The sequence below is a fragment of the Thamnophis sirtalis genome, unplaced genomic scaffold (assembly GCF_051295495.1).
Source record: "Thamnophis sirtalis isolate CommonGarterSnake01/CBP01778 unplaced genomic scaffold, rThaSir2_p1.2 scaffold_9, whole genome shotgun sequence".
In the NCBI taxonomy this organism is placed as follows: Eukaryota; Metazoa; Chordata; class Lepidosauria; order Squamata; family Natricidae; genus Thamnophis; species Thamnophis sirtalis.
The window spans coordinates 29,721,497-29,793,585 of NW_028261389.1; the positions used below are offsets into that span (position 1 = coordinate 29,721,497).

Genomic DNA, 72,089 nt, shown 5'->3' on the forward strand with positions numbered 1-72,089 from the left:
TTGCCTATATTTATATAGGGTTACGGGGGAAAAGACAAGTTTGTGCTGGATACTGCAGCATCTTGTTCAGACACAAGGCCACCTTTTAATCATTGGAATGTATAGTGGGTATGTTGGGGTTCTTCATATGAAAATTGCCATACACAATATGAATAGAACATTACATACTGCTTTTATTCACAGGAATTGAAATTCTGCTACATTATGTTTATTTTTGGTTAATTTTTACTTTAAAGTATAAGATCATCCAAATGGTGATTCTGGGTAGCTAATGTAAGGTTAAAAGCAAAGTAATGTGAAAGAATAGAGATTTCATCTTGGGAATGAAGAAGAGACTGTTGAAGCATTAAAGGAGATGAGAAAACAAAGTGTGAGAAAGGGACAGAATACAGATAAAGAGTTGGAAAGGACCTTGGAGGTCATCTAGTCCAACCCACTGCTCAAGCAGTAGACACATACTGCTTCCAGACACATATACCATTCCAGACAAAACCTCCAGTGATGGGAGCAGGCGGGCAAGGATAGTTGATGCGCAAAATATACATTGCAACGCTTATTGCAAAGCCTCTCAACTATCAAACGACAACCCGGCCTTCACGTGGTGCCCCCCGTTCCCACCAATCGGGCTCTGTCGACCCTTGGGACTGGCGTCCCCTTGGGTATATCCAGCCGAAACAGCTTCCATGGATCGCCGTAAAACAGTGGCGTCAAATTTCCATGGAAGTCGCCTATACCCACGATGGGTGAAGAGGCGTCAAGTACAAGTAGTACAAGTACAAGATGGGAGCACCCATAACTTCTGAAGGCAAGCCATCCCATTGCTTGATTGGATCTGCTTCTGAAAGGTATACATGGCCCTCCAACCAATAAATTGCAGAAAAAGTTAAAAAGTGGTTAAGAAATTCAGAAGGGTTTTCAAAGGCTCTAAATTTCACAGGTACATTTTGACACCCACCAAAACAGGCTCTCACTGACCAGCTGTGACTCTTGTCTAGCAGAAATGCTATCTGGTTTCTTTGCTCAGAAGTACCTTCGGTGGAAACTTTGCTTTGTAGTGCAACGCTTACATTCAAATCAATCTCACTTTGTATGATATTACAAGTCAATCCCTCCTTGATTTTGTATGATATAAAACGGGGCAGAGAGAAGAAACTCTTGACAGGCTATTAAGATGTTTTCATCCCATTCTATAACAATTAAAAATATTGTTGGAATTTTTCCTGCTTCTGAGTTTTGACCTGGCCTACACTAAAGACCAAAAAGAGAAAAATACAGAACCAAATCAACCCACAAATATATTCCAGCCTCAGATATTGGGGCTATTTTAAACAATGTTATTAGTGTCTCCCTTTGAATTTTGGGGAAGTCTATTAGAGGTTAGAGATTATTTTTCTTATACAAAGGACAGGGAGCAATTAATGCAGGATTCCTTAATTACGTGCAATGGAATCCTGTTAGTTTAAAAACTAATTAATTCTATGCTAAATAGAATTCCAATAAGTATTTTTATTTTTCATTATTTAAATTCTAAAAGAAACCTTGGCTAATGCATTTTTGGAAATATTGATTTTTGAATTAATTTGGATTGGTTTTAATCTGAAAATAAATTTCAATTTCCAGAACCTTTATCGTTTGAGTCCAAAACAAAGATTGCACAGTTTGAAGCCTGTACAATTTGCTTTTCTGCTATTATACCAGTGTTAAGAAAGTGAAAGCTATATCTGCTTTATTTTTAGGTGAGCAAATGATGTACATACTCTTCTTAAGTCAATCTTTTTCCTGGAACTTGGAAACAGAGCAATGATGAGGTTGCATGTAAAATGATACTTCTTGCCTACATCACAAGGTTGACTGCAGAGAAGAGAAAGAAAAAAGGCAGAAACTTCTATCACTTTATCATTTTCTACTTTATTACTTCAAATTAACAACCACAATAAAGCTCAAAAAAGTCCAATATTTACACAGGAAAAAAGTACAAAATTCCCACCCCCCCAAAGTTCAATTTTTTGTTTTTTTGTTTTTGTTTTAAAATTACAAAGTAATAAAAAGGTTTTTTTTTACTTAATTAAAAAAAAGGAGAGAGAGACACAGTAAGCAGGGTAAATAAATTAGGGGAAAACAACAACAAAAAACCTGTGTTAAATAGAAGAATTAAAAAAAGAAACCCAAAAACGCCAAGGCCGAATCCACTTCCAAACATTCCAGACTGCCCAACGTTTAAAAAAAATAAAATCCAAGCTATAGGGCTGGAGGACAGTTGATGATGGCTGTGATGCAGAACTAAAGACTTTGTTTTCTTGAATAAAACCTAAATATTTAAAAACAAGAACGGGGCAAAAAGGTGGAAGAAATCTTCTTATTGAGGAGGGAAGATGCGTCTGTCCTTCTAAAATTGATGGTACAAGGAGAAACCTCTGCAATCACGTGGCTTCTACTCCCAACCCCCTTCATTCACATACCCCTCCCTTTTCCTCAGCTCCATCCCTACTCCTGCAGGAAAATAACAAAAACGAAATAAAAATAATAAAACTAAGCACATCCAAACTGGTTGCTTGAGAAAGAGAGAGAGACAGACTGCCATCCCTTGCACTAGAAGCAGGGTACGTTTCTACACCTTCACATTTGTTGCTGACTTGCACAGCAGATATCGCTACCCACATCCACACCCTTAACACACAACTGCTGCCGTGCCAGTCCTGTTCACCTTATTGGTATGCCTGTAGCATCCCACAGGAATGCACACACAGGGGCAGTGGTGTCCCCAAAAGAAAGAATGCCTGAATACAAATAGCAGCCTTCGTCCACTGAATCTCCCCTGGAGGCAGTGCCAGCTTCCCACTGCAGCCAAATTTGAAATGAATGTTAAACCACCTCCTGAAGCTCCTTGGAGCTGGAATTTTTAAAGTCTCCTGTAAACATCCTCCTCCTCCCCACCCAAGAACCACAGAACAAAGATGTGATTAAAATTGTGTTGGAAACCTTCTTTTCTTAACTATCTGGATTTTCAAAAACAATATCGAATAAGGCTTCTCTCTTTTTTTTTTTGTGAGCAATACATATAGATCGGAAAGGGGAGCAGAAAGATCTGGGTGGTAGCCACGGCCTGCTGGCATGAGATGGGCAAGGCCTATGGAGAGGAAGCTGCACAACAGCAGCAAAGGTGTTCCTGCAAGGCTCCTGCATGAGTGAATCGTCAAAGGCAATTTGGTTCGGGAACACAGCCGATGATCTCAGGAAAGACAAGAATGCCAGCACAGGGCAGATCCTCTCCTTGTTGCTGGCGGGGAAAAAAAAGGTTGGCTTTTTTTGTTTGTTTTTTCCTTTTAATTTGTTTTTGTTGTTTTGTTTTTTAAAAGAAAAATACAGTGAAGACACTAGAAAAGGAAAAGAAAAGAACAGAGCGTTATAAAGAGGTTTCTTCTCAGAAAGTCAAACATTGGATTGTCTTCTGATAAACTGGCTTAGCGCTAAATGAGTCACCACTTATTTTCATGAAGGAATCCCCTTGCCTATCAATCTTTGGAACTTTAAGGGCTAGCAACTGCATTGAAAGAAGGAAAATAATACCCATATCTGCACTCGTGTTTTTAAAGCTATCCATCAATCAGAATTTATACAATGTTGTTTTATTTGCAAGGAGTGCAAAGTTATCTCTGGAGCTTCAAGGTGTTTTCATGTTTGATTACTTTGCTTTTAAGAAATTTTCTACCAATTCACAGTGAATATTTTTAAGAACCAAACTGAAACCACAGAGATAAAAGTGAAACACAAAATTGTCTAAAGTGCTGTATTTATTTTATGTACACTATCTGTGTTTCTTGCTCCTATGATGTGAAACCCACAGTTGCATAGATCTAGATCTGCTTTTTAAAGAAAAGAACATCTAATTCTAATGAATTGGCAGTAAAATTAAATAATGGCAATTCTCCTTAGGCTATGGTGTTTTTTCTCAATCTCAGCAACTTTTAAGATTCATGGACTTCTCCTAGCAGGCTAGCTGGGGAATTCGGGAAATTGAAGTCCACATATAGTATCTTAAAGATGTTGAGGTTAAGAAAAACAGACCTATACCCTTCCCCTGATCCCAAGACAAATATTCACTATCATATAAATCCTTACAGAAGAAATATTTTATTCTATTAAATCTATACCTGATTTTCTTTCAGGAACTTGAAGCAATAATACAAATCCCCCCATGACAGACCTAGTATTATAGTTAGCAATAATCAAATGGGGATGTGAAACTAATAACCCTATCCCAAGTCCAACACCATAAACACTACAGGACAGCTCTTCAATGAATGTTACATAATAATTATTTCGATTCAGGCTTTCAAGAATGTCTCTGGTGAAACAATACCAATACCCTGCTACTTGCTGCTCCTAGCACTCAAACTGCCAGCGGGGATCAATACTTCTGTGAAATCTTGTATTACACTTGCACAATTCCAAGGTAATAAATTACCATGTCACAAATCTAACAAACACTAATTGTAAGAACTGGCTGTATTATTATTGTTGTTGTTGTTGCTGCTGCTATTATTATTATTATTATTATTATTATTATTATTATTATTATTATTATTGGTGAGGTTCACAGCCTTTGAAGTTGGTTGGTAGCTCAACAGCTCAAGTCCTAACCAAGGACCTAAGAACCGTTAAGGTATTATTATTATTATTAGGTTAATCTTTGGTTTATTATCATTATCATTATTAATTATCATTATTATTATTAATTATATACTTTACTCATTAAATATGAAACTCAGCCAACTGAACATTCAAAAATGCATTACAAATACCAGTGACTGATGCTAATGGTTGATACGGTTTGCTGCCAGCGTCCTAGGTGTCAACCAGGTACCTTCTTAAAATATAAGATGTTCCGAGTAGCGCAGTTTTTTTGCAGTTCCGCTGGTGTTATTGCAGGAAGCTGCAATTTGTTGATGTATCTTGTAAAATTCTTGGACATGGTGCCAAGTGTCCTGATGACAATGGGTATCGCTGTCCCATGCTTCATCCATAGCCGTGTAGTTTCGATGGCCAGGTCGCAATATTTCATGATTTTTTCTAGTTCTTTTTCTTCAACTCTGGCATTATTATTATTATTACTATTATTATTATTATTTGTAGAACATTATGTCCCTTATTGCAAGGGCAGGAAAAAGAGTCCAGTTTTCTCGTCATGGGATGAAGTCATTTGGGCCTTTTAAAACATCCTGACTATCCCATTTCCATTTCATTGAGATTTAAGCATGTGGACCCTGCATGAGTCACCATTTGCTTGATCACATAATAATATGAGCCGTGGTGGTGCATTGGTTAGCACAGTACTGCAGACTACTGCAGATCAAATCTCACCAGGCTTGATCAAGGTTGACTCAGTCTTCCATCGTTCTGAGGTGGGTAAAATGAGGACCCAGATTGTTGGGGGAAATATGCTGACTCTGTAAACCACTTAGAGAGGGCTGTAAAGCACTCTGAAGCAATATATAAGTCTAAGTGCTATTGCTACAATGCTGTCATAACAGGCTGCCAAGGCAGACACTCACCTAAGCAAACACTGGTCTGGTGGAATCCACTCTTCATTTCCCCAGGTGATCAAATGGCACACTGGTCTGCAATAAACAAAGAACTGAATAGGCTGCAGAAGGAGACCATAGGAAAGGTACAGACGGATTGCTCTAGTTCAGTTCTTATGGTGTGCCACAATTGTGTGTGTCCGTGCTATCAGGCGCGCACGTGTGCCCACACCAATTCAATCCTCCCGGCCCCCTGCACATGCGCCCTCCCTGTGCATGCACACATGACCCCTCCCCAGGCTCCAGAGGCTTTCCTGAATCCTGGGGAGGGTGAAAACAGCTTCCCCTGCGCTCCTAAAGCCCAAAAATCAGCTGGCTGGCACACGCATGCACACCAGAGCTGATGACTGGCGTGCCAGGAAATATGGCTCTGCATGCCACCTGTGGCACGTGTGCCATAGGTTTGCTACCACAACCCTAGTTCCTCTCTCTCCCTTCTGAAGAGGTGATTCATCGCATTCCCTCTCCTAAAATGTATCCCTCTGTCCTCACCCTGAGAAAGATTTTCATCAATGTATTAAATGGATAACTTAGGGTGAATGCATTTTTTTAATTTTTAAAATGTTCTTCCCAAGATGACTTAGATATTCTTGAATCTACTGGAAAAGGAATTTTCATACTTAGCAAATCCACAAAAATAGACGATGATGCCAACTCAAGGGTTACAAAGGCAGTTGGGACCAGAATTTCTGCCACTAAGCAATACAGTCATAAAGGGCAACATCCTGGGACTGACTGTATGTCAATGAAGATTTCTGTCATTCAGGCAGAGTTGCTTGGAAGCTGAGTCATGGCAACTGGATTTCTTTTCTTCTTGGTTCAAAACATTTCATGGCTTATCCAAATAGCTTCTTCAGCCTGAACAAGTTGGTTAGAAGGATCCCATAAATGTCCTTCAGGGAGGTTTTATTTCTCATCTAACCTGCATAGGCTCGTTAGTTGAGTAGGCAGAGAGTTATTGGGATGTAAATGTTCCAACAGTTAAATCATCTACCCTAGTAAAGTCATTAAGAGTGCCCTCCCTGGTGAACCTGAGAAGTGGTCTCGGTCTTCCTGGGGAATGGTGAAAGAGCAGCATAAAGAATGGGGCACATACTGTGTCTGAGGCCTCCATCTCTACCGAGGAAAGGATTTTCCACTCTAGCATAAATGGACTCCTTCACTTCTCTCTCAAACCATCCATCTTCCCTATCCAAAATGTAAACATTATTATCCTCCAAACAGCATCCTTTTTCTTCTAAATGAAGGTGCCCTGCCAATTCTGGTCCTGCAGTGTTGCTTTTCCTGTGCTGGGGACCACCTTCTTGTGTAAAGGCTGCTTGGTTTTCTCCAATGTAGAGCTCTGAACACTCCTCACTGGGCTGGACTGCCATGCACATTACCCTTATATTTTGGTATCCGCTCTTTAGGGTGGACCAGCCTCTCCTAGTGTGTTGGTGGGTTTGAAGAACACAGATATGTGGCATTTTCCAAATATCCGTTTTAGTTTCTCCAATAAAGCCAGTGGGGTAAGGAATGACCAGATTTTTCTGTTGACTTTGAGTCTCAGCTTTGCCTGCAATTCTTTTGTTGGATCCAAATGCTGATTTAATAAAAGTCCAATTTGGATGCACGCCGGCTTTAAGAATTGCCAGGTGCCTATTTTTCTTCTTTTAGGCATCCCTGGTGGTGGGGATGTTTTCTGTCCTGTGATGTAGTGTCCCAATGACTCCTCTATTTTGTGTTGAAATGTATGGTGAGAATCAAACAGCAGATATTGGCATCTGTGTATGGGTTTCCTATAGATCTCTATTTCTAGGATGCCAATGGTTCCAATCAGAACCTCACTCTAGGAATGCCAGCCTGTTGTCCTTGGTGTCTTACCAAGTCTTGGTGTTACTTGATGTTTTAATCCAGTGTCTGTATGGTCTGTGAAAGCCTGTACTTCCTGGATCTAGATTTCTACACAGGTGACTGCATTGCTTGGGGACAAAAATCTCTGCAGTTCCTATTGAGCAAGCACCTCCTTGCAAGTTCCTGCCAGCTTCCAACAATCAAAGTCAACAGAGAAGCTGGCAGGAAGTTGCAAGTCCCAGGTGACTTGCAAGCCAGGCCAGCATGTAGGTAAATGGCTGCTGCCAGGTGGGAGAGATTGTGTGAGTGATGAGGGAGGTGCAGTGTTAGTGTAGCAGGTCTGCTGGGTTGTCCAGAACCTGAAGGAGCCACCATAACTACATTGTAAATTCAAATGGTCACTGAACAAGTCACTGTAAACCAAGGACTACCTGTAGATACTTCTCAGAATCCAAGGAAGTTGAGGTATCATATATCAATAATATTTATCCTCTCTTTGCCTGATTAGATGGACTGTTCAGTGGGCTAGGATGGGATGTACTTAAGCTTTTATTGCTGGTCTTACTTGCTCTGATGATTTTTATCGTAAATATTTTTTTCAGTGAAACACGATCATCAAAAGAAACTCACCTGTGATGCTGAAATCCGTGACACTTCTTGCCGTCCTGTGAGGTCAGACGAGGAGATGTTGGCGGGGGCTCCTCGGTGTAACCTCATGCTGACCTTGCGTTCCCTGTCTACCCGTGAAATTGCCCTGGGAGATGTGTTTCCTGGCAAGAAAGGAGTAATTATTTATAACATTGATATTTTGCAGTTATATAATGATGATGACAGAAGAAAGGAAGAAAAGAAAAAGAAAGAAAAAGTTATAGGATGGGAACAGGGAAGTGTCCATGGAAGGGAAGGCTACATCCTATGGGCCCTGGGATGTTAAGTTTGTTGGATTTGTACTCTGAAAAGAAGGAGAGCTCCTGCTTCTAATACTGGAAGGGAGATGGACTTGTTCTTCAACGGGTTCCATAATTGGGATTAATCTATTCCAGTTTTGAAACTGAAATATATTTACCGTATTTTTCGGACGCACCAGAGTATAAGATGCACCAAGAGGCAATATTTTAAAAAGTAGGTAGGTAGATAGAAGGATAGAGACAGAGAGAGAGAGAAATACAGTAGGTAGATAGGGAAAAAGAGAGAGTAGTTACGTAGATAAAGGGATGAAAAGAGAAATAGAGAGAAATAGAGAAATAAGGTAGGTAGGTAGGGAGAGTGTGTGTAGGTAGAGGAAGAGAGAGAGAGAAAAATAGAAAGATAGAGAAAAATACAATAGGTAGGGAGAGAAAGAGTAGGTAGGTAGGTAGGTAGATAAAGGGGGGGAGAGAGAAATACAGTAGGTAGGTAGGTAGGTGGGTAGGGTGTGTGTGTGTGTAGGTAGGTAGGTAGATAAAGGAATAGAGAGAGATAGAGAAATAGAGAGATCGAGTATAGGTAGATAGAGGGGTAGAGAGAGAGAAATAGGAAGAAATATACACTAGGTAGGGAGAGTGTGTGTGTGTATATGTATGTAGGTAGGTAGAGGGATAGAGAGAGAGAAATAGAGAGAGAAATACAGTAGATAAGTAGGTGTTTCTGCTGGCATAGCACTTGATCAATGTAATTCTCTTCAAAGTTTTTGCACTCTTCAAACCTCACGAAAATGGCCTCTTTTTTTTTTTTTTTTTTTTTAAAAAAGGCATGAATAGCCTTGGGGGAGGCTTGCAGACTGCTCCTAGGGGAGTGTTGCAAAAAACGGCCTATTTTTCTTGAAAACGGGCCCGTTTTTTATAAAAAAAATGCATGCATAGCCTTATGGAGGCTTATAGAGTGCTGCTGGGGCGGGGGACCAAAAAACGGGCCATTTATGCTCTCCCTAGCCTCCAGGAGCTCTCTGAAAGCCTCCATAAGGCTATGCACGGACATTTTGGTGAAGGGCGCGTGGCTCCGGGAGGCAAAAAATACTATGTTCGGTGTATAAGACACACCCAGATTTTCAGCCTCTTTTTTGAGGAAAAAAGGTATGTCTTGTACTCCGAAAAATACGGTACTCTTTATTGGCTTTAATAAGAGATTCCTTTAAAAAAAATTACATCTTATTTTTGAGGGATAAATTTTCTGAAACAGAAGATAGGGTCGACCAGTCAAGATTTGGGATGAAAAGAAAGTGCTGAAATGCACAATAGATCAGCATGGCTTACATGCCATTTTCTGTCTACTCACCAGACTGCTGGATGCGGGAAGTAGGCGTGGAGGCCATGGGTTCAGCGACATTGCGGAGGCGGTTAGCAGTGGCCCCAGCAGGAGGGCCAGGAGGCAGTGCCCGCGTAGCAGAACCCCGGAGCTGCCCCATCCTTTCCTCTCGTTCATGCTCTCGCCTCTCCCGGTCCATATCCTCAGGATTCCGGGCTGCTCCCTGAAATATTTAATGGCCCACGATGCTTTAATAACCACTGGGAGTTATCAATTGCCTTATGCACAAGCATGAGCAACTGCAACAGCAGCTGAGAAAAGCTGAGAAGCAAAACTCCCTGATTTCCCCTACTGAGTCAGAGTCTATTTCGCAAAACTTTCCCAAGTTCCTCCACTTCTGAGTGGGACAAGAAGTATGTGTGTGTAAGTCTGTAGCCATCAAGCTCTCTGCTTACACATTCAACTTTTGCTGTACATGAGTATTTATCCTTTCAGTTCTGCTGTCCTAAGGGAAAAGAAATCTAACCAAGCAATATTCCGACTGAAGATTCAGTAAAACATCCGGATCCATTATTGTAGTTGTAAAACATAAAGGCACTTGGAAAATAGATGCACCTTTGGAACTTAACATCTTAAAATATAGAAAATTAAATTTGTTTTACTGTATTAACTACCTACTTAGAAAGAATTAAAATGTGGGCACTTCCCACTTGTCTGTCTTGCCACAGGGCTTGTGTGGCTATGTGCCAATGAGAAAATATACAGGACTTGGATCTGTCTTGGGAGTTCCTATGCACTTAGGTCTTGGTGCTACTTTTTAGGCACTATAAAAGCCACGATAACCAGTACACTGAAAAGTTTATTTCACAAGGAAAGCTGCTCAATTTAGAACCCCATAAATACAATACAGGATTTCATCCCATTCCCCCCACCAACTACTAACTGGATATTACAAGAACGAAAGTCCAACAAATTGGAGAGAACCAGGTTGCAAATTCTGGCCAATTTGCACTACAGGGACTCCAAAATGTAATCCAGCATTAAAGAGAGAATGGCTTCCTTAGCCTTCAGCCCCTCCCCCATCGATCTGCAGCCCCCTGATATTGAAATAATTCTACTAATACCAATCACCCCCCCCTTTAAAAATTTGGGTTACTCACAAATTTGAGCATATTCCAGTCAAATACATAGTCATAGGAGAAACCCTGACGGTGGAAGAGATTGCGGAACAGCTGCCTCAGATAAGAGTAATCTGGTTTGTCATCAAACCGCAGTGAACGGCAGAAGTTGAGGTATGTAGAGAACTCAGCTGGGGCAGAAATGAGAGACGGCAACAAGGAATAATTAGCAAGAACAATTTTATTCCTCTCTGGGCACTGTTATTCCCCCACCCCCACCCTGCCTATATATAGTTTCATGCTATAGATCCCAACAGCACTAGTCCAGTTCAGAGGGCAATGAAAGCCTTCTGTCTGCAGTGCACACATTAATCTTGAGAAGTGAAGGGGGTCATCGTAGTCATCTAGATAAAATAGGAGCCTCCAAACATTTGGAGACACAGGAAAAATTTGGAATTCTGAAAGCCCACTATAGACACTCCTCAAAATGACTGCCGTGATGGATGTGGCCAGTCACAAAATACCTATTTTTAATAGCGCTTAGCAATAGCACTTAGTCTTATATACCGCTTCATAGTGCTTTTACAGCCCCCTCTAAGCAAATTCAGAGAGTCAGCCTATTGCCCTCAACAATCTGGGTCCTCATTTTACCGACCTCGGAAGGATGGAAGGCTGAGTCAACCTTGAGCCTGGTGAGATTCGAACTGCTGAACTGCTGGCAGTCGGCAATTAGCCTGCAATACTGCATTCACTGCACAGCATGGCTCATATTAAATGACAAACTGGGGAGACCTGCTCTCAATTGTCTTTCTAACCATCTCCAAGGTTGCCTTTTTCATAAACAAGTGAATCCCCAAACTAAGCTACAGATCCCTACAATTTTTTTCCTGTTCCCCCCCCCCCCCCCCCCCGTTCTGGCATATGCCAGTTTGTATATACCGGGGATTTTAGAAAAACTGCTGGTATATACACAGACTACTGAAATATTATTGGAAATATTTGCAGTTCTCAATTGTGCTAGCTTTGTAGCAAGACATCTTCCCATTTAACTTTTTTTTAGTTATGAAAATAGAAAAAAAAATGTCAGGCAAATATCAAGACAGCTACCCAATGGCACACCGAGGTTTGCAGATACCACACTAAAGGCCCAAAAGATGAAAATTCATTTTGTCTTTTGATTCTTTTAAAATTAAAATTAAGATGGATGTATTGGAGACAGGATTAATCTATTCCAGCTATTAAAATCCTCCCTGGAGTTCCCCTTTGGCTCCTTGTCACTAAAAGAGGATCTAACTATTTTGGCCATGGCTCTCTGGATCTTTTCCAAAGCTGAACCTAATTCTGCACCCAACCCCCGCTCAAGTAAAGATATTATTTATTCACGCTAATCCTGGGTCCTATTTTCATCTTTTTACTCCAATCCACTTATGGAGCCATCTAAACATGCAACTTTCCCTTCTAAATTCATACAAGCTAATCTGCATACCATCTTTCTAACAACTATTATCCACTATGGTTTTTACTCCAAAAATATGAGACTCAAGGCAGCCTTTCTTCACTCAAGGGCAGCTCCCTAACCACTTCTGAATTACAGTTGCTATTAAATGGCTAACAGAGGTAGGATTCACAGAAAAACTTGTAGTGCTGTCCAGAATAAAAAACTTCCACCTAAATTGATAAGATAGGCTACCCAAAAAGCTGGACTAGGAGTGTTAGATTGGGCGTGCTTATTATGCCCACAGCACTAAAAAAAGAAACCTAGAACTTGGAAATAAGTACAGGGAAATCTTACAAGGATAGCCTTTGCACAGTACTTCGATGGGTGTCGACATCTTCTTTTCACTGATGCGCTCGTATTTCTGTCGCTTTGTGGCAGCTTTTAGGCCTTGCCAAGGCAATGAGCCAAGATTGAAGTACATCAGTACATAGCCCAAGCTCTCCAAATCGTCACGGCGACTTTGTTCTGGAAAAAGACAGATGCAAATACAGGCATTGCTAGAGATGTTCCAGCAACAACTCAAAACAAAGGAAAATTATTGTCATCTTGCAACAGCTCAAAACAACACTAGAGAAAGAGAAAAAGACAAACTGAAAGCTACATAATCTGCTATTTGGTCGAACCTGCCAGAAATCCAGGCATTTAATTATGCTTGTATTTAAAATGCATGTTAAGTGTTTCATTGCTTCTTATGAAGTCCTGAAAAATTATGCAGGAAGTTATAGGGAAAGCTCTGAAGCTGTACCATTTCTTTTGATTTCTTATTATACATTCCATTGTTGTACCCTATTGATTTCAGAGCCAGATTGCACAATAAAAATATTTAGAGTTAGTCCTATATTTTTATTTTCCACTTTAAATTCAGATTCTCTTCAACATCCAGAGAATGTCTTTAATACATGTTATTTCGCTCTCATAAATTTTGAACTTCTAATCTTTTTCATATAGTACACCTTTTTTCCAGTATGTCTTCTAAAACTCATAAAAGGACCCCTAATTTAAAAGAAAACAATTATTTTAGATTTAAATTGTGGGATGTGAGATGGGAAGGTTAGAAATAGAAATGGGGGGGGAAATTTGTAGTATATCCAATACAATGAACCCTTGATCAGCTACGATGGATTTTGACTAAACTTAGATCCTAATCTTATGCAATTTGGGCTTGGGAGGAATTGAGACGTGAAACGAAGGATAGGAAGATGAGTAGCGAAAGTATGAAGATAAATTGATTGATTTTTGTATAAACTAATATTTGAATATAAGGTTAAGAAAGGCTATCTGGAGATCCTACAGGAAGGTGGGGGTAAATATTAAAGAAGTAAGGGACGAGGATAAAATATAAATGGAATGAACCACACTGTTTAAATTTTAAGAATGATGGGAGGCTGAGTATAATGCAAAAGAGTTTTTAATTTATTTATTTTTCTTGGACTTTTACAAGACTTATTTGAATTTCAATCCAAACTGCGCACGAAGGGTTTTCTGTGAGGAAAGCGGGAACTAAGATTTATTTGAAATGCGGTTTGGGATGAAAGGAGTGTGGGGCAGGAAGGAAGGTGGAACGGGATATTGATGAAGGGATCTTGGGATTGAATGAATTGGTATGAATTCTGGGCATATATTTTATGAATTTACATGTTTGAAATATAATATAAAAAGCTCAGGATTTTAAAGTGAAGAGCGAGATACTAATCTTATGCAATTTGGACTTGGGAGGAATGGAGACGTGAAACGAAGGATAGGAAGATGAGTAGTGAAAGTATGAAGATAAATTGATTTTTGTATAAACTAATATTTGAATACAAGGTTAAGAAAGGCTATCTGAAGATTCTACAGGAAGATGGGGGTAAATATCAAAGAAGTAAGGGACGAGGACAAAATATAAATGGAATGAATCACATTGTTTAAATTTTTAAGAATGATGGGAGGCTGAGCATAATGCAAAAGAGTTTTCAATTTCTTTTTTTATTTACTTTTTTGTTTTTGTTTTCTTTTTCGGAGTGTTCTTTTTATTTTATTCTCATTATTATTGTTAATAAGATATTTTGAAGATGATTGGTACTGGATTTTGACTAAACTTTAGCCCCATGCCATGGGCAAAATAAGTCTATTTTGTCAAAAAAGAAAAAAAATCTATTTTATAATTTTGGTTTCTCTATATATTATGCCATTTTCTGGGAAAAAAATAATACTGGGTGAAATATTCTTTAAATATATAAGATTGCTTAATTAATGATCATATTCCCTACAATTTGAAAAAAAAAGGGAGATTTGTACAAATGTCGGGTTTTTTTTATCCAGTCTACTTTAAAAAATCTATTTAATGAGACTTCAATATATTTTATAACTGGATACATTTTATCCAGTTTTATTCCTATTGTATGTTTTTGAAAGTCCAAAGTCCAAAAGTGAGCTTTTAAATTAGCCAGTCAAGGATACTGTAATAGTATCTTTGCATCAGTGTTGAATGAGGTACTAGGATATTCTAGTTCAGGATATACCCTCTGGGTAATGTTGGGTCAGCCATTCTCAGGCTGGCTTACCTTTTAAAAGTTGCTGCAAGAACAAATTGGAATAGGGAGAAATAACCCCAGAAACTCCCCAGAAGTAGTTCCCCATAGAAATGTTAGTCCTCAACATTACCACAATTAAGCCCAAAATTTCCATTGCTAAGCAATGCAGTTGTTAAGTGTCTTTTGTCCCATTTCACAACCTTTTTTGCCAGTTGTTAAGTGAATCACTGCAGTGGTTTAGTGAATCCAGCTTTCCCAATTGACTTTGCTTGTCGGAAAGATTACAAATGGCAATCACATAACCCAGGACAGTGCTATTACTGTCATAAATGCATGCCAGCTGCCTAGTGCCCAAGATCAAATGTGATCAGAAGATCATATGATTATGGGCATGCTGCAATGGTTTTAAGTCTGAAAAACAATCACGTCACTTTTTTCAATGCAGTTGTAACTTTGAACAGTCACTAAATGAGTGGTTTTAAGTTAAGAACTACCTGTACACGTATTACTCAAAGCAACTATCCTGACTGTACCACAACAGATGCTACAAGGCAATGCCACAGGCTTTCTAAGAGGGCTATGTATTGCTTAAAAATGCTTCTAAGAGCAAAGAATACACGCAAGGGCCGCTTTGTAATTCCGGAAACATGCTTTTTCTTGACACTATGCTGCAATCCCAAGAAAAGACATAGCTGCATCAAAGGAGCTTCAGACAGGTGGGATGTCAGCATCTTTCTGTGTTTAACTTTGAGCTCCTATTTTGCCTTAATAGGGATGCAGTGACTCAGTGGCTAAGACGCTGAGCTTGTCGATCAGAAGGTTGACAGTTCAGTGGTTCAAATCCCTAGCGCTGCGTAATGGAATGAGTTCCCGTTACTTGTCCCAGCTTCTGCCAAACTAGCAGTTCGAAAACATGTAAAAATGCAAGTAGAAAAATAGGAACCACCTTTGGTGGGAAGCTTACAGCGCTCCGTGCACCTTTGGTGTTTAGTCATGCCGGCCACATGACCATGGAGACTTCTTCAGACAGCACTGACTCTTCGGCTTTGAAACGGAGAAGAGCACATCGCCCCCTGGAGCCGGAAAGGACTAACACCCATGTGCAGGGGTCCCTTTACCTTGGCCTTAATATTAAACAGAACTGATATTGAACCACTGAACTGCTGACCTTCTGATCAAACTATCTTTTTAAAGACAGAAACGAGGGCCCAAACATTGCCTCAGAGGCAGAGCCATGTTTTATATTTTATTTCACATTTAACTGAATTATCTTCCTGAACCCTATTTAACAAACAGAATAAAAAGGTGGCATCTATCAGAATGAGGTGTGCTGGGGCAAACACGATTTTTTTAAAAGCAACTCTTGTCAACCTCTATATAAAGGTAGGATACTGGCAATCCATTTTAAGAGAAGGGACACATCTGTGTGTTTTTCCACCCACCTTTGCATGCTGATATATACATTTCTGAATGCATTTTATTTATTTGTTCGTTCGTTCACTCAATTTCAATGGTCGCCCATCTCAGTCAATGACTCTGGGCGGCTTACAATTCAGAAAATATATTACGCTTAAACATCGAAAAGCATTTTAAAACAATAAAAACTGCAAAACCAGTAAGTAACATTCAAAACATTCCATTCAGGACATAGAAGAGCAGGATATTGGGTCAGGAAATACAGACGCAATAAAGCCAGGAAACTGGGTTATTGGCACATTCAGTGCCCCAGGCTCAGAAACACAGCCAAGTTTTTAGGGCCTTACAAAGGCTACAGAGTTCATGCCATTTTGATCTCTGAAGGGAGGATGTTCCATAGAGATGGAACCACTACAGAAAAAGCTTGCCCTTTTTCCCAAAGATTAAGTAGATTAGTTTAAAATGTTCCATGTATAGGCATTTTATGTACATTTTTAATGTACACATCTTTGTACAAACTAACATTCAGGAGATATAAAGGGTTAACGCATCACAGTTTTCACATCCATATGAAAATTCAAATTAGTTAAGCCCACATTAGTGGGGCAAAAGATTAACCTTTTTTTTTTTTTCACTTGGCTGTCGCTTTGGACTTTGAAGTCTCTCCCGAACTCTAACGTATATATACCTCAGGCAGATCTGCATTTTAAATTCTCTGCCATTATCTATTTGGCACTGTACTATTACAAATAGCAAGGTCCCTGCGGTACATTAAAAGAAACTAATGCATTAATTGCAGCACAATTCAGTCACAAGGTTATTTCAGTTTAATCAATGTGTTTAACAATCTGTTGATTCTGCTCTGTGAAAACAATTTCTTAGAGCGCAGAGCAAAATTGCAGACTCCTTGTTTAAAAGGCAAAAGACAAAAATAAAAACGGCTAGATTTCCTGAAAGATTTATGAGTATTCACACGGCTTCTGTCACTGACTTTGCCACAGCTTCATAAGGAAGCGGATACAAAGCCAACGAAGAACCCATTTTTCACTGCTTCCCTCAATGCTGGAAGCCATTTTGCATCATTAATAGGAACAAAACACAGGACTGCCATCCTTATCCTTCTAGTGTTCTCCCTCATATCTGCCATCTTCTTATGCTATGAAGGTACCCAGCTCTTTGATATATTTTTTCTTGCCTTAGTCTGGATGAAAGAGACAATGAAATCTGACACAAGCAGATAGCTGTCTTCCAACGTAAGTTGCCATCAAAAGGTTGGAGGATGATTTATTGCCAAGGAACAGCAGTGAGCAGTCTTTTATCCACAGCTTTGACGCCCATCTTTTGCCTCTGTTTTCCCTAGCTTAAATCAGGCTACAAGCAAAGTGATTTGCATTGGAAGATATGAATCTGCTGTGACACTTTAGTTTTAATTCCCTGGCTATCATGTCCACTTTTTACTAATTCAGGGAAATAAGCCACATACTGAGCTTCCTACAAGCTCAAGATTTTCCTGCCATCAAATGGATTCTGATCCGCGTCTGTTGTTCTGACCATTCCCCTGGACATCTGTGTATTGACCCGAATGGCTCTTACACAAAGCTACTATGTGGGCAGGTCATCAACATGGCTGGGTTTTGGTTTTTTTCCACTGCAGAATGGCAGGAGGAACAGCTCAGCTCTTGTCACTGTGAGCGTCTTCGTCATGTGTGTAAGCTATTATTAACAACAACATACAAACATAAAGGGGACTATGCAAACATTTGCATGGCTACAACGGAGGGACTGAATCCACAGCTGCAAAAACTGAGCCTTTAACTGCATCTTATGTTTCTCTCCCCAGCTCCCACATTCAATTCCTTTTATGAAATCTGCATGAAAAGTTCACATGGATAGTGATTTATTTCCCCCTTATGGGTCCTGGGGGAAAAATGATCAGCAGGACTAGAAAGATCTAGTCCTCTACTGAACAATCCAACACTGGGGGAAGTGAACAAACGTACTGAAAAGCAAGAAAGGAGAAATAACTAGCGTATTTTTATCCTCTTCCAGCTATTTAGACACGGCCTGTTATAGGCCCTTCTTCTGGGCACCTTGGAGTGTGCATTTCAGATATCTTGAGCTCTGAAAGGGGCAGGATATGCAGGAAGTCATCTTCTGAGCATGTGAAAATTGACTGGAATGTATGATTCAAGAGATGCCTTTTCACGTTGCTCCTCCCAATTCTAAAGTCTCAGGCTAAAATTCCCATCCCAACTTTGTGCTCTAATCTTCTATCTCAACAGATTTGATTATCCTCACTCCCCAACTCTTCTTTCCAGACCTTAAACTTGTTCTTGGAATTCATATGAAGTGGTTGGGTTTGGTGCACAATTCAGAAAAGCAGAGACTAATACATAAAACTCAAGTCCATCCTTCTCCTCTCCCTAAATCTTATTTTAAAACAACAGAATAAAAGCAAAAGGAAATCCAAAAGGAGTGGAAAAAACCAAGCACAAGTTTATCCACATTTAAGAAGAGCTGAATGTGGCATTTTAGAAGTCTAGAATTTCAGTCTTCAAACTTTTTTTTTTTTTTCATTTTTATCAGTGGTCTGAATAACAATATATTTCAACCAGAAATATTCCAACTCTAAAATTGAAATAAAGGCTTGAATTGAACTGTTTCAAGTTTGAGACATTTTGCACACTTAATCTTACTAAGTCACAGTTCGTTATAACTGTGGTACGAACAAACCACAGTGACTAGGTTTAAAGGTAAATGTTCCCCTTGCACTTATGTGCTAGTCGATTCCGACTCTAGGGGGCGGTGCTCATCTCTGCTTCAAAGCCGAAGAGCCAGTGCTGTCCGAAGATGTCTTTGTGGTCATGTGGCCGGCATAACTAAACGCCGAAGGTGCACGAAACGCTGTTACCTTTCCATCAAAGATGGTTCCAATTTTTTCTACTTGGATTTTTACATGCTTTCAAACTGCTAGGTTGGCAGTAGCTGGGACAAGTAATGGGAGCTCACTCCATTATGCGGCGCTAGGGATTCAAACTGCTGACCTTTCTGATCGACAAGCTCAGTGTCTTAGCCACTACATCCCTTTGACTAGGTTTACAAAAATGCTAATACAAAACCAAATAAACCAAATATGACTTAGCACACGATGTCACCTTAATCACAGAGAAATTATACAGGTTAATTATGATATTTCTCGTGTTCATTTTTCTAGGCTAAAATTTTCCATCAAGACCCAAGGCTGGTGTTTCCTGAAGGATTCAGAAAGATGGATGACAACTTTAATTTCAACTTCTACAACTGAAACCCCCAATATGTGTCAAAAACAATTTTTATCTTTCTAGGCCCAAATGTCCCTAACCTCGGGCTCTTTAAACGCAAATATATGTTTCTGCCAAGTATGGTCGTTGAAATCAGTTTTAAGTGTTATACTTTTTAAAACACCTCTTAGCCACTCGGAGCTGTGGATAAGTAAATAGCTGTAAAAGTTGACATAAATGTAATAATGTGCTATATCTATCACTTGAAACCTGCACAGTTCTATAGATGGCTTATAGTTTACAATTTCAAATCCAAAATCAGTATCAAAATGAATTGATAAAACCAATAACCTAATTTACAAATCTAATACTGAGAATATTAACTAAAATTTGACATTATATAGGGGCTATTGATTGCAACTCATCTCTAAAAATCCCCTGGAAGAGATACCTTTTCACCAGCTTCTGGAAGGTCATAAGAATGGGTACCCTTGATAGATATTCCCAGTTGTTCCAGTTGTGTAGTCAGAAACTACTGGGAAAGGCTGTCTAATGGATATCCAGGCCCTGCACCATGGATTATAAGTAAATTTAATACAATTCTCCTGTGGAATGATGTAGCCAGGATTGCTGAACTTAAGACATCCCAAACCAAGGGTCTCTAACTTTGGCAACTTTAGGCCTGGCGGACTTCAACTGGCTGGGGAATTCTGGGAGTTGAAGCCCTCCAGGCTTAAAGTAGCCAAGGTTGGAGATCCCTGTCCCAAGCCATCTGCAGAACACTAAGCTAGGGAAACAGGGCATAAGAAAGATTTTAAAAATCTGTTGGTCTAACTTCATCCTAAGGAACCAAGGGCTCCCTGGAAAATATTTATGAGAACCAAACTGAAATGTAGTTTAATTTGGGTTTAATATAATATATGAATCCATTATGTTTTGTCAACCACATTTTCTTTCGGGGGTATGGATTTATGTCATCCCTATAACAGATACCCAACATTATGGTGTAGCACTGGGAACCAAGCCAGCAGTTCCTTATAGCAAAGAGTGGATTGCCCCTCTTACTAATCATCCTCCCACTACATGCTGCCTAAGGGAGAACAGTGAACACATTTGAAGATTATATAGCTTGGGTTGCATGGAAAACAGCTAAATCAAGGAGGCCAGTTGAAATTCTGAGCATATCACTTGCATTCAGTAACACATACTTTTTTTTGTCTAATAATTTTTTTGGGGAAGCAGAAGTTGTATGACAATTATACAGATCCTTGGGAAAGGATTTTTTCGAAGTTGGAACATCCCAGTCAAGCCCAACAATGAGCACTGCAAATCTCAATCAACCCACCCACCCCAATTCTAATCTTTCTCTCTCCCTCCCTCTTTTTATTATGCTATCATATTTATTTATTTATATCCCATTTTTATTATTTTTATAAATAACTTAAGAGTAGCATACAAATCCAATACTTCCTCCTCTTATTATTCCCACAACAACCACCCTATGAACTGGTCTAAGAGTGACTTGTCCAAAGTCACCCAGCTGGCTTTCATGCCTAAGAGGGCTCTAGAACTCACAGTCTCCTGATTTCTAGCCTGGTGCCTTAACTACTAGATCAAACTGGCTTTTATTTGTGAAATCAGGCAATAAGAAAAATCAGACCAAATGTTATCACAAATGTTGGGAGTGAGATGAATATTGCATACACTTTAGTTAGATAAATTATAAATGCAGAGAAAAATCTAACATCTAATCATTCCTGCTGCTCAGAACTTTCCAGGCAAATGAAAGTGTATCCTGGATTAAATCAATTATTAAAAATATAATTATGTGAGATAGATAGATAGATAGATAAAAGCCTAATCTCTCATACTTCTAGCCAGCTAAAAACAGAAACTTGTGAGGGAGGTGCAACCCAGTCTTTCTGGGCAATGATCAAAATGCAGAGCATGTGAAACACTCCTCGTCTCTCCACCCCCTCATCTATGTGTGACGTGGATGATGTTTACAACACCCCCACCTCCCCATTCTCCAAGTAGCAAAATTTATTTTATCAGTTTCAACACAGTCAAGTAGAGACGTTCCATCAACTATACGCTTTTCTGCAGCTGCAAAAACTATTTCCGTATCCAAACTCCCCAAAAGCAACACATCAGGTCTGTTTGTGGAATGTGGGATCAGTTTTGCATGCTTTTGAAGCCATAATGGCTCCTTCTTTGATCATGCCAGTGGCCAATGCAAGCAGCAATTTTATTTATTTTTATCTCATGTTTATTATTTTTAGAAATAACTTAAAAGTGGTAAACATACCTAATGCTCCTGCCCTCTATTTTTAGTTATGTAGTTATTATTAGTTTTTTTCACGTTTCTAAAACACCCATTCCCCCCGACAAAAACCTTCTGAGGTACGTTGGGCTGAGAGAGAGAGAGTGACTGGCCCAAAGTCATCCAACTGGCTTTCATGCCTCAGGAGGGGCTAGAAGTCACAGCCTCCCAGTTTCAATCCTAGTGCCTTAACCACTAGACCAAACAGACTCTCAATCGACAGTCCAATATTACACAGCGCACAAGGTTGGTTAAACTTTGACGTCTAAACATTCACCAGTCAGGACAGGAACTCTAATAACATACTGTATCACTGCTTCATATTCTGCAGTGATGTGATGTGGCAGAGAGAGGTGATTTGGAAACTGCCTACAATTTTCACTAGATCCAGAAGCTGGCTGCCTTGCTGCATCATAGCATAAATCAATTCAGTCCCCTTCATCTCCTAGTGGACAGCTAAGTTTCATGGTAAGCTAGTAAGCAAAGAAAATATATTTAGTTGTTATAGGCATATTGTATCTGAACCTAGAGGTTTTCAGTTGCCATTAAAACATCCACACATTTCTTCAATGCTTTAAAAATATCCATTCAAGCAATGAATCCTAAAATATCCAAATACACATTCATGTTTTTGAATAATATATGATTATTGGTGTTTGGGTTCATTGTTTAGATCCCTTTTTACAAACCAGATCACAAAGGGACCTGAACTTCAAAACTCTGGAACAGAATCAAATAAGCTAAATAATCAATCATTCTATAAGTCTCTCTTCTCTCCTAAAATTAAAGAGCCCAAACACCTGATCTTTACCTTGTAAAAGCATTGTTGCACTTTATACTCTTCTCTACATTCTTTAGCTTTTTAATCTTCATTAGGAGAGTAGAGACTATGCTGGCTGGTTTTTGAATATTAAGACTACACTGGTAGGATGGGAGTGCAAAAATCCCTTTGATTAATTGAACATGCTGGCATGTTCAATTAAAATTTTAACCAGAAATTGTAATGCGTCACTGAATAGCTGGTGTTGGTGAAAACGCTTTTATGACAAAGGACAAGCCAAAGAACAACTTGCACACTCAAATTTAATTCGAGGAACATAATCCCAAATAGCAGCCAATTCAATACAGTTATGACTAAATAAATGGTTGCCTTCTTTAAAATGCATTAAAAAAGTACTTCTGAAATGCTTCAAATAGAAAATTTGTATTTGTATTTGTATAGCTTTATACATGGTGGCTGGGTTCATATACATGTAGTCCTCAACTTACAACCACTGAAAAAAGTGACTGCCGGCGACTGTGAGTTCATGTCCTACATTAGTCCTGGAATCCAGCTGGATGACTTTGGGCCAGTCACATTCTCTCAGCCCAATCCACCTCACAGAGATGTTGTTTGTTGGGGGGTGGGGGGGAGAGGAGGAGGAAGGTGTGTTAGATAAATTAGCTACCTCATTTGCAACAATAATAAAGGTAGGATATATAACATTCAATGGGGAAGCCAGATTCACTTAACAATTGTGTTACTAACTTAACAACTGCAGAGATTCACTTAATAATTGCAGCAGGAAAGGTCATAAAATGGGGCAAAAAATTACTATCTTGCTTAGTAACAGAAATTTTGGGCTGAATTGTGGTCATACGTTTAGGACTACCTGTAATGTATTACAAACCAGCAAGATGAATTTTGGCTTAACTTGCTATATAAATTCTGTCTTAAGAGATTCAACCTGAAGAAAACCTAAGACTTAAGTTTCTCAAGTTAACTCTTCTTTATAATTTCTACAGAATATTTAATCAATTTCTACATGCACTTAATCTGAAAGGTAATGCAATCATTTTGCCCTGTCACAGGGCAAAATAACATGCAATAAGAACAAAATACCTCAAGATTAAAGGAACAATGCTTCCATTAAATTGGTAATTAGTATATCCCACTCCACCAAAATTATAACCAATATAATGATACAGATTTAGATTTAATTGCTCTCCCACCACTGTGTCGGATTTTCAACAATGATGGAACATAAAATACTTACCAATCCCAAGGTGAGTGTTGATAGAGGCATAACGGGCTGTGCCGGTGAGGTTTTTGTTTTCCCGATAGGGAATGTGCTGGTGGGTACGGGCGTCTCGGTACTTCTTGGCCAGACCAAAATCAATGATGTACACTAGGTTGCCTTTTTTGCCTAGTCCCATAAGGAAATTGTCCGGTTTCACATCTCGGTGGATAAAATTCTTGGAATGAATGTACTCAATACGGCTGATCTGGAAATAAGATTGAGACGAATGGAGGAAAGGTGAGAGAAAGGAGAGGAAGAGAGTGCCAATAATTTTATAGCAAGGTAGACATTGTGATCTCATGAACTGGAAGACCCACTGTCACCTCAAACAAGAAATATGGGGATCTCAATACTTCCCACAGTTCAACGCAAAAGTGAAGCCCTACCTGCCCACAGCAGGTGAAAGTGGAACACATGCCAATTGATTTAGTCTTAAGATGGGAGCCAAAAGACAGAATTTTTCAAAGGAACTGGGAAAAGAGCACAGAGAATGCTTTAAAGTTAACACTAGTCTTCAACTTTGGCAAGATGTCCCAGCTGCTAGTCTACAGCGCAGCACTGCTCCTTCTACAACAGCTAGAGAGATAATAGGGACTTGCCAATGTTTTTCAGCTTTATCTGAGTGCCCCAGGTTTGGCTATTAAAGGACAAGCAATTGCTGTGAAAGGGAATCAGGAAGAGCACAAGGAACAGACAATCAAATAAGAACTTACCATTTGATCTGCCAGAAGCAGAACAGTCTTGAGACTGAACTTGCGGGAGCAGAAGTTAAAAAGGTCTTCTAGGCTGGGCCCCAGAAGTTCCATCACCATCACATTATAGTCACCCTCTGCCCCGCACCACTTAATGGAAGGAATGCCCACTGAAAAGAGATGAGAAGAGGACCTTGGCAAGGGGGAGATATGTGCTCACACACCATTCATTCACAAATGTCTTTAGGCCTTTTCAAAGCCTTTATGAACTACTGAAACATAAGCATCAGGCTCTGAAGCCTACGAACTTACCTCCACCTTGCATCATCTTGTAAAATTTGCTTTCAATGTGGAGCTGTGGGTGCTTGGTTTTCACACATTCCAATTTAATGGCTACTTCTTCTCCCGTGGCAATATTGGCACCTGCATATGAAGCAAAAGCAAAAATAAAACAAATCAAGCCCTTGGAATGTTTGCCAATTTATCTTTTCCCTCAAGGAGCTTTGGGGGAATCTTCTTCCCTATTTTACCATACTACCAGCTCTGTAAAGTAGATTGAGTAGATGGGGCATAATGAGGCTCATAAATAAATATAACCTACATTCATGACTAGGGATTTGACCTTATTAGCTCTACCTCAACAGTACTCAATCCTAAGAGAGTTTAGAATGAAACATATTTTTTAAAAAAACCAATTGCACTATTCCTGAAAGCATTTGATTATCACTATCCGTATCCGTCTCCTGATGTTAATACATAGTCCTGTAATGTTACAGATAAAGCTGTAAGCATGTTTTTAAGAAATGGCACTTTTTTTTCAACTGAAGTACATGCCACTACAGTAAAACCATGTCAGCAAAAGTTATGAATAAGAATGTCGTAAGAGGTGGGAGGTGGGGTGAGTTGCTTTTATTTGGTTCACTTCACATACTCAGACGACTGCTAATTCCACTTCCAACAGAACACAGTATATGCAGTGAACAAGACAACAACCAGCTAGCTTTTATTTCCGAAAACTACACAATCCCATGTGAGCTACCTCACTTGCCCCTTTTGGGTATCACGGTCTTCAGCTTTAGGTAATTACATTTGACAATATAAAAACCTTTACAGTTCAATCCTTTCAGAAATAAACACTGGGAAAAAAATTAAACCACACAGAGATTACTATACAAAAGCTGCTATTATATTTCTGTTTTAATGAAGGGTTGACAGGGAGCCAAATTTAGCTGCGACCAAATCCAGAAACTGTTTTAACGTAGTATGTAACCCTACTTTTATAAATAAAATGTTTTTTCTCCCCAAAGATAGGGGAGGGGGGTGTTGTGTTTGTGACCTCTTTTTCCTTGTGCAAGCGATGTAGTTTATGTATAAAAAAAAATGAAAACAGGAAGCAGGGTGCATAAGCTGTAAGCAATTACACCACAATCTCTTTCGTAATATCAGCATTGTGCAACGTGTCTCAGTGGCAGACACTATAGCTCTACAGCAGAGATAGTTGTAGCCCAAAGTAAAGATTTTTCATTTTTGGAATACATTCTGGGAGAACAAATGCAACACAAAAGACTGCACAAATAGCGGGATGAAGAGGAAAGGTTATAAATTTTCATATTTTCATATTCTTTGAAATGCTGAACTTTTGACATGACACTCCAACTGAAGCATATTTATGCCTATCTGGCCAGGTTAAAATCTACACTATATTGCCAAAAGTATTCGCTCACCTGCCTTTACTCGCATATGAACTTAGTGTAAGTGACCTCCCATTCCTAATCCATGGGGTTCAATATGATGTCGGTCCACCCTTTGCAGCTATAACAGCTTCAACTCTTCTGGGAAGGATGTCCACAAGGTTCAGGAGTGTGTTTATGGGAATTTTTGACCATTCTTCCAGAAGCGCATTTGTGAGGTCACACACTGATGTTGGACGAGTTCACGTGGCCTACCACTTCGTGGCTGAGTTGCTGTCGTTCCCAAACACTTCCACGTTCTTACAGCTGACAGTTGACTGTGGAATATTTAGGAGCGAGGAAATTTCACGACTGGATTTGTTGCACAGGTGGCATCCTGTCACAGTTCCACGCTGGAATTCACTGAGCTCCTGAGAGCGACCCATTCTTTCACAAATGCTTGTAAGAACAGTCTGCATGCCTAGGTACTTGAGTTTATATATCTGTGGCCATGGAAGTGATTGGAACACCTGATTCTGATTATTTGGATGGGTGAACGAATACTTTTGGCAATATAGTGTACATATTTACCATGACTAATGTGACTTAAATTAAATATATCCTCATAAAGCAAAAACTAACAGCAGTTATCAAAAATATTTGTATTTTTCTTCAGCTTTCTAAAGATTTTTTACACCTGTGCTAAGACATGAGACCACATTCTCCTTGTTTTTCCCACACTATTATATGTTTTTTTTTTTGTTAAGAGTAACTCTATCTTAACCCTATCCAAGCAGCTTCTTCAGCATGGAAATGCAGAATGAAAAGGTTATGGGAAAGGAACTTACTCTGTATACAGCTTCAATCAAAATGAGGAACATTTTTTTCACTTTAATCAAGAACTTATTTTTTCATATAGCAGCCTTTAAAACATACTTATATGCTTCAACTGATGGTTCTTTGGAAAAGAGGTTATCAAACATACTACAAAATGACAAGTAATTTTAAAAAACTATTTTATGATCTAACATAAAATCATTTAATCAAGCTACGAGGGAGAGGAAATAGGAAGCAGGCTATTGCATGGGCTCAACTGCAAAATCATAATTTTAGGCTGATGCTCTCTTTTGAATTATTTCTATTCTATTCTTAATAAAGGCAGGACTCCCAAGAACTTCAACTACACAACTAGTAGCTGAGTATTCATGTTTTCTTTTTCCTTCCTCATCTGGATAGCAAGATATTTATTTATAATAATTTATGATATGCACCAATCCCCAGAAATCTGAGCAACACATAAAAATTTCAAATAACAAAACGGTAACAATAACTACATCCAAATTAATCTTCAAACCAAGCCTTAATCACAAAAAGGAAATCCAAAATCAAATCCAAAATAGGCACCACTGGGATTGAAAACACATTGGAGTAAAACAAACTTAACATGGTTACGAAATTGCAGCAAATTAGGGGCTGTCCCTATTCCACAAGGCAAGAGTTACTACAGAAAAGATTTCCATCACTCCTATACCCTGTGGACCTTACAAAGGAGGTCTTTTAATAACTTCTGTAGCCTAAATGGGCAGATTCAATTCAGGCAAAGTATTGCCTGCTGAATCCCAATCCCAAGGACCATTTAGGACTTTAGAGGTAAAGGTTTCCCTCGCACATATGTGCTAGTTGTTCCTGACTCTAGGGGGCGGTACACATCTCCATTTCAAAGCCGAACAGCCAGCACTGTCCGAAGACGTCTCTGTGGTCATGTGGCCGGCATGACTAAACACTGAAGGGGCATGAAATGCTGTTACCTTCCCACCAAGGTGGCCCCTATTTTTCTACTTGCATTTTTACGTGCTTTTGAACTGCTAGGTTGGCAGAAGCTGGGACAAGTAACGGGAGCTTACTCCGTTACGCAGCACTAGTGATTCCAAAGTGTCGACCTTTCTGATCGACAAGCTCAGCGTCTTAGTCACTGAGCCACCGCGTTCTCATACTTAGGACTTTACAAGCACTTTAAATTGTACCTAGAACAATGATGGCTAACCTTTTTGTCGTTGCATGCCAAAAGCGCACGTGCACTTGTGACATCATGTGTGTATGCCCACAACCATAATGCAATGCATGCGCATCTCTCGCATGCGGCCTTCCCCCCCATGCATGGGTGGCAAAGACCCGAAAATCAGCTGGCCAGCAGCAGGCATGCACCGCAGTGGAGCTGAGCTGTGGCGATGGCTTGCGTGCCCACAGAGAGGGGTCTGCATGCCACCTGTGGCACACATGCCATTGGTTCGCCCTCATGGGCCTAGAAGCTTACAAGGAAAACAGGGCAATGGCTTTAGTATAGATGTAATTTGATAGGTGGGACAGTCCTGTCAGTAATTCTTCTGCCAGCTGTAGCTTCCACATCAGTAGCTTCCAAGGGCAGCCCCACACAGAACATGCTGTATTGTCTTATCAAGTGGTAATCAAAGCATGATTTTTTTGTAGATTTGTAGATTTTATTGATATTTATAGGCCGCCCTTTTCCCTAAGGGGACTCAGGGCGGCTTACAATTCATGGGAGGGGAAGTGCAAGACAAAACATAAGACAATACGTGAATAAAAAAAGTAAAACAATAAAACACAACTTTCATTCAGCATTCGGGTGGGGCGGATTAGAATCTTTATCCCCAGGCCTGACGGGATAGCCAGATCTTAAGGGCTGTGCGGAAGGTCTGGACGGTGGTGAGGGTGTGAATCTCCACGGGGAGATCGTTCCAAAGGGTTGGAGCTGCTACTGAGAAGGCTCTCCTCCGCGTAGTCGCCAGTCGGCACTGACTGGCGGATGGAACTCGGAGGAGGCCTAATCTGTGCAATCTAATAGGTCGAAGGGAGGTAATTGGCAGGAGGCGGTCTCTCAAGTAGTTTCTGAAGCCAGGCATCCTGGTTGGGCTTGGCAACGGGCCCACCTAGCCATGAATTCTACTGCTGTTTAGGCATGGTTGCAAGCCCAGGAAGTTCCCTTAAGTCACAAAGTACCTCCTCCTTCACGGGGAGCCCAGGTCCATTCAGTGTAACTGCTGGGCCAGTGTTATCAGAGTACACAGATTTCTCCTGACCTCTAGCAATTCTGTCTTGGCAGGATTTAATCTGAGCCTGCTTTTGTCTGATCCAGATTCTCACAGCGTCCAAAGACCAGTCTGAGACTTCCACAGCATCACCAACTCTTTAAATAAATACACTTTTGAACTTTACTTCCTTAGTCCTACACAGCCACAAATCCTGAAACAGATTTTGGTGCAGCAAACAAACAAACAAACCCCCACATTCTTAGTTTAGTAGAACTGCAGGCAGCAGCTCACTCAAATACCACAGCCACACAAAAATTAGAAACTTGCCTAAGAAAGGCATCAAAGAATGCAGACGGTGCCCCCTGAGCTATCAAAACACAGCCCTTCCTCTGTGGTATTTCTAGCAACCAGCAAAGAACCCTTTCAATATTCTACATTGAAGGCATCCTTTTTCTCCCAGTCAGCAGACTGAACAATCTGTGAGAACTGCAGAATTTATTTTCCCAGTGCCACTCTTAGTTTCAATATGACAATAATGCAACATAAACAAGCTGAATGTTATCACCATGCTGAACAAGCAGAGGAAACCTCAGTGCCCTTTTCATTAATTGAGGGCTATTTCTCTATTGCAGAGTTATAGTTTTCACACACCCTCATTCCCCCCACCATCAAAACCAAATAACTCACTAGGGAATATGAAGCTATCACAACCTCACAGTCCCAAGTCTTTGCTGGGTGACATCTCTAAGGCAAACAGAGCCAGTCCTTTGGCCCTCTGTCCAAACTGGTCAAGAGGTAGCCTACCTGTTGCACAGCAACCAGGCAATGTGATTAGTGGGCCTGTAGCATTAACAATACAGACTGTTCTTGCTGCACCCGTTTGACATATGATTAGTACGCTCCGTTTAGAAGGGAGGCATGCTTGCTGGAATGAGAAGAGAAGCACCACCAAAAGATTTCCAAACATAGCTTATTTCTCAAGAACAGGGGAAAAAAACCCAGCTCCTTTTCATTCAATCGGTTGAATGAATCTGGGTTTTCGGGTTCGTGCTTTTTTTTATTTCAAGATGTGTATTACTACAATTATAATTCAGTGTTGTCTAGAAATGACTGTTGTGAAAAACTTGTTTTTAATATTCTCTGTGCACCTTTTTAATTTACTTTTTATTTATTTAATTATGGTAACAATAAAACAAGTGGCACTTCTAGAAATTCTACTACATTATCAGGTATTCCAAAGTCCCACCCTTAGTGTTGTAGAAAAGCTAAGTAGGGAGCAGACAGAAAAAGACTGGAATAAAACTTTCAAAGAACAAAAAAAAAACCACCCATAAGGGTGCCGAATAAATTAACTTCTATGACAAAGAAAGCATTTCCAATAACAATGTAGTCATGATTTCACCATCATATCATTCTAGCCATTGTCTATCTGGCTTCAGTGAGTTGCAGAAGTTTAATTCAGAATCACAATATCAATCCAATTGTGCAGCTAAACACATAGCTAAATACACAACAGGATTCTGAAAATATATTTAGAATGTGCTGCTATTCAGAGGATGACGCTGAAATCACAGGATACTTCCCTCCACCCCAAAAATACCATTCAGTTGGGCCAAGAAACACATGAATGTCCTGTATTGTTGGACTACACTTCCCACTAGTTACATTGAAGTATTTAGCCTGTGATCAAGGATTGAAGGCATAGTCAGTCTTACAACTTTAAGGAGGGGTGTGCTGCCAGCCATATTCTAACATTTAATGTGATGTTGCAGACAACTATGTGCCCTGCTAACTTCCATGTTTGTATCATTACAACTATACAGCTTTGATCAATTCTCTGTAAGACACATCCTTCAATTTGCTGCCTGCCAGATGGACAGAATTAGAGATCCCACTATTGCACAAACTCAGAATTATGGGAGTGTAGTCCAATAAATCTAAGGGGTATCAATTCAGTGCCTGAATATATATAAAAACTATATACATATTGCCCCTAAAAGGAAGACAGGATTAAACTCCAGCATTCAGAAATAAATAACTGGCAAATGACAAATGAGTTGAGATTTTTGTATTTTTCTGCAGATTGGCAGACAAAGTCAGATGTTCTTACAAAGCTTAAATTATAAAAAGATAAATGTGACAACAAAAAAGAGCCTTTTGCAACTGTTCCTAAAGTAATATTTATTCTGCCATGGAATAAAGATCAAGGTATCACAACTTCAGCTGCGACATTATTAAAAAAATATATATGAGCAGAAACAAATCTCTGAACAAATGTAGTGATGCAATCACAGAGGAAAAGGGGAGGAGAGGGAACACCCTTGCATGAAACAACATATCACTGACCCAAGACTGAACTCTGTTCTGGGGTGCCATTATATTCCATTTTAATCACTGCCCTGAAGGCTAGGTGTATATTAATTACCGTGATCTTCCATCTTAATCCTTTTTAAAAAAAAGAATAAGACTAGAACATGCACTTACACAACTTTTATTTCCGTTTCTAGAGAGTCAGCCATTATCTGCCAGGCTCAACATTACTTGTGTGGAAGATAGGTGTTATACTGTCCCCTATTTCTCTCTATGTCTACTCTTTTCCTTTGGGAGCTTCTGCTTCACTCCACAGTCTTATTCCCATCAGCTGGGCTCTGACTGCATCTGCTAAAATCATCAGCAAACCAAAGTTAGTGCTGACATTTAAGTCATGGTGTCACTCAGCTTTAGAGCTACAGCCCCAATGAGATTGGCCAGGGGCAGGGAAGCTGCAAACACACCACAAATGATATCCGACTCACTGTTTCAACCTCACTATCTGTAGGCTCAGGGGAAAATGGCACCCATTTAGAACAGCAATCGTTATTTTTGTGAATGGCCTTGGAATCCCACCAGTGATAAAAGTATACGAAACCTGAAGGCACCAATTAATAATAGTGTGAGAGATGAAGTTGTGGTTGGAGGCTTCACATCTTTGAAGGAGGGTGCCATCTTTAAATTAACATCTAACCTCATATTATCTGCTGTCTCTTACAGGTGTCCTTCCCATCATTTGTTATGAATTTTCCCAGATAAAGGGGTTTAAAAGATAGGCATTTAAGCTATATAACAAAGCATTAAATCAATGGTTTTAAATTTTAGACATTGCCTTCAATAGTTTTTGATGTATTTGTAAAGTAAGAAAGCAAATACTAATATGTTACTTTATAACTAGGTATGGTAGTGCTTTTACAACCAGATTATCCACCCTATAATTTTTGGGTAAATCATTCATGTAGAAATTTGTACATACAACTCATCTATCATCCCGCAAATTTAGCAGTGATGCCTAAGTATGCCCATGTTCCCACTGTCTTCTACTTGCCTCAGCCCTTTTCTATATTGGGCATGTCTTAACTTCCTTCTCCACCATCTAAAAATGTAATAATGCTCCTGCATATATCACTTTAATTCAAGAAGTATGAACCAGCATCCCAGATTAGCTGGTTAGGCTGGATTGATCCTGGAAGCCGGATGATCCATTTACATGACAATAAAATATAAAATCCATGCCCACACTGGTTACATAAGCACTTAAAACAGAAATGTGATGCTCTCATATTTTTTTCTCATGAGTTAACCCATTCATGGCATTTAGTTGTAAGTCAAATGAATGGAAAAAGTATTCCAATTTAAGACAAACTTTTTAAAAGTAGTTTTTATCAAAGATGATCCTTTACAGACATAAAATGATGACTTTCTACATACAAAGGATTAATATTCAAATACTGAACTGATTGTAACACAAGTTGGGACAAATACTATTTAAGTTAGATGTTTTCAGACACTACTGCTGATTGCATTTGGATTTTGGAAAATATTTGGGGCATGGTTAAACAAATAATAGTAAAGATTTTTAGTTTGTATAAGACAGACATCAGAGTCAACGTTTTCAGCTTGGACAATAAATTAAATGTATTGCAGTTACAAATAAAATCTTTCCCCCTTACCGAGCTGACGACTTGGGGAGACATTCCATATGCCACCATTTGGAAATGGGTTGCCACTGCCTTCTTCTATAATGCTTTTTAAGACCTTCTCAATCTAGTCTACTGAATAGCCTCCAATTCAAATGCAAACTAGGTCCAACCATGCTACACTTTTTGAAATCAGCCATGTTCATAGTATAGTTACTAGAAGTTGAGCTCAAGTGTATTCTTCATTTAAAATAGTACAACTTTAGCACAATAATATATGGTCATTTTATTTCTGACAAAAGTATCAAATACAGGATAGGCATGATTTTTTTTTTGCAAACCTTTCTGGCCCATTACAAAATTTCTACCAAGTGCACTAATGAAGTCCATAAAGTGTAAGTCCAAATCTTACGCAGAACACAATGTAGTTGAACAAAGTCCTTTCAAGCATCCTTCTCGCCCTTCTATTGCATTGCCTCACCACAAGCTTCACCCTTCTGTTCTATCCAAGACCTGTGGTTCTCCATTCAGACATGTAAAGCAGCATCTTTGGGGTATAGTATTCACAGACCTCAATCTGCTTTCTCAACCAAAATCTGTATTGTGTCATTTAAAGCAGGTAAATGTTTCAAAATATATACTGTGTTATATAAGGCAGGTAAAGGGCTTTCAGGACTATATGTCACCATGCAGTAGCCTGAGATACATTAGAAACTGTTCCTGTTTAAAAGATGCAAACGTTACTGAGCTTTTGATTAATGATCTGAGATCTGAAAATGATTTAAAAAAAAAAAGTTCTATCCAGCATTTATCCCATCTCATTCAAGTGTGCGTGGGCTGCTTGCTCCAGAACCTGTTTGTTTCAAATATATGTGTAGTCAACCGGTCCGTGTGCATGTTGAAGTTGGCTATGTTATAGAAAAGATAAATGGTGCGCCTCACCACTGCAGAAATGCAGATGCACAGGCAAGTTAGCACACACACACATACACACACACACAAAGATTTACTAGTGTTCCACAACAGAGCCATGACATTTCTCCTTCTCCATCCCCTCCCCCTCCCCCTGTCATTTTTTGTTACTGAATGGCAAATGAAAGGGGGGACTAGAACAGATGGGTGAAGTCAGGCATAGAGACAGAATTAACAGGCCAAGAAACAAAGGGAATGGATCCTCTGCCTGAAGAAGGTACAAGCAATCAGGAACTGTCCAAGCAAATATCACCAGCATGCATTGCTAAGCTGCCTTTGGCTCACTGTCTTTTTTAAAAAAGAAACAGCTTAGTAGAGGAGCAGCCTAGGCCTCCATGACGATGAGGTTAATGCAGAATTAAACAAACTCCTATTAAATTCTTCCTTTGATGCAACACTGCTTTTTTCCATGCTGCATCAGATTCTGTTCTGAGAACTATATCCCCACCACCCCCTCCTGCTCAGATGAGCCTAAAACCAAACAAACTTCACTGCTGAAAGCAAAGTATCCACATTCCAGACATTTGTTTACAAAAGCCATTCAGCAATAGAACCAGAGAATTCAAGGGAGACTTAGGAGATGTCCAGTCCAATGGAGGACGGTCTCATCAGTCTACCAGTCCAGGATGCTTCGACTGGCATTCTTCCCCAGCGAGAGGTATGTCCCAGGTTAACTCACACATGAATCAGAATCCAAGATCCAGGTTGGCATACCGAGAACATGGGCTGAATAATATAATTATCCAGATTGTACAGATGCTCATCAACCAATATTTGACTCTTTGCTCTCTTTCAAAAACTTTGCAGTGGAACATTTATGTTCTGGAACATCTAAATATTTATTTTATGAGATATGGGTTTGTTTTGTATTTTTGTACAAAGAAACACAAAATTAAAATAGCAAAAGCAAGTTTACAGCAAGAAAACATGTTGTTCAGTTATCCCATAATCAGATCAGGGTGAAGCTGAAATAATTACTGGTGAATCTGGATGAAAACGCAAACCTACTGAAACACTGATGTTTGAAACTTTCCAGAACTCACTGCTCTTCGGGAAACCAGTAGCCTTTACATTCTTCAAACATAAAATAGGATAATTGAATCTAAAATAAACCAAAACAAAGACCTATATAAAGCATATTCATCTTCACTCTTGCTAACTTATATGGAGACATTCCTGCAGTTTTCTTAGCATGATATGGAAATTGCTTGCCACTGATTTATTCTGAGATGCTCTTTTGAATTCACAAACTAGCCAGTACCTTGATTTTCATTTAAATTTTTCTCATTCAATATTAACAAGAAATTTAGCATGTTTAAATAGGAATGTATAACATTTCCTATCAAAGAGACACAATTTTCATCTTATAATATGGGGGCATAAAATAGTTTCCCAGTTTCGGCAACCCCCAGCTATAGACTTTAACTCACAGAACTGCACATCCAAAAAGTTCATTGTTGAGAATTATGGGAACTGAAGTCCACTTCGTCACACATAAGGTAGGCAGCACTACAAGTTTTACTTTGAGTTGCTCAGAGCACTTTGATTACTGAAATACAAAACTGCAGTAAATAAAATAATTTAAAACTATTTGCAATCTTATTCAATTCAAGGTATTCAATCTTCGTCTAAATTCAGCTTCTTATACTGAAATTAGATATGTAGCACCACTCTTGATTCCTGCGCAATCTAGTATACCCTTCTTTAGTAAAAAAATCAATAAAGCAGCATCCATGGGATACCTGATACAACCATAGTGGAAGCAATAAACCCATTGCATTTATTGTCTCAATGACCAACATCCAGTTTTATATTCTGTACGATATAAACTCTACATCAATAACAGCCATGTATTAATTAATATACATGGTGAAGCTGAGCTTTTACCAAAAAAGCTCAACAAGTCATTTAAGTTACATTACTTAAATCAGGGCTTCCCAAGTCCCAGGCCTGCTGGGCTGCAGCCTGTTTGAAACTGGGTTGCCTGAGCGATGGACAAGCAAACACATGCCAAGCTCCACTTGCATGAACGGTGGGCCCTTATACTTACATGTGAAGCTCCACTCACGTGAGCAAAGAACATTTGAACCCTCTGTGTCAGCACAAGGATCCTCCACTCAAGTGCCCTCTATTCGTGCAAGTACAGTTTCACGTGCAAGTGAAAACACCTTCCTCTTACACATGAAACTCCACTTGCCACTCACATGACACCCCCCACTCACCAGACCGCCAAGGGGGGCGCTGACTTAAATGTCATTACTACTACCAACCTCGAAAACTTTGGAAAGAAAACCATGGAACTACGAGCAGAAAACCATGGTGTCTTGTCGTCTGTACTTACTGCTGATATGATTTAGTAAATTAACAGGCCAATTGGAGGGGGAAAGTGTCCAGCAAATTCAAAAGTATTTAATTGAAGCAATTTACATAATTTGTGCCAGTTTACATCATCTCTTTGATTATATATTTGTATTAATTATGCAAAGGATACAAATTATACAAACAACTTAAACAGAGGTGGGTTTCACATAATTTTACCACTGATTCGCTGCACATCAAAAATAAGAGCGAGCATATGGGCCTTCTGCGCATGCGCTTTGCTCGTGTGTGCAGCATGAACGCATGCGCACAGCTTAGAAAACATGGCTACGTAGGATAACATAGTGCCATGGCGGATGGCTGCCACTGCTGGTTCGCACGAACCAGTCCAAACCAGCTGAATACCACCACTAGACATTAAATTAATTAAGCATTAATTACCTGGATTGTTCCACTTTGAGAATAAAGTTTGAACTAAAATTTGGTTTTGGTTGGAAGTTTGCTGAATAAGGATCCGTAAAAAAATGTGGTTTTATTGTAATCTCATAGTAACTAGGGGAGGTTAGAAAAAACACAATTCATAATCTAGTTAGTAATATTTTAAAGTTTTTTAAAATTTGTAAAAGTTTGCTATAAAACCCACTTCAGGATCAGTTTTTACAATAGGCGAGTGTTGCAGAATCCATAGTGATGGGACAAACCCAGAGAAAGTCCTAATTCTCACCCATCATTTCCACTGCAATAGGCTTCAATCAAAGCACTTTCACAAAATGCTTCACAGGGTCATTCAAAAGCAAGAAGAGATTAGCAAAAACTAAACTTGCAAAGAAGGAAGGACAGATATTTAATGGCTCACTACTGTACTATAGTATGGCAAGAGGAAGAAATAAACTGGGCTTTTGAGACAGAAGATAACCTACCTGGACACAGATTTTTAGACAAATGGAAGTTAATTTTCTAAAATAAAAAGACAAAGTAATGAAGAAATGGGAAGAAAGTTCAGCAGAGGCATATGTTTTAATAGGCTCTTCACACATAAACCTACATCCAACATAGTCAAAATATCTCAGTATGTTATATATTGTTTACTGGATCAGATGTTTTGATTTCAATTAAGTTTATAGGGACGTATGCATTTTCAGAATCAAACAAAGTACATCTAAGTAAGAAAAAGATTAATGTGCAGGCAAAAGGAAACATACTAACAAAGCCTGCCTTTACTGTTTATCATGTTTTCTAAAATTCTGTGCAACAGCTTTTTAAAAGATCTATTGAGAATAAAATTAGCTCAACAAAATGTAAAATGAATTACATACAAATAAAAAAGGACGGGTCAGTTGAGAAGGAAATAACCACAAGTTGCCGTACTGAAGAACTTCAAAAAACAGTAAAGGTGAAGAATCTTGTAACAATGCCAGGAAGCATTGCAACATGATACAGTGTGGCTGGAGGCTGGGAAAGCCAACTACGTGCAGAGGAGTGTAATGTAGAGGCATCGTGTTACTGAACACTCCATAGGTAGCACCCATACACCCCTAAGATTGCAGCTTTCTTTAATCTGGTACTCTCCAGGTATTTTGAATTATAACTTGGTAATCTCGCGTCTACCGCCACGCTAACAAAAAATATAGTCCAACATGTACAAACGGAGAGAACCATACCTCAGCAGCATAAAGAGTAAAGATTGCTCAGACTTCACTGAAAGATTTACATATTTTTAAAAAGGATGACCAAGGTTCTGATGTAAGTTATTTAAGGTAAATCCATAAGAGGACAAAAGCCCCTTGTTCCGTCTCCTTTTCAGACAACACAATGCAGGAAGTAAGCAGGCGCTAAATATCCAACTTCCTTCCTCCGGTTCGGTAACATGCTGAGCAAGCAGTCTAAACTACATGAGACAAATAATTTCTCAAATCAGCCTGCAAGTTGCTACTGGGGTAGCAGCCACCAATTCCTAAGTTTATTATTCTTTGTTGGTTATATGCCAGACAGTATAATCAACAGCCCCTACACCGAATGTCCTAAATATTTTTCTATCTCATCCCCCTTTTAATACCCTTACTATAAGACCCAAAATTATTAATAATATATTTTATAAGAAGCAATCAATATTAGCTATCCAGAAACAATATTATATATCTATTATTAATAAAGGGGAGTTTTCTTACCAAGTTGCTACAAGTGAGTCAAAATGATTTTACAATTTTAAAGCATGTATACTCCAAACTATTCAGCATCCAACTCCTGGGGCAATTGGAAATCAGCAGGAACAAGGCTTTGGTCTACTATGATCTTATTTATGTTAACAGAAAATAACTTTGAAAGAGCAGCAGAGTACATTCCATTCTCCAGGATGCCAGAGCTCCTTAGCCTGAGATAACAGGTCTACAGTAACAAGAAACTCACCCAAATAAATATCTCCAAAGGATCCACTACCAATTTTTCGTCCCAGCCGATATTTGTTTCCCACTCGAAGTTCCATGATTCAGATGCGCTGGAAATAAAACAAAAGACAGGCAGGGTAAAGTTAGAAGATATATATACCAAAAAGATCCAAGAAGTTAATTCTTAATGTCCTCTATAAAAAATATTCCAATCCTTGGGTATAGTGCTTTACACTTAGGAAACTCTTTGATATAAGATATGTAGACTCAGTTTCCTGACCTAGTGGTGAGACATTTAACATTTCAGTTTAGCAATCAGTGCCCTAATCAACAATTTGTGGGAAAAGGGTAAAAAATAAGAGTGAGAGGACAACTCAGTCACCAAAGTAAGCTTGAAACTAAAGCCATGGTCAGCCACAATCTTTTTTCATTTGCAGCAAACCTCACAGAAATTTATGAAACGGATTTTATTCTGTAAGCCCATGCACTCATGATCGTTTCTGGCACAAATTTCATAAAAGAGAACCTAATGATTAAGGAGGCTAGCCCATTTCAGAAAAATCATTCTAATATACTTATACTGCAACAGTGACGGATTCTCCAGAGTCATTCCCAACCATCGGATGAGACCAAGAAGGGATGGGAAATAAAGAAATTGGTTCCCCAAATATGCACATCTTCTACTCTACAATTATTCCTTCCAAGCTTGCCCATAAAGAGGTCAAATTACTTCACTGTGTGTTTTGCCACATTATTTACAACTTAGCTTGGGTCGTAAATCCATATGCTTCTAAGATTTGACAATAGGTCCTTTGCTGATTTTCCTTTCCCCCAAGCATACTCATTAACATGAGATCTAGCCAAATCTGAGCCTTACCACCTCTGGTGCATATGGCAGGAGCAATCTCTTTGCATAGGCCTGTACCAAATGGAGTTCTGGAGGCTCCCCAGCAATATTCCCTGATGGCCACCATCTTGTGCTTTCTCCCTGTTCAAGTAACATGGATCTGTCTGAAGGAGGGAAGGAGAGACCATGGCTCCTTTAGAGGATGCTGCCATACAATTAATTTATGTAACACATGTTGATTAATGCATTCTTTGCTCTTGTGAAGTAAGCTGCATGGAAAGGGCAAATGTTAAGACAAAGAGGTAATTTTGCTTGACAAAGCCCATCCAAACCTAAACATCAAAAAAGACCAAGCATTTTCTCCTCCTCCCCATACAGATTGGTCATACTCTATACATTTCTTTGACTCATCCACGTTATATACCTAAAACTATAATACAATTAACAGAAAAACTGGAAAGAGCAATACCTTACACAAGTTACTTTGGAAATGTCTGATCTCCAAAGATGAAGAGTTTTCAAGATTTCCCTACCATTACTTCTGAAAGCATGATCCAGGGGTAAAGAACACGTAGTCCAGGTTATAATCATGCTGCCACCCATAACATACAGAAAATCATGGTTCAGGTCACTGGAAGTCCATCTGGCCACTGCATTTTTTCAGCTAGTATGACCATGCATCTCCTTGGAAAAGCACTAACAATTTAGATATGGGTCATCTAAGAGTTTCAGAGGAGCATTTCCAGCTAAGTCACCTCCAAACTGGTTTTGTTTTTTTTGAAAAACAGTGTTATATGCTAAGAGAACCACCAATGAATTAGGAAGGAGCTGAGAGTTCACAAGCATTTCTTACCATCATCAGTCACAAAGAATTCCAAGTACTTCCCCCCATATAGTAGACTTATTTTCTAGTAAGGGTGCGCTTTGGATTGTAATATTAATAAGACAGAAGAATCTTAGGAAAAGAGTTTACGAAGGCAGCAAGCACAGTTCATGGGGAAGTCTAAGGTCCAGTTAAAAGTGGAAAAATTTGCTCCCACTCCACTTGACACCACTTGCTGAGATCTTTGCTACAATTTGAGGTATATATATATATTTAATAAAAAGCAAATTCTGTCTGCTTTTTCCAAAATGAAACAGCCAGTCTAATGAAGAATTCAATCTTTTCTGGGTTCATCCCGCCACCCATCAGCTTAACAAAGCATATACTCTGCATGAATAGATGCTTATAAAATACAACTATCTCCTTTTTTCCTGTTACTCAGAAAACTACCTCCAGCACACACAACCTCATGCATTATATAAATATAAATCATACTGCATAAACCATTACATTCTTCTTTCTCATATGCACACAGGCCCCACACATCTCGCTATAGTGCTGAATCTACAGGTAAGCAATCCACCCACGCTTTCAAACAACAATTGTAAATTGAAGTACCTCCACATTACCCTTGCTTGATTTGCTGGGAGTAAAAAATACAAATAAGATTACTACTGCCCAAACTGGGTGAGAACTAACAATGTATAAATAATGCTACTAGGTTGTAGAAGACAGGCGTATGGAAGGCAGGTTTTTATATAGCTTCAAATATAATGGAGGAGAAATGATAAATATGCCATCTTTTTTTTAAAAAAAAAATCTTAATGTGCCAGAACAAAGATCCTTGCTCCTCTCAGTTCATCCCTTTGAACTGTTATCAAAAAGGAAGGAGCCAAAGGCAACAAATCAACCAAACAATAAATCCAAGCCTTAAAAGGAGAAATTTAAAAATTGATAAGATCATCTCACTTAGCTATAGGCACAACTTAGAATTAAATCATTGTTCATATTACATTTATATGTTTAGGGCCAAAATAATTGAAAGCGGGGAGGGAGAAAAACAGGGCAGCAGTCCATGAGAAATAGCACAAAACTTACATTTGCTAGACTGTACAATCCTATTGCAAGGCTCTGAGCCACTACATTAAGCAATATTAATTTAGAAGAAATGCTGAAGAAGAGAGACGGAGGCTCCCTTGCTATCCCCCTCCCCAATGCCCAGCCTTGTCTGTGCACAAAAGGAGATGGCTATTTACAATAACATCTCCCCTCATACACCACACACACACACACACACACACCCTATTTGCCAAAGACAGCACTTTTAGGCACACAATGCTGGTTATTAACCGATTCTGTGGGGGGGGGACACCCGTCTCAATGCTGGCTATTTGGAAATCACCAGATGTGGAAGCAGAATGGAAGAAAAACAATAGTCCCCCCTTCCTCTTCCCCCCCCCAAATGGATCACGATGGCGATCTCAACTCTCCCCCCCCCCCTCTCTCCGGTGAATCAACTGAGAAGAAAAGGATCGGGTCTCTTTCTGCCTATCAGAAGGGACAGGCGAGAGAAAGGGAAGGGGAACCCATCCTGAAATTCAGGCGCGGGAGGGGGTGCCTACCGTCCTTTGTCTTCATCCAAAAACCCCGAAAACAAAACAAACATCTCCCCCCCCCCCAGTCGCTGAGACTCACCTTCCTCCCCCGGACGACGGCCGCACCGCTGTGGGTAAGCGTCGATCCCTTCCCCCGCCTAATCCCTCCTCTCAACAAAAAAAGAAAAAAACACAAAGAGGCGGTGGGGCCGCCTTTCCCCCCGGATTTGCACCCCAAAACTTGCCCGGAGCCCCCCAATACTCACCCCGCCTGGAAGGAGCCTCCCTACCGCTGCTGCTCCTGGGGCTGTCAGGGGGGAGGGAAAGCCGGGGGGGGAGGATGACGGAGGATTGGGAAGGGAGGCTGATGGCCGTAGCCAGTGCTGCGCTGCTACCGCCGCTTCCTCTTTCTCCGTGCTCTGCCTGCTCAACCGCCTCCCTCCTTCCCCTTCAGCCTCTCTCTCCCAGTGTACAGCCGGAGCGCTCGCTCATTGAGTTTCCATTGAATCTCACGGCCAAACCCACTGATGTCATCCTACAGATCCTTGGGCCCTCCCTCAGAAATTTAAAGGGCCAGCACCTTGTTTTTGTTCCTTTCGGCTTCGGGTTCCTTGTCAACAGCCGATTAATAGCGCTCGGTGGGAAAAAGGGAAAGAAAAAAGAGGGGGGGAAAACGCCACTAGACGCCGACCTACCCACCCCCGCCCGCTGTTTTCGTCGTTACACACATGCACAAAGTTTGCTAACAAATACTGTCGTCGCAAATACCTGCCGATGTCACATCTGCAATGCAAAACCAGTGAAGCCAGCAGAACCGCTGCGAGAGGTTTGGCGGAAAGAATGAATGATGTTCACATATTTCAGCTGAAGACATTGGAGGCGGCTCTGCTCACTTACTTGGGAGTAAAAACGGGGAATCTCGAGGCATTTTTTAAGAAACTGAAATAATTATTCTAGCATATGTTCTCTTCTTTCTATGGCTTCTAAATTTACCTATTTCAGGCAAAAGATAGCAGAGCCTTAATAACAATGGAGACTAAATTACCAGGCTGGATTTTTACGTGTGAAAGTGTCCAAGCAGATAGGCACATTTTCAAGTCTTTTTTTTTTTCTCACGGCAACTGACTAGACTAGTCCCTGCAGTTTTCTTGGCAAGGTTTTTCAGAAGTTATTTGCCGTTGCCTCCTTCATAGACCCAGGAGAGAGTGACTGACCCAAGGTTACCTAGCTCAGGATTCCCCAATCCCCAGGCCACGGACTCCTGAGCTGATACTGTGGCCTGTTAGGAAGCAGGCCACACAAGCAAGCAAAGCTTCATCTGAGCATGCGCAGAATCTAGGTAGTGCGCGGAACCACCATTACCTTAGTCCCCGCTGGGGGCCACTGACCAAGCTGGTTTTATGCCTAAGGGAGGACTAGAAGGACACACACAGGACTAGCTTGTCGCTTAACCATTACACCAAACTGACAAAACTTAAATTATTTACTATTTAACAATCATTAATATTATCAAGTGTTATGTCCCATTATATTTTTGAAAAATCAAGTTTGGGTTAAAATCACATTTTTCATTTAGTTTTCAACATGATTTCTTTTAAAAACAAAAGTTACATTCAAAAGGAACATCTACTTTTATCTTCTTGGGCTCTGAGTCAGCTTTGCAAAAGTTGCAAGTCCTGTTCTCTATTCAGACATTGGATGCATAAATACACATTTCTAGCGCAAAAATATGACCATCATGATGATGCTATGAATCATCAGTTATGCAGCTAAATATGTGACAAATGAGAGCTGGATTTTTACAATTGTTTTATGAACCGTGATATAATTAATAGTATAATTCTGTTTTCTACTGAATTCAGTAGACATCACTTCTAAATAAATCTGATACCTGAGAACATCTTAAATTCTACACTTCCACAAACTTTTCTTTCTTCTGGATTCCAGATATTTAATCCTTTATCAAATTACTTCCTTATATGTACGTGTAAATCACTAATCATACCACAAACATATGTATTCAGATTTTGTACTGAATATATGAAACAAGCTTATTTCTCATTAGATATAAAATCAAAACACATCAATACAATACTTTAAAAGTTCTACCCTGTTAGCTAAATTAATCATGAAATTACTTTCCCCCCTAATCTGTAGCAATCAATAAGATACTTTGTTAAATATTATATTACTGTACTGCATGTAAATTACCTTTTGTCTGAAAACTCAAAGCAGCATATTTAGTGGAGTTCTATTATTTTGTCAGCAACAACCTGGGGAGGTAAGTTGACTGGCCAAAAGCCATTCAGTGACTTGAACTTGGACTTCATCTTGACTTTTCTCATTGAAATCCATTTTTCTCAATGAAACCCAACACCTTTTTCTTTACCTTGGCTCTTGATTTTAAGCATAATCTTTAAATAATCAAACTGCATGCTTCTTTCAGGTTCAGAGACAATATGCCTGACTACCAGTTGCTAAGAAACAAAAATAAGAGAGGACTAGGGTGCTTCTAAAATGTTTCTGTTGGGTTTTTGAAGTAAACAGGTTTTGCTCTATTACAAAAAGATTTCTGTTATATTTGAATCGGGCCTTTCCCCAGTTGCATCTAACTAGGGGTGTTGCCAGTTTGGCCCGGCTCAGCCAAACCAGTAGTGGAAATCAGGCCTTGGTCGCAGAACCGGCAGCGACCCAGGCCTGCCACGTCCCCGAACCGGTTCCCTCGCTGCCGCTGGGCCGCCACCATTTTGGATTTCAGTGATTGCGCATACCCGCAGAAAAATTTACATTGCGCACGGCTTGCAAACCGGTAGTAAAATCGGCAGCAACCCATCCCTGCATCTAACATCAGATCAAACATGGCCCCCATATCTTTTCTTTCTGCCTCGTCCGCATGACATTGTCTTCATCTCTTCCCCATCCTGAATCTCAAGCTGTTTCAAGTGGTCCTTAATTGACCAGGTGCTTTTTCCCTTTACACAAGCAAAAGTCCACGGCAGTTTTGCTAGGGGTGTAATTGGATGTGGTGGTGGTGTGTCACTCCAGCGACCCTCAGTGGGATTATCCTGGCACCTATTGACTATTTTCAGCTGTTGTGCCCTTGCACTCTCCACTTTGATTCCTAGGTACTGTCTGCCAGGATCATTCTTTCCTTTCTATAGCTGGTGGCATTTGATGGAAGGGAGGGAATCCACCAGTCCATTCTTGAGATTCCCTACGAAAAAAGCACCATTGGCCAGCATTCTTCTGCTGGCAGATATTGGTCACATACAGGGGCAAAAAAACTTCAAGCCCACAGTTTCCTGACTACTCAGAAAACTTAGTCTTGGAGAAGGCCCTGTTTCCAATTGGTGTCCGGATCACTTCTAAGTAAAGTTTAGATGCATGAACCAGAAATTTCCTGATGAAAAACATGAAAGGACATCCCATAATTAGATTTTTAAGGTGATGAGAAGAGTGGTACTGAATGGATTTTAAGTATCTTCAAACATGTATTCTCTCTTTTTGAAATAGTTTCATGCTGTGCTGTTAGGTTGCCTTGAGATTTAGGGGCTTAGGTGGCATCCCATGGTAATACATTGCAGGATCAGTTTTATTGGCATCTCAGAAAGAGTGTAAGTTATTAAAGAGGTAAACCTCTAGTCCTGTGAAGGCGAAACTATGGCACGCACAGGTGGCACGTGGAACCATTTGTCAGGGCACGCAAGGCTTGCCCTGTCAGCTGGCCAGCGCACACTTCAGCCTTCTTTTGAGGCCATTTTTTGCCCTCTTTGAGGCTTCAGGAGCATCCCAGAAGCTTCCGGAATGTGAAAAAACGGCCCTACGAGCAAACCGGAAGTCCGGAGGCTTCAGAGAAGCTCCTGAAGCCTCCGGAGGGCCTCTGGGGGCAGGTGGGGTGGGGTGGGAGAGGCTGTTTTCGCCCTCCCTTTATAGGAGGCTCCTATAAAGCCTCTGGAGCCTGGTGGGGGGGAAGCATGCCAAAAATGGGTGGAGCACTTGTCGTACGTGCATGCACGTTGTGGTCGTGCGCATAGCATTATGGGTGTGGCACACCTGTGCACGACCCCCTGCACTCCCCCCATTTTGGGCACGTGAGCTAAAAAAGGTTCTCCATCACTGATCTAGTGAGTGGTGGGTTCCTACCGGTTCAGACCGGTTCGGCCAAACTGGTAGTGGTTTGGCGGCCTGAGTTACTGGAACTGGTAGTGACCCAGGTCTTCCATGCCCCAAACTGGTTTTATGGGCGGCGCCTATGGCATTACCATCTTGTTTTTCACTTCTACATTTGCACAGTACAATTTTTATTGCACTGTGCATGCGCGCACAGCACACCCTCAAGCGAACCAGCAGTAGAGCCTGCCAGAACCCATCCCTGCTTCTAATGATATTACATACCTTTTCCACTTCAGACTTGTATCTATATAACTCCCTATTAACATGGTTTTAAAACGTTTTCAAACAGACGTCAGAGAACATCTGCCTCCACTGTAAAATCATTCTCCCCTGCCCTCCCAATCCATGAACTCCGACCTTTTAGAAACTATATCTTGGTTCCTGTGACATACAGAAGACTTGGGATTGAGACTACTGCTAGAGAAAAGATTACAAAATGAACAAGTTTATATACACAATAATTAAACTCATAGAAGGTAGAGCTGTTTTTGTACTGGTCAAATGAGAATGCTTAAATATATAACTTAAATAAGCATTTAGTTCTTAATGCATGTACTGGGTTCATATATCACATTAAGGCATAATGTGGTTGATTGATTTTGACAGAGTTTATTATGTGAGCCTGCCCATTGTAATTTTTAAGCCAAGTTGATGGTTCGCCATATCTGGCAATCCTACCCAATGGTGATATAATAAACTATGATTAAACAGACTATAGCCTAGTGCAATGTATAAATTAGATAACTTTGTTTTCCCCAGTTAAATACACTTTCAGGGAGTAACTTTTCATTTTAACTAGATTCTCTTAACCTTTACCCCTATAATGTTGCATTTTTATATTGGCTTATATCCAACCCTTACTATATAATTATCTGAGCTTTTTTTTTAAATGGCAAATTTCCAACATTCATTCATTTCATTTTATTTTTTGCACATGCCTCAGCAGAAGTTCTTTCAAATGTAATTCTATATAGCTTAAAAAAAAACTAGAACACATTTATTGAAGAATATAAATGCTATCACAGAAAATTCAATCTTTATTATTCTACTAGGATGAAATTCACAATTTAGCCCTATCTAAAATAGGCTCATTAAATCTATAGGACCTGTGGCATGCGTTCTGGAAGTGGCACGCAGAGCCCTCTCTGTGGGCACGCACGTCGTCGCCAGCTGCTCTTTCTGGTTTCTGACGCGCACATGCGTGCCAGCCAGCTGGTCTTTGCAGGCGCTGGAGCACCAGAAAATGCCCTGAAATTGGCCCATAAAATGGCCCAAAATGGCTAAACACCAGACCATGTTTTGGGCCATGTTCAGGCCATTTTTCGCACTGTTTTCAGGCCATTTTGGGACAAAAAACAGCCCAGAAAATGGCCTGAACATAGTCCAAAAACGGTCTGAAAATGGCCCGAAAATGGCCTGAAAACAGTCTGAAAATCAGCCTGAAAACTGGCTAAAAACAGGCATGCACACATATTCCAGTTTGGACACTTGGTGCCGAAATGGTTCGCCATCACTATAGGATTCAAATAAATCAAATAAATCGTAATCTGTTATAAAGAAGGCTAGGTTTAGATTTCATTGTTAACCAGAGTGCTTGTCTATTTTTCCATATTCAACTTTCATACACATATGAACAGGTACAAACACACAAAACTTGCCACACTAATCTCAGGTGACAAGTTGTGGAGTGGAGATGTAATTTAGAATTCCCACAGCAGTGTTAAAATAATTTTAAAATGGATAGCTAGTAATGCAGACCCACATGATTGTTAAGACAATTCCTCTTTACTCTCTGTGGCCCAGGCAAGTCAAAAGTTTGGACACCCGTGCTTTAATAGCTAGGGGCAGAAAAAAAGCTGGATCCATTTTCAAAATCACAACAGGTAAAGACAACATAAATGTTTTGTGGAAAGCCTTTAACAGAAAGAAGCCTACTTTCAAGATGATACCAGGCTTAGTATTTATTAGATCTCTAACAGAAGGTACACTAGATGAGTTTGAATTGCTGCTTTGAACCAGTAAAGATTTTAAACGTTAGTTACAGCAACATTTTGATGATGCTTCTTGTGGAAGGAGATGTCGCCTTGCTCTGCCCTGGAGAACTTGGATTCCCAGCAATTCCACTTAGGATTCTTTTGATATTGACAGATAATTTTTCATTTCCACAACATGGTTACTAAACCAATGGATGGCTGTCGGGATTCTGGAGATACACTGGAGGACCTTTATAATGCCTGAGGCTTCCTTCCGGGGTTGTAGTAGTTTTGTAGTTTTATTGAACTTGTATGCCGCCCTATTCCCCAAGGGGACTCAGGGCAGCTAACAAACTAAATAGGGGAAATGAGACACTCCAGTGTGCCCTTTTACTTCTCCCTCACATTGTCCCCAACCAACACTACAGTTTATAAAGTGTTGGCTACGTGTGTGTTCCATGTGTCCATGATAGACATTATAGGGTCTATTGTTATTCCTTAGAGGAGCTGTGAAGTAGGAGAATGGATAGAACCACCAATTGTCCAATCCTATCACCACTCATCACTGAATGAACAGTAGCAAGTGCCGTGTTTATTGGAGTATAAGACCCACGCTTTTCCCTCAAAAAAGAGGCTGAAAATCTGGGTGTGTCATACACTGAATACAGCATTTTTGGCCTCAAAAAACCCCAGCCAAAATGGCTGTGCATAGTTAGGAGTCTTTCAGAGAGCTCTGAGGGCTGGGGAGGGAAAAAATGAGCAACAAATGGCCCATTTTTTGCTCAATGTTGCCCCCCCAGGCCCCAGGAGCACTCTATAAGCCTCTTAGAGGCTATCCATGCCCTTTTTTTAACAAAGAAGGACCCGTTTTTGTGAAAAATGGGCTGCTTTTTTGTTTTTGCCCTCCCCCCTCAGGAGCACTATGCCCTTTTCTGGGGGAAAAAAGGGCCCATTTTCAGGAGGTTTGCAGAGTGAAAAACCTTTTTTTAAAAATTTGCTTCTTCAAAACCTTGGTGCAGCTTATACTCCAGTGCGCCTTATACTCCAAAAATACGGTAGTTACTCCAGGAAGCCTTCCTGCCAAATCTCCCAGAGATCCCCAGGAACATTACAGCATATTAAGTTGGGCAATTCTCATCTTTCTTCCTTATGTTAACTGTCCTCCTTCACCAAGACCTTCTATCTGCCAATAGGCTCAAGCCCGTGTCATCTTTATAGGTAAATGGACCATCCAACCAAACAAGAGAGGTGCACACACTTCACATCATTGCCCATGACATGGGCAGATGTCAGAATTAGTCAGACAGGGGAAAGGTAGAGCTGTCTCTAGACAAGGGTTACGAACCACAGCCAGTTCTAAATCAATCTGAATGCTCTAAAAGTCAGCGTTCCTGAAGCATGTCAGAAAGATCTGCAATACTAATAGATGTCAGATAGATGATCTTGAAGAAAATAGGCAAGAAGTGTTACATAAACAAAGAGGGCTGAAACATTCCTTCAGACTTAGGAAACAAGATAATATTTGGAATAGAATCAAGCAGGCTCCTCCTTGATTCACTGGGGTATAAGAGGGAGGAGAGGTAGAACACAGTGAAGTTTGCAAGATTCTGTTAATATAGGCAATTTCAATAAAATACTGTCTAATCTTCCTGTGTAGTTGGCTTTCTTATCAACTCTATCCTGTAGGACTGACAACGTTCTAAGCATCAAGGAAGCATAATTGCTTCCCTTTTGGATCTGCTAAAAGATTAATTGGCAACAGAGATATTCTTTGGCCAGCCATTCTATGATGTCTCTCTCTTTCCTTGAGGTATTCAACAAAGTCCCAGAGGAAAGTTAGGCTAGATGCTGGTGGAGAATGCTCAGTATGGAGGTGGACTCCTTTTGGGTTACTTTATCTCAAACATTATCATCTCAAAACCTAACTAGTTATGTCCCTATGGTAGCACCATGGAAAATAAAAATGTGGAAGACATATCCAAGTTCCAAGAAGACAGGAAAATAGAGATCCTCCAGTATATGTCCCATGAGGCCACAGCCATAGTCACTAGGACTATCCTTGCCATTTCAGAGCTTCTGTTACATCATGGACCACACAACTAATCAACTCATCCTTCTTATGTCGGGAATATTAAATATTAATATTAGGTCGGTCAGCACCCCATCTCAGCCAGAAATATGGCAGCTTAGGAGTCTGTTATAGCTAAAGAACTGAACATACCTCAAAGTCCAAGTTGATCCTAATAGTTGACCCATTCAAAGGGGACAAACTGTCAGAGAGCCCTTAGATCAGGTCCTCATAGAAATAAAAAATAAAAAGAAAGCCCTGTCAGCACAATTGACACCATGTACATACAGTAAATATATAAAGAAAGTGGATAACATCATATCCCAGAAAAAATATGAAGGCAAGAGAAGCAGAACTATCAGTTACATGTCCCAGTTCTTTCATACCTACTGCATTTAAAGCTGGGACCATCCTTTGGGGAGAAGAATGTCCCAAAGACAGACAGACCAGCCTCAACTTCACACTTGAGGAAATATTTTCTCCCATAAAAAGTGGAGGAGGGTGTAAACCAGTGGTGGGTTTCAAATTTTTTTAGAACCTCTTCTGTAGGTGTGGCCTGCTTTGTGGGAGTGGCTTGCCAGCCATATGACCAGGTGGGAGTGGCTTGCCAGCCATGTGACTGGGTGGGCATGGCCAACTTGTAGAATGTGGTGAAACTCACTTAACAACGCTCTTGCTTAGCAACCAAAATGTTGGCTCAGAAACTCTGCCATTTGAAGCACGCAAATGTTAAAGCTGTCAAGTTACAAGACCCTTACACCCCTAACCCTTTAGGGAAAAAAAACCCAGGGGTATTCAAACTTGACAGCTTTAAGACTTGTGGACTTGAATTCCCAGAATTCCTCCTCCAGTCACATTGGCTCAGGAACTCTGGCATTGAAGTATGCAAGTCTTAAAGCTGTCAAGTTACAAGACCCTTGCACCCCTAACCCTTTAGGGGAAAAAAACCAGGGGTGTTCAAACTTGACACCTTTAAGGCTTGTGGACTTCAACTCCCAGAATTCCTCCTCTCACTCTTCATCTTGATGATATCCGGACGGGCGGGGGGAGGGAGCTGGAACCGGTTCTAAACAGCACTGTAGATTTGTAGAATCTCTTCTATAGAAGAGATTAGAATTGACAGGAACCCACCCCTGGTGTAAACTATAACATCTCACCTTCTATGTAAACATGAAGCTAATGCATTTCACCCACAGACCAGACATTAGACAGTCTTAAGTTTTCAGTCTTAAATTTCACATGGTCATATTACAGCATTTAACAATGCCAGTCATGGCTGATCATGGAATGGGAGCATATACCCGACTGGGAATTTACAGCAATAGGCTTTACATTCTAGAAAACAGTAGTTTTCTACTGAAGACTAGAGCAGGAATTAAAAGACTACTTGTGGCTTCAGAGATACACAAATTCAATGGATGCCTTCTCTTAGGGGTGCCATCTGCAGGGACTGAGGAAATGTTCCTTTTTAGTTGCAGCCATTCCTTGGGATTAACTAGGTTCCTGTTACTGAGGTTAGCCTCTTACCTCTTGGCTTTGAGAAAAGATAGAAAAGCTTGGTTGTCTCAACAGGCCATGGCTAGAATGCTAAGACTGCTCTCTCCAGTGAGGAAGAAGGTTTGAATTTGTGGGGAGGGGGAGGCCAATGATTATAATATTCTCATTTTTTCCCTTTCACATTTTTTCTTATTTTAATAATGTGTGTATGTGTATGCGTGCGCATACACACACACACACACACACACACACACACACACACACACACACAAGCTGATAACCCGGCATGGCCCAGGTATGTATTTATCCCAATCCTGTATTAGAGGGAGTCCCCTTGTGGAGGACTGCAAAGCTGTTACCATGACAACTCCACAGTGCTGTACAGTAGAAGCCATTTTAAGGCACAACAGGCTGTATCTTAACAGAACCTGAATCCAAAATGCATGCTATGATTGTCAAAAATACAGTGACTTGACACTATAGATATAATTCAGTCCTGTGGGAACACACACAAACACACGCACACGCACACGCACACACACAGAGTAATACCCTATATCCCTTGTGTTCTACAACAGTATTAACAGTATGGTATATTAGTGTAATCTAAAAATTAATTGCAATAAATCATTTTCCAATTTTAGGCAATATTTTAGATTGTCTCTGACATTTTAAAGTTTTGTATAATGAAGGAGTTTCTGCCTTCTATATCCTCTCCAACAATTCTCTTTCCCATCCCCTTCTGCCCTGATGTTCCATTGCTACTTACCATTGTTCCCCATGGATCAACAACCTTAATGCAGAACATTCATTTGACAATTATATGGCTGTTAAGCAGATACCAATCCTCTTTAAAAAATTGTTTTGAGGGTTTGTGACCCTCTCACCAAACCATACCTTTTTTACCCTCATCTGACAGCATGGAGTTTGGAAGACAGATTCGCAGGCCGTTCTGTCCTGTGTCCTTGGGAGGCCGGGAAAAGTAAGAGAAAGTTTCATTATTGCTAGAAATAGAAGGACACGCAATGGCTTTATTTTAGCAGGAGTCTGGTTTTAAAAAGAGATACTAGGAACTGATAACAATTCTTGAAGTTGATGTTTACAAAATAGGTGGCAAGAATTTTATTTTTTTATATTTCCATACAGTTATACTATCAACACAAATTATTATATTTTCTTTAAGGAAGAAAGGAAAAAGAAAAAAAAAGAATTAAAAAAATCAAACCAAACCCAATCTAAAAAAATATAACATTGTAACTTGTAATTTGGATTGTAATTCTAAATATCAGCATTTAGTAGCAGTATCTGTCGGCACATTGATGTTTATTAACTAGTGCTTCATAATCTATTAAACCTACATGGAAAATTGCAAATGACTTTATAAAGTGGGAGCGCCCATTAATCAATCCATTAAGTTAATACTGTCCTATCAAAACCATGCCTCTTCAAAAACAAAAAAAAAGGTAATGCCAAGGTAATATATACCTGTAGATTTTCACTATTATTCTTTTTTTTTCTATAACGGCTGGATTTTCTGGAGTCTGGAGAGGAAAAAACAAGAATATAACTAGGAAAATTACAGGAGAACAACAATTTAATTATAACATTTGTGTATTTCCCATTTAAGAAATAGCATAAACATCTTCCATAGAAGCATTTTAGTCCAGCGGTTGTCTTAACCAGATGGCAGATTACTAAAACCTGGCTTCATTTAAAAGATGCAAAGGTAAACACGTTTGAATTCAGTTCTGCAAAACATTATTCCACACCATGCACAACTGACTCATGATACAGCTGAGCTAGGCAAACTATCCAACTTAAACAACCTCTTCAAACCTCTTATCCTCAAACTCTTGCCATTTCAAACCTATTGTACCTTTCTCCAGCCTTTTGTCTTCTGCAGAGAGATTCAGGATTCAGCAGTATCCTATGTAGTCCTTAGAGACTAGGAGAAAGCTAGGCTGTCAAGCAGCCAACAATGACCCACAACTTGTCCAGATCGATAAAGTGGTGTCATAAAGGCTAGAAGTTTACTTCATCTGCAGTTTAGGCTTCAGCCATCTGACAAAATGTCCCTCCATTTACAAGGCATTGATAACGTGCCTCTATTTCTGAAGAGCCCAGTTCTTCCATTATAACAAAGAAAAACCAGGAATGGGACACCTCACACGGAAAGTAATTTTGCCAGAGCAAAGTTTTCTTCTATTCCAGATTTTTCATATCATGGACTCTCTCTTCAGACCGAGCTCATAGACACCCACCCATCCAGGCTCCAAGTCACAATTACAGTCCCTATGGCAACTGTGGTACCTGGTGAATTTGTACACACACAGGTTACATAACATTCAACACACTTTTTCTCCAAGATTTGTCTCTTAAGTGAATGAATTCACACCCACCCACCCCCATTTTTTTACTACATAAATTATCTCCCATGTAGGATATTCCTTTTTGGCTTAACTCCCATATTTTTTTAATCAATGGAGACATCTAGGTTATTAATTATAATTAGAACTTCCAAAATGATACCGTGGTAATTCTTAATTTAGGTACTCTGTTTGTAATCTCAATCTGAAACCTTTTGTCCTGTCATAGAAAAGCCACAAACGAAATCTTGATCAGGGTAATTATAGAATTCAGTCTTTAGATTTGAATAAATTATTTCTTTCCAAGTGAACTCAGTAAGTTGCTATCCTGAAGATGCTTTTTAATAGGGTATCAATCAGTAATCTTCAACCTTGCTCCAGCTTTTTAGCAGCAAGTTTAGACTTGAAGCAAAATGGAAACTACAGTGGTGACACCATCTTTAAGAAAGTGCATGCTATCCAGTCCTTCAGTCTTAGTGTTCCATATATTCCCTATGCACGTTTCAGGGACTTTTGTTTCCAAGAATGTGAGAGTCAGTCATTGCTGGTTTGTCCTAGAATGCTAGGTGGAATCTTATGCTTATAACATCCACTAATGATGAATACATATTCAGTCACAAATTAAAACTGGTTTTATTATAATAAATTATCTTGTGATTAAGCCTAGTGTGCTACTTGAAGCAGATCATGGATTAAATGGATTAAATGTCAATGAAGCAAGAGTTGAACCATAGTTTGAAACCATAGTTTGCTGAAGATCCACTCAGTGAAACCATAGCCCAGGGGTGAAATTCAGCAGGTTCTGACAGGTTCTGGAGAACCGGTAGCAGAAATTTTGAGTAGTTCAAAGAACTGGTAAATACCACCTCTGCCTGGCCCTGCCCCCATCTATTCTCTGCCTCCCGAGTCCCAGCTGATTGGGAGGAAATGGGGATTTTGCAGTAACCTTCCCCTGGAGTGGGATGGGAATGGATAATTTACAGTATCCTTCTCCTGCCACACCCATCATGTCACGTCTACAGAACTGGTAGTAAAAAAGAAATGAATTTCACCACTGCTATAGCCTAGTGTACAGATCCACTCAATGAAACCATAGCCTAATATATCATACAAAGCCAGGAAATGGAGTTAATATGTGGTTAATTTATTTCCAAATGAAATTGTCCCAGTTACATAGTCCCTTCTAGTCATAACCTGGATAAGCATGCAGAGAATGTAATCTACCCCATCTGGACAGAAGGTGTCTGCAAAAATAGAAAGTGGTGGGTGATGATATGAGAGGAACTTGAGAAGGGAAGTATTGATGGAGAAAGGAAGTATTAATGGAGAATCCTGTTAAAGAAATAGCTGTGACATAGGCTGGCTAGAATGTAAAGAGAAGGAGTGTATCTGTGCCTTCTGACATTCCTCAAACACACCTCTGGTCACGCCCAAAACACATCTGTTCTTTACACCAAGATATAAAACAGTGCTAAAGGTTTTGAAAATGTGAAGCTATCATAGGATAAGGTTAGCTTAAGAAGCAGGATGCTTCAGTGCCTGTTTACAAAGAAGCATGTTAAGACTGTTTAACTTATAGGCTGGGGATGGAATGAGGGCAATATTGTGTGGCCAAGGGAGAAAATGAGAATTGTCAGGGATATCAACTGCAAGTAGAGGAAGGCTTACATTCTTAGTGTTCCCTATTAATGAGAATATTTGGGGCTTTCCAAATGATTTGCTCAAGCCGACGGGTTAAACATATTAGAAAATATTTATTTAGCAAAAAGGCCACAATTTCAGAATAACTTGGTGATGGTATTATATTCCATCCAACATTTTTATTAAAACTGATCCTTGTGTAAAGGAATAGTGAATGACTTGGCCAAAACATGTAAGTTGATAGGTGCAGTTGAAGTAAGGTAAAGGTTCCCCTCACACACATGTGCTAGCTGTTCCCGACTCTAGGGAGCAGTGCTCATCTCTATTTCAAAGCTGAAGAGCCAGTGCTGTCCAAAGATGTCTCCGTGGTCATGTGGCCCGCATGACTAAACACCAAAGGCGCACAGAACACTGTTACCTTGCCACCAAAGATGATCCCTATTTTTCTACTTGCATTTTTACATGCTTTCGAACTGCTAGGTTGGCAGAAGCTGGGACAAGTAATGGGAGCTCACTCTGTTACGCGGCACTAGGGATTCGAACCTCCGAACTGTCAACCTTTCTGATTGACAAGCTCAGCATCTTAGCCACTGAGCCACTGCAGTTGAAGCAGGAACTTCTTATTTCTGAATTGTTCCCTTTGGTGCCATATGGGTAGAAAAAATAATATAATAATTAAATCCCCAGTACTTTTGGCCTTCCAGACTGTGGCTATCGCCCCTTCATCTTTTCTTTCTTTTTTGGCCTTCAATGGGCAAAGATGATTAATTAGCTTAGTTAGAATCAGGTTGTGTATGAGCACCAGACAGAAATATCAATCAACCCAGAATGCAGATCTTTTTGCTACAAGGCAACAAAAATATTTCAGGCATGTTTGGCTTTAGTGCACATCTCTACCTTGGGGACATTTTTTTTTATTAACCTGAAGAAGATTAAAAACAAAATCCTTTTACTCTGCAGGCATCAGTATCACCAAAATGTTTCTCTTTTAACCAATGGAATCTTTAATAAAGTGTTACAGTGTCCTTTACTTAGCCAAATCCTCTGAGGGACATGTTTTACATTTCCCTTCCCTACATTTCCCTTTCCCTTTTCGATGGTGGCAATCACTCTATTGTCAGTACAGTCTGCATTCTGAGTCCTTAGGGTATTTTGAAGCATCCCATTGGTTTTTCTTCCTGCATATTTTTGCATATTTGCCAAACTTGGTGTTATTGTTTATTTATTGGGTCCATTTGTTGCCAAATTGTTAAGGTGGCTAACACATAAAACGTTAAAACAATTAAAGCAGAATTAAATACATATACCGTATATAAAATCCATGTAACTTTTTTGAGAGTTTTGATTCCATTATTATAGACTCCCTGGAAAATACATTCTTTTTTTCTTTTCCTTAAAGATGACTTTTACGTAATTCCAATCTGTTGATTAAAACCAAGAAGAATGGAACTAAATACTAGTAGGAAGAATCAGCTATTAGGAAAAACATTCTAGTCTTAACAATCATATGTCTTTTAGCCATATACGGAATCTTTGATGTTTTAGAAACATAATAAATATTCCTTATTAGCTTTATGGTAAACAAATTAGTCAAGAAGCATTAATATTTTACTGAGTAATCATTGAGGTTGTAATTATGCAACTGAAGTACTATTACCTATTGTCTAATTGTTTAACCTATGTTCTTTACAAATAAGAAATTTCTTTGCAGATTTTCTTACAAATAAACTGAGGTTATTTCTTAGCCAGCAGAAACTTTTCTAGCTTGCCATAGGTTTGCAAAGGAGGTACAGAGATTTGTCATTCAGTAATAAAAGTATTATTAGGCATGTATCTGGACATACGCTGTGGATCCCAAATGAAGGCAATGAGAAACTGCTTCCATATTGTTCTCAGGAAAATAGCCTGAATGTGTTTGTGTAATTGCCAGGAGCTGATTTCAACATGAAGGAGATGTTATCTCTTAAAAAAAGGACTGAGTATTTTGTCCCTTTTACATCAGTCCATTAAGCTGCACAGGTAGTTCTTGATTTATAATTACAGTTAGAATCAGAATTTCTATTGCTAAATAAGGTGGCTAAGTCAGTCATGCTCAATTTTACGATCTGTTTTTTTTGCCACAGTTGTTAAATGAATTATAACAAAATAAGAGAATTGGAAGGGATCTTGGAGATAGTCTATTCCAACCCCCTGCTCAAGCAGGAAACCTTATACCATTTCAGACAAATGGTTGTCCAATCTCTTCTTTAAAACCTCCAGTGTTGGAGCACTCACAACTTCTGAAGGCAAATTCTTCCACTGATTAATTGTTCTGACAGGAAATTTCTCCTTAATTCTAGGCTGATTCTCTCCTTGTTTAGTTTCCATCCACTCCTTCTTGTCCTGCCCCTCAGGTGCTTTGGAGAATAGCTTGGCTCCCTCTTCTTTGAGGCAGCCCACTGCTATCATGTCTCCCCTAGTCCTTCTTTTCATTAAATTAGACATACCCAGTTCCTGAAACCATTCTTCATATATTTTAGGCAATAATGTCAGTTAAGTGAATCATGCAGTAATTACGCAAATATGGCTTCCCCATTTACTTGCTGGAAACCATCTGGGAATGTTATAAATGTCTGTTACATGATCCCCAATATGCTGCAATACATACCCATTGCCAAATGCCCTAATTTTGACCATGCGAGTGTGAGGATACTGCAAAGGTCATAAATATGAGACCAATTGTAGGTGACTTTTTAGTGCTAGTGTCATTTCAACCAGTCATTAAACGAATGCTTGTAAGTCGAGAACAACCTGTAGTCAATTTTGTGCACTTACAAGATGAACCTTTGTATCTCCAGTGGCTATCAAGTAAACTTTAAATTGTAAGACCATTTTGTGGATTGGATGTTTTCTTGCATATTTTATTTACCAAGATGTAGCTATTCTTGTTACGTAATAATATTACTTACTTAGGACTAGGAGGACAAGTGGCACAAATGAACTAAATTATATTTTGCAACCATTAGCTACAACTTATATCCACGACCTTGTATTTAAATTTTTTTGATGAGACTGGTCTCCATGTTATTTCGATGTTCTCTGCTTTTAGGTGATGCACAACAAACATTCAGTAGGCAGGGAAATCTGTTTCTGCAGTGCGTATCTGAGTGAGCGTGTGGCTTTCTTGAATAGTCATCAGTTGTAGCACAAGTGCATGTTATGCATGGACAAGCAAGGCTGTGCAATGCTTCAGGGTGGCTTGTTTGTTGTTTCTCATAGTCAGGCAGGCAGTGGCAGCCACTGAGCAGGAAAGATTCCAGCAGCTCTCTGCCCCCATGTGGACCCAAAGATGCCAGCACAAGCTGTTATGAAACAAGTTGCAGTGAGGACAGTGAAGAAAAGATCCATGGGAAGATGAGATAGTAACAATATTTCTGTGGGGTTTGTGTGTTTTTAAATAGAGCATGAAGAGAGAGTAAGAGAACATAGCTTTTCAGCATGGCTTCAGTCCATTAGAACAGTGTTTTTCAACCTTGGCAACTTGAAGATGTCCGGACTTCAACTCCCAGAATTCCCCAGCCAGCGAATGCTGGCTGGGGAATTCTGGGAGTTGAAGTCCGGACATCTTCAAGTTGCCAAGGTTGAAAAACACTGCATTAGAATAGCATCCACCCATTAATTGTTATGCAAACTGTTTATGAACAGAGACCTTCTCTTGGTTAGCGGCTTTAGCAATAGGAAGATCTAGGACACTGATTTGTCAAGGTTGCAAGGGGTAATTTTTGTAGTAGAATCACAAGGAAATTGTTTAAAACAAAATAATTTTTAGAAGCCTTCCCCTTCAGGTCTTTGAGACAATTTATAACTGGCTTGCCTGTTGGTTAGTTGTGTCGAAGAACAGAGTTAAATCATTGCTAACATTGCTGAAGTCTAAGGAAAATCCTAGCAAGAAGGAGAGTTGTTTCACTTGAAGCACTGGAGCTCTGCAGAATTTGGGGGAGCTCTGCTTTCCCTTTTATCCATAACCCCTTTTCTTCTGTAATTAGAAGTCAGTAGAAAGTTGAGCGATTGCTTCAAAGCACTTCTGAAGTATCAAAAATGATAACTCCTAGGCGAGGGGTTCATAAGAGTTCGTAAAGCACTTGTAGCCCAACTAGCATAGGGAAAAAATAAGATTCACTTAGGAGCACTGAGCTTCTATTGTTTTATAATGAGGAATGTATATCTGTTAAAGTGGAATTTCTTCCATTGTTTATTGTTCTTGATGGCACTGAATACAAAACATTTCTATCCCTATTGAGAGTTCAGCATGAGAGGAAATATGAAATCCTGCCTAGTAAGATTTAGCAACTTCAAATATCACCCATATTAAAATTTCCCTCTTGTCTGCTAAGATTTCAGAATTGGAAAAAAACATGATTTGTTCACAGGTGTGATGCATAGCACATCTTGTGGAAATTTTATTTAGTTTTGCATCCTTGCTAGAGTGATTTCTATTTGTCAGGCCCTAAAGGACAAACAAGGAATACATAACTGAAATGAAGCAGTTGTGGGAGTGCTCTTCCTTAAGCTTAACCCCAATGAGCTTCCTTTTTTTTGTATATTTTTTAATTTTATTCAGAACAAATGCAAAATGCAAAACTAAATAAAAAGCCCAATGTATTTCAAATAATGAATGAAGATTATATGAAGCAGTGTTTGCATGCAGTGGGAAGAATCTTTAACCCCAAACTGTGAAATAAGAAAGCTAACTGCCTATCAGTTTACTGAAACTGTCATTCCCTGTGACATGGCAAATGAAGATGCCATAAAAAGTGCTGAAAAGCCTTCCTTATCACTGTGATCAGTGGTGGGTTCCTGCCACAAATCTACCGTACCGTTTAGAACTGGTTCCAGCTCCCTTCCCCCGCTTGTCCGCACCACGCTTGCCCCGCCCACCGCTCACTGATTGGCTGGGTCACCAATCGCCCCTCCCGCCTCTAAGAGTCCTATCTAAACCTGTCAAGTTTGAACGCCCCTGGGGTTTTTTTCTAAAGGGTTAGGGGTGCAAGGGTCTTGTAACTTTACAGCTTTAAGACTTACACACTTCAATGCCAGAGCTCCTGAGCCAACATGACTGGAGGAGGAATTCTGGAAGTTGAAGTCCACAAGTCTTAAAGTGGTCAAGTTTGAACACCCCTGGGTTTTTTTTCTAAAGGGTTAGGGGTGCAAGGGTCTTGTAACTTGACAGCTTTAAGACTTGCGTGCTTCAAATGCCAGAGTTTTTAAGCCAACATTTTGGTTGCTAAGCAAGAGCATTGTTAAGTGAGTTTCACATTTTACAAGTTGGCCACGCCCACCCGGTCACATGGCTGGCAAGCCACTCCCACCCAGTCACATGGCCGGGAAGACACTCCCACAAAGCAGGCCACACCTAATAAATTTTGAAACCCACCACTGACTGTGATGTATGGCTTACACCAGGAACTCATCAAAAAAATTTAGATGTTCTGCTCTGCTCTTACACTTGACCACAGCTGTATGTGACTTTCTGTACTGTGAGATATTGAGAAATCACAGAACAAATAGTCAGGAAAACATATCACAGCGAGGGCCGGCCCTGACTTCATTGGTTCTAGTTGAGGAAGCTTCAGTGGTACTGCCATCATCCCCATTCTCGCTTGGCCACGAGGAAGGCTGCCACTCAACCAGAACAAAAGCAGCAGCTCAAGATTTTACTGTGGGCCTGGTTTTTCTGTGGGACCTGCCCAAAGGCTCCGGTTTTTCAACCGATGGAAAGAGTTTGGTTAGATTTTGCTTAGCACATAAAAAAAGAAGCCTACAGCCTCTTTTGCCACATAGATTTTCTCCCAAGTGTGTGATTAAATGATCTGCTCTTGCTGACATTGTTTTCATTTTTAGCATTTAGACAGGCAGGCATGCAGAGAAGAATATATGCAAACCTTGGGTAATATTTTCTGCTAACATTCTTCCTTGCTCTTACTGTTATAGATACTTTGATATAAAGTTATTAAATACTGTTTCTGCAGATTTAATTATTTTTTAATACTGAGCCTTATGTTTGCAGTTAAGTTTGTGAGAGCTAGAAGCACCTAATGAATTAAGAGGCCCGAGCAGCTGTCTGGCTGGGAGATGCTTAAATAAATCAGAGCTGCTGTCCCCTCTCCAGTGAAAATGAGGGAGGGGATGTGATTTGTGAAGGTGGAGCAGAAGAAGAGTTGTTTTGTTCTCAGCATTTTAGGTTAAAGAAAGATTGACAGAGTCTAGAAAACACAAAGAGAATGGGGATTAGTACGGTAAAATTGGAAGGGAGAGAATGTTTATTTAGTGGTGTGGGGTTTTTTTCCCCAAAAAAATATTTCTGTTCAGTTCAACACCGGCTCAGCTATTTTATATCTGCTTCAGTCTTCTCTTTGTTTCTCTTTTCAGACTCTACTGAATTGGGAATGTCGATCTCAGCTTTGTTCATTAGTTGCAGTTCATCTATTCTCTCAGAACCCTACTTTATCACTTCTGTTAAAAAAATTTAAAATGTTTTCTCTTAATTCCAGGTTGAGACATGTTCTCCTGCACACATTTGAAGTAAAAGTTTATTTCTATGAAAGAAAGAAGTCCCACTGAATAACATGCAGGATTCTGCAGTTTAGTTTTTGTTCACTAGATGGTATTCTTGGGACGATCAACAAGACCAGTTTCAGGGACAAAATCTTTATAATGAAACACTTTTTTTTTACATTTTTGTTAATTGACTATAAGACAGTGAAACTTCCTGCAGTCGGAGGGAAAAATTACATCTCATTATGCCATTATTGTATGCATTTGACCTGAGTGGGAATTTTGGTGGGTGGTAAAATTGTACTGTCGCCTACCAACAGCCTTATGCTGAGTCAGATCATTTATCCATTTTATCCAGAGGGGAGGCAACAAATTTCAAAACAGCCCCCACACTTTCAAATTTAAAACAAAAATCAGTATATCATTTTGTTTCCAAGGTCTACAGTAAAAAGAACAGTGATATCATAATCATCTAGGCAGAGTCAATTTTCAATATTGGGGATGCTTTTAAAAAAAAGGGGAGTATATTTGTTGTTGTTTTGCTTTCACATGTACTAACCTTTTCCAATGATACATAACATTGTTTGGCTTCCACAAAAATTACCAGGAAATGATTCTATTTCCCATCAGTTTGTGGTTGAATTTCAATTCTGCTTAGCTCTGGGTATCACTTGCTGCATGCTGAGTGTGGACTGCATCTTGGCTTCGTTGAGAAGTGGGTAACTCATGGCCTCCAGATGTTCAACATTTGAATCTTGTCAACTTTCCAGAATTACGAACTGATCAAGCAGTATGGTTGAGTGGGAAGAAAAAGACTGGGGTTTCCCAGAGTTATTATGAATTACATTTGTATCCTGCCAAATCATCCAGACTTCCAATAGCTAGTAGCAGGAGCAGCAGCAGCAGTAGTAGAAAAAAATATCATCTGTAAAATAACCTGAGGGAATTGAGTTAGTATTTTTCTACTTTTAATGACTGCTTAAAATCCAGGCTTTTTAAACTGCTAACTGTTGTTTCATGCATGTCTATGTTTGATTGCAAGTATTTATGAACATGCGTCTTTCAACAATTAGTATCAGTATCTTTTTATTCAAGTGCTCTCCTTGTCTGTTGTAATAGCATCATACAATCTAAGAATTAGAAAGGAATCCAGTGCAGGCATCTACTGTTATGAGAGCATCCCCAAAAGCCATTGAATTTCTTTTCCATTAACAAACAGCTCTTACCTTTAGGACATTATTTCTAAATCTAGTTAAAATTGTAATCTAAACCTATTCCTTCTTGCTTTTTGTTTTTCGATGACCTTAAATCTTATACATTACAAACTTTCAGATCCTTGAAGACAATCATTGGATCGTTGCAATATTTCCAACTATTCCTCATTTTCCCTCCTTGCAGGCTCCATATTATCATTGTTGCTTTTCCAGAGATGGTCCAGTTTGACATCCTCATTTGTTTCCCTTTGAGGTTACATATTATCATTGTTTCTTTTCTAGGCATGCTCCAGTTTGCTTTTCTAGACATACTTCCAGTTTTCCCAAAAATATATTCTAGAATGGATGCAGTAGTCTAGGTGTTTAATGCCATATCAGTTTTCTCTAGAGCAATAGTTTTAGGCAAATGTGAGAATCACTGAAGAAATGAAAATCCAGGTTTTGGAGGCTTTGCAGATTGAATTTTTTCATATAGTAACAAATTATTTCAATTCTAATCCAGGGTTATGAGGAAATTCAGTATGTCACATCCTATCAGAAAAAAAGATAATCCCTTGTATTGCATTCGAGGACATTAGTGAGGTGCACATACCATACCTCCCTTATGCGTAACTATGTTTTTTAATAAATCCCAATCAGTAAGTTAAAGCAATACATTGCATTGTTATACAAGATGGCTAAATTCACACACCAAACTAATCCAGGACCAAACAAATCATGCTATGGTAATGCAATGTGGGAACTTATAAATTCCTCTATTCAAAATTTTGATAAAACCAAACCTAGAATTTCATTTACAGAATATATTATAGTTCTTCCAACCTGGCAGTTCGCAGCAACACTGAAGCTTCAGGAATCCATTTCATACATTTTAGCATAAGCTTCTTTATCAGCTTCATAGACTGTTCCAAGATCTGGAAACATTGACCAATATACCATCTGCTGCTTCACCTCTCTAAATGAACTATTTTCTCATTAGTTCTGTGACTGTTGCCTAATTACTCAGCTTCTTCTACGCAACCAACCAGAGTAAGAGAGCAACATAATTAAATTAGGTCATTCTTCTGGTATCTATTACTGTCACTTGTTCAGGTCAGGGAATTATGTTATACTGGTAGAGGGACAAAGCTGGGGAGGGATCAAAGAATGCTAGCAATTGGCAATAATCTCTCTTCATTTCTGAGTCATGCAATGGTTAACTGGGTACAGTTTGGGGGTAAAGTAGTACTTCTTTCTCAGACTGGCCCTATTCTACGTTTTCAAGCAACAGCAACAGCAATAGCACTTGGATTTATGTACCGCTTCACAGTGCTTTACAGCCCTCTCTAAGCAGTTTACAGAGTCAGCATATTGCCCCCAACAATCTGGGTCCTCATTTTATGGACCTCGGAAGGCTAGAAGGCTGAGTCAACCTTGAGCCAGTCAGGATCGAACTCTGGCAGTGAGCAGTGAGTTAGCCTGTTTTACATTAGGTTAAGTTATTATGTGGCTTGTTTGGTTTTGGTTTAGCATGTAGGCCAAATCTGTTCACTGAGATTAGAATGGTCATCACCTTATGCAAATCCATTCAATTATGGCTTATTGAATAAACATAATTAAACCTTGGCTTACACGACGTTCCCATCAATCTCTGTTTGTAGGAGCAGCCTGGAGGAAGGAAGTTGCAGACCTCCATGTACAGCAACAAGCTTCCAGTCAGGAAAGCATTTACAAGCTCAAGCTCTTAATTAACTAAGCATAAATACCACCCCCTTGTACCTTGTTCCTTCCTTCCTCGTTCAATGTGTTCATTTGTACCATAATGTTCTTTTTCTTTGCATGAACTGAATTTTGAAACACAAGCAGCCAAGATAAATTTCATCATTCCTCCTATAACAGGGCTGGGGCTAATTTAATTGCTGCGTATTGTGGGGGAAAGTATTTGTTCTGGCTTCCAAAAGCATTAGAGGGTATGACAGTGATGCAGTATGCTACTAAAAAGAGGGAATGGAAGATCCAATAATTTGGGCAGTTCGTAGGAAGCTTCTTGTCTTTCTGTTTATTTTATATTTTCCTCATTTGTCATATTAAAATAATAGAGTTTTGATGACAGGTTCTGGGAGCTGAACGCTTTGATCTAGGAATATTATTAATGTAGATCAGCAAAGCTTCTCCTACCCAAGAATCCTTTAATAGTCCGAAAAATAATTTCCATTAGGGAGGAATTATGAGAATCATAGTACTAGGTGGAAGAGACCAAATGTGGAAATCTGGTTCAATCTCTGTCCATAATATTTGCAGTTGATAGGAATGTTGCCTGATATTTAAAGGCAAATCCATCTAGTGCTTCTTCTGAGACTCATATTTCTCTCTTCGGAGATCCATCTTTCTTCGTTCCTCACCTTTCTCAGATGGGTCCTGAACTTCTGATTCACTTACAGATGCTTTGCTTCTCAATCCATTATTTTACTTTGTAGTACAATGCCTAGAAACAGGGCAACTGCCAGTCTTTGTAAAAAGGACCTCAGGTAGACAACAAAATTACTATTAAAAAAGAAGGAGTGAGAATCAGTTCAGGGGAGCCTGGTGGCACAGAGTTAAATCAACTGTTGATAAAGGAGGATTTGTTCTATGGCCATTGGGATTTACTTACCATCTGAATCAATTGTGGATGAATCATAAGCTGATACATTTACATCCTCCAGTCCTTTGGCCCTCCAATTGCTGTTATAGTACAATTCCCGTCATATTTGACTATTAGTCAAGTTTAAGTTGATGGAAGTTGTAGTCTCACAATATTTGGATGATTGTAGGATTCCCATCTTTGTTGTGGCTCATATCCTCTAAGTGTCATGATTTATCAGAAACAGGACCTGTTTTCAGTTACCTCTTCACAATCAAGTATGTCCCAGTTTAGTCTTTGTAAGACACCTTTACCTTGCTTTCAAGAGGCATCCTAATCTCTTCCAGTCTATGTTGGCAAACTAACCCCTAAAGACGGAATAGTTATTGTTAATTTTCTCTGCTTTTGTTCAAATTGATTCTTAATACAAGTTCCAATCTCATTGCAATAATTTCATGATATCCAGATGAAGTCATCAACCTTTACTTATCAATCTATGTTTTATTTCCCTTTCATATGTTTTTTTTTCAAACCTGAGAAGCACAAAAAGTAAAAGCAGACATTTGTGAGGGAAGTTTGCTCCAGGAAATGTTTGGTTTCAATGTCAGCCATTGGGCTCCCCACTCCTCATTCTCCCCCAGCAAACTTTTCCAGATATTCTAGTTCTTATGAAATAATAATTTTGGGATCTTAGAAATGTAGAATACATTTGAAAATATTAGAAATTAACAGATGTGAACTTTGTGCTTCATTTCTTTGTACCTTTTTAATCTTTGCATTCAGAGCAGGCACTAATGGTTGCTTCCTAGTTCATCCCAAACTAAGCGCAGGAATTTTACCACATTTTTGTTTGGTGCAGATGATTACCATTCCCAGTTTTCAGCTTGATTCTTGAAATGTTAATACTGGATATGTAATTGATAATGACAGTTTGGAGAAGTTTCCTACCTCTGTAGGAAAGCATGTGCTTTTTTGTTTGCAATAGAAAGGAACTTGTGCATTTCTAAAAGGCTAGAAATTTGAGCTGAATATATTGATTCGCATCTCTTTGAGAAATCATTTTGAGGAAAAAAGAAACAGAAAATAAAACTTTTAAATAGTTTTAAACTTTCATTGAAAGAACTGTATCTCTATGTCTCTATCGGGGTGAGTTCCGGCCAGCACTACTGCTAGTTCGCTGTGTGTGCCCCGCACGTGTGTGCACATGCGCAGTGTGATTAAAATTGTTGTGCATATGCAAAGAAGAAAAAAAAGATGGCGCCACCTGTGGCACCACCTGAAGATGTGGTTTGGGGACATGAAAGGCCTGGGTCGCTGCTGGTTCCAGCGATCCAGGCCACCAAATCACTACCGATTCAGCTGAACTGGTCCAAAACGATAGGAACCCACCACTGGTCGCTAAGTATGTGTGTACACATGTATATGGGCGTGAGTGAGTGAGTGTGTGTGTGTGCATGAGAGAGAGAGAGAGAGAGTGTGTGTGAGAGAGAGAGACTTTGTGTCATCCTCCTAAAATATACTACCAACTACACAAACATTTGATGAAGAGAATAAAGTGTGAAGTATGAAGAAGCCTGGCCGTTTTTGTGTTCAAAGTGAGACTTTTTAAATAGTTGAATTGAACAATGATAGACTGCTACTCAGTTGTTGAAATGACAATTGATAGTAAAAATTACAAGTGGAATGCAGGCTTTCTGAACAAAATGGCTAGATTGCTGTTGCATAGTCAGAAAGAAGAGCATAAAACCTGCAGCAGCTGAAAAGAACATAGAAAGTTGTCTATCTAGACAGGGATATGATTTTTAGTGCTCTAAAAGCCTGAATCAAAATGTACATGGCATGCCCTAAGAACAGATCGTATTTTAAAGGAAGCCAAAGCTTCCAGTAATAACTACCAGTATATTCCTGTCTCAAAGATCAAGTCCATGTCATGGAAAATGTTTATCTGAGCAAACAGAGTTAATCTGATTTTTGCCTGTCCATTCTGTACAACCTTCTTTCAAATTCTTGTTTCAGAATAGAAAGAATAGCATTTGTACAATTCAGATTAGCATTCTAAAAGAAAGCCCTGTAAACTAATGTAAGTGTTGATTTGGAAAGGGGGAAAGAGGTACAAATAGGAGTAATCAAAGTTTTGGCAGATAATGTCCAAATTTTGCTGTGGGCGACAGTTCTTCCAGGTGTTAAACACTCCTAAACTAACCTCTTTGATGACACTAATATCTTCATTCATTATTACAAAAATGGAGCATATTATGATAGGAGGACTTATTGAATGCTTGGAAATTTGGTATTTTGGAATCTTCGTTTACTTTTTTAAAGGAATGCTTTAATTCAAACTAGTGTTATTAAAAGTACAGAGCCAAATCTGATTTTAAAATGGGCAATTTTAGGGCAGTAAACACAGCGGATTTCCAACAACATGTAACCAAAAGAGTATGACCAAGTGATCTTTGGTGAGCATGAGTAGATACTATTGTTTTCTCTATAAAAGGCTGCCAGAGAACAATTTTCTGCATGAAAGCGTTTCAAGGCCAGTTTCAGCATAGAGATCAATTGGGAGACGTATCAAAAGCTTTAAGGTCATCTATTCATACTGGTCTCATTCTTTCCCACAATGACCAGGAGTATTACATTTTTTTAAAAAAAACCTGTTACATTTTAAAACATAGCAATTATTTTTAAATGTGCATCTGTGCATGTTTATTGCCTAATTAATGAAAAATTTGGGTGATGACCCAGCTAAACTTATTTCAAAATATTATATAGAATTAGATCTGGTTAGTACTTGTATGAGAGATCACTAGGAAGGCCAAGGCTGTAGGTCAGACTGAGAAGTCTAGAAAACATTCTTGAAGACGACAAAACACTTTTGTATGGTTGTCAAGAAAAACACAAGGTTGACCTTGGCTCACAAACTTACTTTTTTCTAATTAGTCGCTTAGATAAAAGATGGTTAGAATATCATTCTTTTTGTTTATTCATTATTCATTTTCTTCTTCTCTAAATTCTTGTTCACCTCAACTTTTCAGTTCATTCAATTCTTTAAAAAAAACCACATCCATGTTTGTTTTGATTTTTAAGCTTGCCAAGCTAATTTAATTCTTGTGTTTTTAAAATTCATTTGTGTGTGGTATGTGTAAAATGAATTGTTCCCATCCTCATTTTACCTCAGTTCAATGTATATTATGTTATTCATGTTTAGAGTTTGAGTCTTGCAGTAGCTTTCCCAGTCATGTTGGAAGCCAACTGCCATCAGCCAACCAGGGCTAAAAGAATATTGCAAGTAGTACTTCATTAACCCTTGAAAAGCCACAGATGCTTCCTCCAACTGTATGCATGGTTATTCAATTAAGGTTGAATTATGTAACCATCAAGCAGATGCTAATCCAGACATAAATTATTGAACTTTTGCCTCTCTCTCTTTCTAGGTCATTGGCCATGCTGACTGAGGATGGTGAAACTTGCAGTTCAATGCAGCTGGAGGGCACTTAGTAGGTGAAAGGTAACTCACCATCATTAAGCAAATAGTAGATAAAGCATTATGCAGTAAAAGCCCCTCCCCACTTTATTTCCAGTCTTTTATATTTTATTAAATTGTATACTTTATTTAAAAATAAACAGTTCCAAATCAATTTTCCAGAGGAGAACATTGGGAGGTGAAGTGGGCATATAGATTGCATTGCTTAGAAAGGACCAGTTAAAAGTCATTTGAATTCTGACCCAATTTGTAACATCTCCTCTTGCAAATATTTCTGATTTGCCCTGTTTGCATTTCTATGGGAAGCAACAGAAATTTTAAATGGATCAGAACACTTGGTATTAACTTACTTAGGGAATCATGGATACCAAGAACCAGGATGAGACTGAGATTAACTGTACACGTTTGAAGATGGAGAAAGCTAGAGCTATTTTCTCCTGAAGATTTTGTATGCAACAAATAATATACATGCAAATTCTATGCCACTGCCAGATCTCTCTATGACACTGAGAAACACCAGTTTCATTCAGCTTGCTAATATTTGCAGCTTCCTTGTCCTGCAGCAACATTATTGGTCTCTCTGCTACTGCTGGCAGCTTAGCAAAACATGTCCCATCTTATCTTAGTGTGTCACATCTGTTGCTGCTTTGTCAAAGTTTTAAGCCACAGAAAAGAGAAGTGTGAAAATGAGGAGAAATAACCTTGGTTCTGTTCTAAATTCAGGATATTTAAAACCAATTGATAACTGCATGGCAGGAAGCGTGGATTGTCCAACACCAGGCAAGTGTCATGTCTATATATATTCAATAGTTGGTAGAAGTACAGTAGGGATTTTCCAACCAAAAGCTTATGCTAGAGCAGTAAGGAAACATTTAGGGAATATAAGTGGGATGAAAATCAAGATGGCAGTTCAGATGGCTGATTCCCTACGGTATGAGAGTGCATCCAAAGGAATGGAGACTTGCAATCGATCCAGGTCCATATGGCTCCCAAACTCCATCATTGGTATGACTCCAGCATCCTCCTTTGGACCTCCTCCCAAATCTACTCCAACATCCAAGTCATCCTCCTCATCTTCATCCTGGCTGACAAGAGCCAATTCATTCTCATAGCAGAAGGCACTAGGAGGTGGAGGAGGTGAAGGCAGGATGGTAATTTTGCTCTCCTGCAATTCCCGAGCAGAACAATAAGGAGTTCCAGCCACCTCATAAGTCTTGTGGAAATGTGAATAGTCCACCTTATAATGTTTCTTCTCCTCAAAGACAACAGGCTCAAAACGATGTCCCCAAAGGATCTCACTAGCCAAGTAGGAGCTACGAGCCTGAGTGGTCATGGCTGTTGCTTCCACCATACCCTCAAGGATAACAACAATCTCAAAGTCCTCTCTCTCCAGTTGTTCCTTGCCCATCCCATAGAGTGGACTTTCCTCATCGATCTCGTGAACAATAATAATGGGAGACACTAAGAAGATACGATCAAGGCCGATGTCATAGCCCACATTCAGATCTCTCTGGTCTAATGGAAGATACTCACCTTCTGCTGTCATATAGGGCTTTATAAGCTGGGCCCGAACATGAGCTTCCACAATATGGCTCCTCCTTAGATTCCCCACCCGCCACATGAGGCAGAGTTTGCCATCCCGCAGAGAGATGACAGCATGATGGCTGAAGAGTAGGGTTTGGGCCCTTTTCTTGGGGCGTGCCATTTTTGCCATGATGGTGCCAATCATGAAAGAATCAATAACACAGCCTACAATGGATTGCACCACAACCACCATGATAGCTAGTGGGCATTCCTCAGTCACATATCTAAAACCATAACCAATGGTTGTCTGGGTCTCCACTGAGAAGAGGAAAGCTCCCAAGAACCCGTTGACATGTTTGATGCAGAATTTTGTAGCAACAGAACCACTTCCTGCACCTGGGACATCTAAGTCACCATGGAAGAAGGCAATGATCCAAAACAGCAGACCAAAGAATAACCACGAGACCAAGAAGGCTGCTGAAAAGATCATGAACATGTAGCGCCAACGAGTGTCCACGCAAGTAGTGAAGATGTCAGCCATATAACGTTGAGATTTGTTGCTTAGGTTAGCAAAGTAGACATTGCACTGGCCATTCTTTTTGACAAAACGGTTACGTCGTTTCCGCCGAGGGGCATGGCCTTTCCCATTACGACTGTGTTCGTTAAGGCTGCCAAGGGAGGAGACTTTGTGCCCATCCTCTTCAGTGGAAACAATGCTGTACCTTGTGAACAGGGGGAAAAGTGATAGTTAAAGGTGGAAGACAAGTTGTGATTTCTCAGAAAATCATTTTAAGTGCTCATACACCCAAATCTAGTACAGGTGAACTTCTCAACTTACAACAAGTTCATTTAGTAACGGATTGAAGTTACAGCATCACTGAAAAAATT

General features: G+C 39.6%; 2 protein-coding genes across 6 annotated transcripts in view; both read right to left on the reverse strand.

The window, feature by feature from the left end:
* Positions 1-1,706: 1,706 nt before the first annotated feature.
* On the reverse strand, positions 1,707-42,609 carry CSNK1E (casein kinase 1 epsilon). 5 transcript variants are annotated; one of them, XM_087723187.1, is made up of 11 exons: positions 42,395-42,608; positions 38,886-38,973; positions 24,831-24,941; positions 24,540-24,688; positions 23,803-24,031; positions 12,549-12,719; positions 10,799-10,947; positions 9,669-9,861; positions 8,046-8,185; positions 5,553-5,618; positions 1,707-1,851 (listed from the first exon to the last, which is right to left on the reverse strand). In XM_087723187.1, the coding sequence occupies exons 2-10, from the start codon at positions 38,959-38,961 to the stop codon at positions 5,586-5,588; spliced, it is 1,251 nt and encodes a 416-aa protein (XP_087579313.1). In that variant the 5' UTR covers positions 38,962-38,973; positions 42,395-42,608; the 3' UTR covers positions 1,707-1,851; positions 5,553-5,585. The 5 variants fall into 5 exon arrangements, with proteins under 5 accessions (XP_087579313.1, XP_087579314.1, XP_087579312.1 ...); XM_087723186.1 differs by lacking the exon at positions 1,707-1,851 and adding an exon at positions 1,908-3,374; XM_087723188.1 differs by lacking the exon at positions 5,553-5,618 and having other exon boundaries at positions 42,395-42,609.
* Positions 42,610-69,866: 27,257 nt separating this feature from the next.
* KCNJ4 (potassium inwardly rectifying channel subfamily J member 4) overlaps positions 69,867-72,089 on the reverse strand; it is an 8,020-nt gene continuing 5,797 nt past the window's right edge. The window contains exon 2 of the mRNA XM_014054924.2: positions 69,867-71,923. Within this exon, the coding sequence (XP_013910399.2) occupies positions 70,588-71,923 (1,336 nt within the window). The 3' untranslated portion in view covers positions 69,867-70,587. The remainder of the gene's footprint in view (positions 71,924-72,089) is intronic.

What these genes read in the sequence shown, in the direction of transcription:
- CSNK1E (XM_014054941.2), bottom strand. Translation starts at nt 38,961, where the DNA reads ATGGAACTTCGAGTGGGAAACAAATATCGGCTGGGACGAAAAATTGGT. An exon ending in CTTTGGAGATATTTATTTGG is followed by an intron (nt 24,942 to 38,885) that starts GTGAGTTTCTTG and finishes CTTCATATGCAG; the next exon opens with GTGCCAATATTGCCACGGGA. An exon ending in ACTGTGCAAAGGCTATCCTT is followed by an intron (nt 10,948 to 12,548) that starts GTAAGATTTCCC and finishes TTTCTGCCCCAG; the next exon opens with CTGAGTTCTCTACATACCTC.